Consider the following 69,732-nt stretch of genomic DNA (forward strand, 5'->3'; position numbering starts at 1 on the left):
CTAGCACCTCTACAAATCCCTGCTTCCCTCTGCGAAGGGCCTATCTATTTAGTTTTATGCTGAGTCATCATCTTCTTATTAAAAAGCACCAGTTGGACAGCACCACTGTCATTTGAATTCATTACTATTAGTTTACATTGAGTCTGACTTGACTGGATCTCTTTTACCATGAATTACAATGTTTAGTCAGTCCTTGATCTTTAAAGGTGCTCTGCATTTATGTTTTGTGGTCTCAGAAAGGGCTAGCGAGATACCATCCTGTTATATCATATCATGATTGTTTTGAAAAAGTGTTGTCATCCGAGATTTATTATTATTGCTCGCTAGTTGATTATGTCATTGATATGAGTAAACATGAGACCTAAATGTTATTGTGCATATGTTTAGTTCATAATCTTTGCTGAAAACTTGAATGCCCGCTTTACATATTTACAACAACAAGAGCAAACAGAGTTTGTAAAAGTTTTTCTTTATGACTTTCAGTTTATCAACAGAATTGCTTGAGGACAAGCAAAGGTTTAAGCTTGGGGGAGTTGATAAGTCTCCGTCGTATCTACTTTTCCAAACACTTTTGCCCTTGTTTTGGACTCTAACTTGCATGATTTGAACGGAACTAACCCGGATTGGCGCTGTTTTCAGCAGAATTGCCATGGTGTTATTTTTGTGCAAAAATAAAAGTTCTCGGAATGACCTGAAAATCAATGGAGAATTATTTTGGAATATATAAAAAATACTGGAAGAAGAATCCACGTCAGGGGGGCCTCCACCTGTCCACGAGGGTGGGGGCGCGCCCCCTGCCTCGTGGGGCCCCTGACGCTCCACCAACCTCAACCCTAACTCCATATATCCATTTTCAGGGAGGAAAAAATCAGAGAGAAGGATTCATCGCGTTTTATGATACGGATCCGACGCCAAGCCCTAAACTCTCTCGGGAGGGCTGATCTGGACTCCGTTCGGGGCTCCGGAGAGGGGAATCCGTCGCCATCGTCATCATCAACCTTCCTTCATCACCAATTTCATGATGCTCACCGCCGTGCGTGAGTAATTCCATCATAGGCTTGCTGGACGATGATGGGTTGGATGAGATTTATCATGTAATTGAGTTAGTTTTGTTAGGGTTTGATCCCTAGTATCCACTATGTTCTGAGTTTGATGTTGCTATGACTTTGTTGTTCTTAATGCTTGTCACTAGGGCCCGAGTGCCATGATTTCAGATATGGACCTATTATGCTTTCATCAATATATGAGAGTTCTTGATCCTATCTTGCAAGTCTATATTCACCTACTATGTGTTATGATCCGGCAACCCTGAAGTGACAATAATCGAGACCACTCCCGATGATGACCGTAGTTTGAGGAGTTCATGTATTCACTATGTGTTAATGCTTTGGTCCGGTACTCTATTAAAAGGAGGCCTTAATATCCCTTAGTTTCAGCTAGGACCCCGCAGCCACGGGAGGGTAGGACAAAAGATGTCATGCAAGTTCTTTTCCATAAGCACGTATGACTATATTTGGAATACATGCCTACATTACATTGATGAATGTGAGCTAGTTCTGTGTCACCCTATGTTATGATTGTTACATGATGAACCGCATCCAGCATAATTCTCCATCACCGATCCAATGCCTACGAGCTTTCCATATATTGTTTTTCCTTATTTACTTTTCCGTTGCTATTGTTACAATCACTACAAAATAACAAAAATATTACTTCTGCTATCGTTACTTTCGCTATCGTTACCACTACTATCATATTACTTTGCTACTAAATACTTTGCTGCAGATATTAAGTTATCCAGGTGTGGTTGAATTGACAACTCAACTTCTAATACTTGAGAATATTCTTTGGCTCCCCTTGTGTCGAATCAATAAATTTGGGTTGAATACTCTACCCTCGAAAACTATTGCGATCCCCTATACTTGTGGGTTATCAGACACCTATTACGAGTTATGATCCGCAATACCCGAATAATTGGGATTCTTTTCGGTGATTACCGTAGTTTGGGCAGTTCATGTATTTACTAAGTGCTAATGCTTTGTTCCGGTTCTCTATTAAAAGGAGGCCTTAATATCCCATAGTTTCCATTAGGACCCCGCTGCCACAGGAGGGTAGGATAAAAGATGTCATGCAAGTTCTTTGTTTCGGGACAAAAGTTGCCCCGGTCGCGACCAACCACCTCCCCCGCGCGCCTCTCCCTCCCCCTTCCTCCCTGCCGCCGGCGCCGGCGCCCGCTGTAGGCCTGGCTCAGGCGACGCTGGTGGCGGCGGCCCCCTGGCCTTTCCCCTCTAGGGTGTCCGCCGGCGCGGGACGGGGCGACCCCGGGCGGTGTTTCTAGGTGACGGCGGTCTAGCGTGGCGCCAGGGGTTCCTGGCGTGAGCGGGGGCGGACTCCTGGACGGCGGCCTCGCCGTTGGCGGCAGGGCGATGCGGCGGCGCCCGCTCGACCCAGATCTGGGCCCTTCGGGCCCCATCTGGGCCTGGGCGGGCCGGCGGCGAGGTGGGTCTGCTTCGTGGCTTCCGGGAGGCAGGGGAGAGGCGATGAGCGGCAGGGTGCTGGCGGCGCCATCACCGGCTTGCTGCAGCATGTCGGCGGGGCTTAGCGACCCGTTTCGGGCCTGCCTGGGCCAGGGGTGGCCTGGCATGCCCTGCTGCCGCGTCCGGACGTCTACCGCGACGGTGCCGGAGGTTCTGGCCTCCCGCACGATGGCGGTGGAGGTGGTTCCCTCCCGTTCGGCTTCAGTGCTGCTACTCCCTCCGCGAGGCACTTCTCTCCGGTCCTCTTGGCCTCGTGTTGGTGTTCGCAATGAGGCGGCGTGGGTGGTGGCGCAACCGCGATGGCGCATGGTGGTGGGAGGCGGTCTGGCTGGTCGGCTCTGGTCCGTTGGGCGGTGGGGATTGGAGTGCGGGAGAAATCCTTGTCGGTTCTTCGGCTCCGATGCGGTGACACCTGCGGGTGCTACCATTCCTTCCTGGAGGGTGTCAGTGATATCCATCCCCCACCTCCCTTCGCATGCCGGGGAAAACCCCAGGACATGTCCGGGTGATAACCCACAAGTATAGGTGTCGGTGTCAAAACCGGCGGATCTCGGGTAGGGGGTTCCGAACTGTGCGTCTAAGGCGGATGGTAACAGGAGGCAGGGGACATGATGTTTACCCAGGTTTGGGCCCTCTTGATGGAGGTAATACCCTACGTCCTGCTTGATTGTTCTTGATGATATGAGTATTACAAGAGTTGATCTACCACGAGATCAAAGAGGCTAAACCCTAGAAGCTAGCCTACGGTATGATTGTATGTAGTCCTATGGACTAAAACCCTCCGGTTTATATAGACACCGGAGGGGGCTAGGGTTACACAAGGTCGGTTACAAAGGAGGAGATATACATATCCATATTGCCTAGCTTGCCTTCCACGCCAAGTAGAGTCCCATCCGGACACGGGACGAAGTCTTCAATCTTTCTCCATAGTCCAACAGTCCGGCCAAAGGATATAGTCCGGCTGTCCGGAGACCCCCTAATCCAGGACTCCCTCAGTAGCCCCTGAACCAGGCTTCAATGACGATGAGTCCGGCACGCAGTGTTGTCTTCGGCATTGCAAGGCGGGTTCCTCCTCCGAATACACCATGGAAGAGTTTGAATACAAGGACAGTGTCCGACCCTGCAAAATAAGTTCCACATACCACCATAGAGAGAATAATATTTCCACAAATCTAATCTGCTGACACGTTTTGACAGCATGACATCACACCATGGCCCGGTCATTATTCGAACCATTTTTCTCAACCAGCTCCGCACATAACGCGAGGCGGTTTTCTTGACACGTCTTGTCAAAGCAGAGATCGTGTCCCCCTTATCACAGGATTCTCATCAATACAAACATGGGTAACCCAACCGTGCATGTTGGTATGACTCCCAGATCTTAGGTAAGTCCCAAACGGCCATGAGGAGGACGCCTGATATTCACCCTCTTTAAAAAGGGGACAAGGCTTTTTCTTTTTTCCCTCCCGTGCTCAATCGAATCCTTCCCCTGCCTCGAGTTCTAACACCCAAAGCTCAGGTCAGGTGCTTCGGACCTTCAACTATGTCCGGATCCAACCTTCAAGGTCGGTGGATGCCTTCCTCCGTCACAGAGGAGGACATCAAGAAGTTGAGAGAGGCCAGATATCTGACCGCCGAAATTTCGCATAGGCTGCCTGCCCGAGGGCAGGTCGTCCCTACTCCCGAACCCAATGAGAGCGTCGTGTTCATCTGCCACTTCCTCCGAGGACTGGGCCTCGCTCTGGATCCCTTTGTTAGGGGTCTTATGTTCTATTATGGGCTGGATTTTCACGATCTGGCCCCGGATTCCCTTCTTCACATCTCGTCATTTATTGTCGTACGTGAGGCCTTCCTCCGCATTACCCCTCACTTCGGCCTATGGCTCAAGACCTTCGATGTGAAGCCGAAGATGGTCGAGGGGCAGCACGCAACGTGCGTAGGTGCTTTAATAAGCAAAATCGCTGACGCTCCATGGCCAGAGGGTTCCTTCCCAGAGGTGTCCGGATTGTGGCAATAGGAGTGGTTTTACGTCACAGCTCCCCGAAGTGCCAAGTGGGTAGCTGCCCCCACCTTTCGCTCGGGCCCCCCACCGCAACTGATGTCATGGATCAGCAGGGGGCGGAGCTAGGGTCCAGCAAAGGATGTGCCAATACTGCAAAGCCACATCCGAGATCTCTTTGAGAGAGATTTCAGTCTGGTTATGGTAATGCAAGTTATGCTAGTTCGTCGAATCCAGCCTTGCAAATGTCGGCCCCTCCACATGTGGGAATTCAACCCAGAAGGACCGCGAGCTATTCAGCATTTCCTCGGCATAACACTCAAAGAGATGTACAAATCGTTCTTCGAACCCCAAATAGAGTGTTCGGACACCACCGAGGACGTGGGTCTGAGTTGCAACCGCCCCGCTGCCCAAGTAAGTAATCCCATGTCGAACCTACTATCCTTTTATTTATCATGGCATCATTCTAAAGAGTCGCTTTTTGACCAGGACTGGATAACAAAGGCAATGATGATCAAGTGTTCGGCCCCCCTTCCTGAGGGCTTGGACAATCCGGTACTGGACAAGATGCTCGAGCCGGCGCCTTGTCCAGTGCCCTCAAAGGAAGATGATGGGGGGAATAGAGAGGGCGAAAGCGGGCCTCACTCGCTACTTATTCCAGCCGAGGGAATGAGCTCCTCCGCGAGAGAGGACAATCAAAGGGAAGAATCTGACATTCTCTCTCCCCAGGGAAGGAAGAGGACTACCTCTGAAGATCCGGAAACTAAGGTTTCCAAATGGGAGAAGAAATCTTCATCAGAGGGTCCTGCCTCGGAGGGTATTCTTGCCACACAATGTCCACGCGGGGATCAGCCCTCTACCGATATGTAAGTAATCGAAAAGTACTTAATAGTGGAAACATCCTACCTTACTTCCAAAGACAATAACCGATGCTTATAAATTGTAGTCCGAATCGTAGCCCTTCTCGACAGAGTTCATCTTCGGGGGATCTTCTTCCGGAGATGATGGAGAGCGAAACGCCTCCCCCGGACACCCCGCCTCATGAAGCGGGCGACCTTGAAGTGTCGTCGCGAAGGGTATCTCCGGATCCACTAAGGCCAGAGGATAACCCTTTGGCTACCCGGAATCCCCAGTATCCGGCTCCTAAGGAGAGCGACGGCAAGGGTCCGTACAGTGTGCGGTCGGATGCGCTGAAGGATCTTCTGGGGCAAGCGGCCATCTCGGAAGCGCATCATATGCTAATGGGTACGGTAATTGAAAGGATTTCATCCGCTGAAAGCGGTTTTCATGAAGCCTTTATGAGTCTGCTGAAAGGCTTTGAGGTACGTGAAATAATGTATGTTTTTAACAGTACCGCACACGTTAGGTATGCCCTATGCAGATAGTAGCCCCTGAGACTCTGGTTGTCGTCAAAAACGGCGGCAGACAGAGGAACATAGTCCCAGGTAATAACCAGACTGCCTTTATGTGCAGGTGGCTGAAGCTCCGGTGGCTAGCTGGACTGATGGGTTTGCCGAGCTAAAGCGGCAACTTGATGCGGCAGATGCGGACATTGTGCTTGTCAACAAGCGGCTTGACGAGGCATAGGGTGAGTGATTTCTCTGGTGATTGTCACATAATAAGAGTAGCATGATGCCAGTATCTTTAATATGTTGTGACTGCAGATGGAGCTGCCACCGTGGAGACCCTTCGGGCGGAACTTGCCCGAGCCAAGGAGCAAGCAAGGAGTAGCAATGCGGCCACTCTAAAGGCGGCCGAAGAGTTAAGGGCCGAACAGGCCGCGCATTGCAAGAGCAAGGAAAAAATAGCCAAGATGGTTGTAGAGTTAAAAGATGCCGCTGACCGTTACCAGCTTCTTGAAGAAGAAAACCGAGCGAAGACAACGGACCTGGAGAAGGCCCTGGTGGCTGCCAAGGAAGACCACTCCAAAATTAGAGCGACGAAGGAGGAACTGAATCAAGCTGCAGATATCGTGTCTGGGAAGCCCTTCTTGTTGCGGACTAAGTTCGGAGATCCGAAGTATGCTCCTCTGGACCGGCTATGGAGTTCTGCGGACGCCTACATGGATTTGGCTGCAGGTGCTGCTAATGCGGCTGAGTACTTCAAGGATCAGAAAGGTCCCGAAGTGGAAAAGCTGTTCTGGTCACAGTTTCACGCTCCAGTCCGTCCGCTGGTGTTGAATGAGCGATTGGCCAAGTGGGCTGAGCTCCATAGGTTGTCCGGACTTGCCATGAGGTCCGTTGTGGATCACCTGTGGCCGGGAGGGCCAAGGCCGAATAGCTACTTTAGTTTAGTGCAACAATTCCTTGGTGCTGTGCCACACATCGATGCTGTAAAGAGATCGGTGTGCATAGAGGGTGCGCGGATGGCCCTTGCCCGTGTCAAGACATACTGGGCGGAGATGGAGGCCACCACTGTTGTGACACAGGGTTCGACCGTAGGCCGAGTGGCTGCCGAGCACTACTTTGAAGAAGTTCTTGAAGGCGCTCGTTCGATAGAGGCTCAGTGCTCGAAGAATATTATATTCTAGTGACATGTATTCCCATTGTAAAAACAATGTTTTACTGAATTATCAAGGCTGTATTTATACTTTTGCCCGAAAGTACTATGATGCCTCCTGTGCGACCGTTTATGTATATATGTATATAACCTGAAAGTTTGCAGTCGTCGGTTTCCGCCCCCACGCATATAATGCGGGGGTGTTCGCAGAAAATGCATATCCACACTTGATCCAACGTCTTGGTCCGTTAAGGAGGTGATAGCACAGGGAACGAGGCAATCAGACTATATTGCTTTAACACTTTCACTTAGCCATAGGAGTTTGATGGTGGGGCTACTATATAGCCCCTGGTACTTCTGCACTCGTCCGAATACGGGGCGCGTACGTACATGACCGGGAAACGGCCCTTCGTTAATGCGGAGGAATCCCGAAGATTCCGATGAGTCATCGAGTGGTTGACCAGTCTCTCGCTATATCATGACAGTCAGTTTTCGGCTTTCTCTACTGAGGTGCTTGTCCAGATGAACCAGGGCACAATCGAAGTAGTTCTCCCAGTGCTACCTTAGCCGATATAACGGAACGTAAGGTACCAAAACGTGGGAGCCGGGCAAACCCAACATGTGACCAAAGACATGATTCAGAGCTGATGCATATAGGGCCAAACTCGCGGCGCCGAACACTCCCTAAGGTGTTCGGTCTTTATGACATATACCGGGCTAAACAATGCCCTTAATAAGAAACCCCATGTGTCCAGGTACGTGCAAAATCCTGACGTAGCCACATGCCAATAACGCCAGCATCCTTCTCGGTTGTATGGAGTATCCGGAGGATGTGAGCAACAAGAGACAATAAAAAAGGTTTACGCAAGGTCTTAATCTAAAAGGAAACCTTTGGGCGGGTCCCTGCTCCACGTCTGCGCCTGTATCTCCGTTGTGCCGTGTCCTGGACGGCTGTAGCACGATTGTCATCTGCAAAAGGAAAGAACTTAGGTGAAAGTTGCCGTGCCAAAAAGAAGAATTGGTTATTATCAATGAACTATCAAAATTCAAAAGAAGCCAAGTTGAGCTGGGCTGGCCCTGATTACACGCGGGAAGCCCCTGGTATTGTTTATGAGGGTTTGATCATCAAACCGATCTCATGTATATATGATGGAACGTCGGATTCGTTTAACCATGTCCGTGGACTTGACGACCTGCCATTTTTTCTGGTTGGTGAGGCCATCTAGTTTGCGGCTGTTAGAGCCGCCGCATCCTCTTCCGTACGTAAGAAACATTTGGTATTTCCGCTAACTAAGATGATGCCGCGTGGACCAGGCATCTTAAGCTTGAGAAAAGCATAATGCGGTATTGCGTTAAAACGAGCGAAAGCCATTCTTCCGAGTAGTGCTTGATAACCACTTCGGAATGGGGCGATGTGAAAAGTTAACCTTTCGCTTCGGAAGTTATCGGGAGAACCAAATACCACCTCTAGTAGTAGAGAGCCCATACAGTGGGCCTCTTGGCCTGGTATTACTCCCTTGAAGGTAGTATTACTGTGGCTTATTTGTGTCGGGTCTATCCCCATTTTGCGGACTATGTCCTGATATATCAGATTTAGATCACTGCCATCGTCCATGAGGACTCGTGTGAAATGGTACCCATTTATTATTGGGTCTAACACCAAGGCCGTCAGTCCTTCGTGCCGGATATTTTTCTCGTGATCCCTACGATCAAAAGTGATCGGGCAGGCCAACCAGGGGTTGAACCTAGCGGTGACGGACTCTATGGCGTGTGTGTCTCGGAGTGCATGCTTGCTTCTCCTCTTTGTCACATGGATCACGTTTACTATTTTAACCTCTGGTGGGAATTTTTTCTGTCCTCTGGCACTTTGCTGGCGAGGTTCATCCTCGTCTTCGCTTGGTGTCTCTTCCCCTTTGTGTTTGGTGTTTAGCTTACCGGCCTGCTTGAAGACCCAACATTCTCTGTGGGTATGATTTGCAGGTTTGTCTGTGGTGCCGTGAATCTGGCAGAGTTTGTCAAGAATTTTGTTTAGGCCAGATTGTCCTTCTCTGCTGCCTTTGAAAGGCTTTTTCCGCTGACCTGGTCGGGAGCCCCTGAATCCAGCATTTACTGCCGTGTTATCTGGGCTACCTTCTTTATTTTGACGCTTGTTTTTGTTGCGGCGTGGTTTACCATTGCCGTCCCTGACTTTGGATGTGCTTGGGTCACTGGTGCTGCTACAGGCCAACCAGCTATCCTCGCCCGCACAAAAGCGGGTCATGAGGCTTGTTAGGGCTGCCATTGTTCTCGGTTTTTCTTGGCCAAGGTGTCTGGCGAGCCATTCGTCTCGGACGCTGTGTTTAAAAGCTGCTAAGGCTTCGGCATCCGGACAGTCGATGGTTCGGTTCTTCTTGGTGAGGAACCTGTTCCAAAGCTTCCGGGCGGACTCTGCGGGCTATTGGATTATATGACTTAAATCGTCTGCATCCGGAGGTCGGACATAAGTCCCTTGAAAATTGGCCCGAAAAGCGTCCTCGAGCTCCTCCCAACTTCCAATTGAGTTTTCGAGGAGGCTTTTCAGCCAGTGCCGAGCTGGCCCTTTAAGCTTGAGGGGCAAGTATTTAATGGCATGGAGATCGTCTCCACGAGCCATATGAATATGGAGGATGAAGTCCTCTATCCAGACTCCAGGGTCTGTGGTCCCGTCGTACGCCTCTATGTTCACCGGTTTGAATTCCTTTGGGAATTCGTGATCCAGCGCCTCATCAGTGAAACATAAGGGGTGTGCGGCACCCCTGTATTGGGATGCGCCATGGTGTTCGGACGGTTGTAGTATTCGGTGTTGGTTTTGTACCGTAGCGCGCTTCCTCGATCCATAGATGGATCTGATCGCGCCGGATTTTTGACACAAGTTCTCACGTAGATCGTGAGTTGACTTATGTGCGACTTTGTTAGCTGCTCTATCACGTTCACAAGGTGGTGGATCTGGCCGATTGGCCGTATCACTCTTCGGCTGTATGGGCTCTAAGGCCTCATCATTGAATTCTGGTAATAGCTTGCGCTTTGGATAGCTATTCTTATGGTAACTTCCACCATACTTTGTTACTTTGTTCCACTTGTTGTTGAGCGTATCTTGTGCGACCTTGAGTCTTTGCTTCTGTTTCTTCAGGCTCCTCGCTGTGGCAATAAGCCTTCTGCGGAGGTTTTCTTGCTCCGAGTGCGTTTCCGAGATGATGTGTGCATCTTCGTCCGGACTGTTTTCTTCCCCAGACGGGGTTTGATGAGGCTTATCCTTGGCGTCGTCGTGTTCGGATGTCGGATCCGTACTATGTTTGCAGTTTGCATCTTGATCGTGCTTATCCACCAGGGTGGTGCAGTCGTCGTTTCTTCTAGAGTCGACTGGACTGTTATTTCCTCTTGCGTTGTTATCGCTGTTTTTGCTATGGCGGGACTTAGAGCGACGCCGCTGACGTCGGCGCCTGGGTTGCTTGGAGGGGGCATCCTCCGCTGTCTCTTTGCCATTGCCCTCTCTGGGTGTGTCCGCCATGTATACGTCATGTGATGAAGTGGCGGTCCAGCGCCCTGTGGGCAGTGGTTCCTGTTCGTCTCCTGCATAGTCGTCCATACCGTCGATGTCTTCGGAGTCAAAGTCGAGCATGTCAGTTAAGTCGTCGACAGTGGCTACTAAGTGGGTGGTGGGTGGGCAGCGAATTTCTTCGTTGTCCGCATCCCATTCTAGTCGGACATAGTTCGGCCAAGGTTCTCCTGTCAGGGAGAGAGACCTTAATGAATTTAGCACATCTCGGAAAGTTGAGTGCTGAAAGATATCCGCGGAGCTGAACTCCATGATCGGACCCCCGTCGGATTCGACAGGCACGGATGTAGGCGGCTCGGAGTCCATGGCCGGGGATAAATCCAGTGGTTCGGCGACGCGGCTCTCAAAAGGGGTGAAGTCAGTATCTGGCTCTATCGCCACTGAGAGTGAGGCCTCCATGGCGGGGTCTATCCCTCCGTTCTCGGATGGTGCATTGCTCCGGATTAATGGCCGGAGTAGCTGCGGATGCGATCTCCCGAACACTGTCCGACGGCAGAGTTACGTCTTGCTCGTCGCGACTGTGCGGCGCGTCCGGCATGGGCTCAAATCCGTCGAAGATCAAGTCACCGCGGATGTCGGCCGTGTAGTTCAAGTTTCTAAATCTGACCTGATGTCCAGGGGCATAGCTCTCGATCTGCTCCGGATGGCCAAGAGAATTGGCCCGCAGTGCGAAGCCGCCGAATACGAAGATCTGTTCGGGAAGGAAAGCCTCACCCTGGACCACATCGCTAGCGATGATCGAAGGAGCCATCAAGCCTTATGGTGACGACACAGTGGAACTCTCAATGAAAGCACCAATGTCGGTGTCAAAACCGGCGGATCTCGGGTAGGGGATCCCGAACTGTGCGTCTAAGGCGGATGGTAACAGGAGGCAGGGGACACGATGTTTACCCAGATTCGGGCCCCCTTGATGGAGGTAATACCCTACGTCCTGCTTGATTGTTCTTGATGATATGAGTATTACAAGAGTTGATCTACCACGAGATCAAAGAGGCTAAACCCTAGAAGCTAGCCTACGGTATGATTGTATGTTGTCCTATGGACTAAAACCCTCCGGTTTATATAGACACCGGAGGGGGCTAGGGTTACACAAGGTCGGTTACAAAGGAGGAGATATACATATCCGTATTGCCTAGCTTACCTTCCACGCCAAGTAGAGTCCCATCCGGACACGGGACGAAGTCTTTAATCTCGTATCTTCATAGTCCAACAGTCCGGCCAAAGGATATAGTCCGACTATCCGGAGACCCCCTAATCCAGGACTCCCTCAATAGAGGATCACAACAGTTTTCGAGCGTAGAGTATTCAACCCAAATTTATTGATTCGACACAAGGGGAGCCAAAGAATATTCTCAAGTATTAATAGTTGAGTTGTCAATTCAACCGCAGTTGAAAGACTTAATTTCTGCAGCAAAGTATTTAATAGCAAAGTAATATGAAAGTAATGGTAACGGTGGCAAAAGTAACAGTATTGGTTTTGTAGTGATTGTAATAGTGGCAACGGAAAAGTAACTAAGCAAAGATCAATACGTGAACAGCTCTTAGGCAATGGATCAGTGATGGATAATTATGTCGGATGCGATTCCTCATGCAACAGTTATAACATAGGGTGACATAGAACTAGCTCTAGTTCATCAATGTAATGTAGGCATGTATTCCGAATATAGTTATACGTGCTTATGGAAAAGAACTTGCATGACATCTTTTGTCCTACCCTCCCGTGGCAGCGAGGTACTATTGGAAACTAAGGGATATTAAGGCCTCCTTTTAATAGAGTACCGGAACAAAGCATTAACACTTAGTGAATACATGAACTCCTCAAACTATAGTCATCACCGGAAATGGTCCCGATTATTGTCACTTCGGGGTTACCGGATCATAACACATAGTAGGTGACTATTGACTTGCAAAATAGGATCAAGAACTCACATGTATTTATGGAAACATAATAGGTTCAGATCTGAAATCATGGCACTCGGGCCCTAGTGACAAGCATTAAGCATAGCAAAGTCATAGCAACATCAATCTCAGAACATAGTGGATATTAGGAATCAAACCCTAACAAAACTAACTCGATTACATGATAAATCTCATCCAACCCATCACCATCCAGCAAGCCTACGATGGAATTACTCACGCACGGTGGTGGGCATCATGGAATTGGTGATGGAGGAAGGTTGATGATGACGATGGCGACGGATTCCCCTCTTCGGAGCCCCGAACGGACTCCAGATCAGCCCTCCCAAGAGAGATTAGGGCTTGACGGCGGCTCCGTATCATAAAACGCGATGAATCCTTCTCTTTGAATTTTTTTCTTCCCGAACGTGAATATATAGAGTCAGAGTTGAGATCGATGGAGCCTCAGGGGGCCCATGAGACAGGGGGCGCCCCCCGCGCCCCCACCCTTGTGGACATGGTGTGGGCCCCTGGTGTTGATTCTTTCGCCAGTATTTTTTATATATTCCAAAAATATTCTCCGTGAAGTTTCAGGTCATTCCGAGAACTTTTGTTTCTGCACAAAAATAACACCGTAGCAATTCTGCTGAAAACAGCGTCAGTCCGGGTTAGTTCCATTCAAATCATGCAAGTTAGAGTCCAAAACAAGGTCAAAAGTGTTTGGAAAAGTAGATATGATGGAGACGTATCAACTCCCCCAAGCTTAAACCGTTGCTTGTCCTCAAGCAATTTAGTTGACAAACTGGAAGTGATAAAGAAAAAATTTTACAAACTCTGTTTGATCTTGTTGTTGTAAATATGTAAAGCCAACATTCAAGTTTTCAGCAAAGATTATGTACTAACCATATTCACAATAACATTTAGGTCTCATGTTTACTCATATCAATGGCATAATCAACTAGCGAGCAATAATGGTAAATCTCGGATGACAACACTTTCTTAAAACAATCATAATATGATATAACAAGATGGTATCTCGCTAGCCCTTTTTGAGACCGCAAAACATAAATGCAGAGCACCTCTGAAGATCAAGGACTGACTAAACATTGTAATTCATGGTAAAAGAGATCCAGTCACGGTCCTACTCAATGTAAACTAATAGTAATACATGCAAATGACAGCGGTGCTCTCCAACTGGTGCTTTTTAATAAGAGGATGATGACTCAACATAAAAGTAAATAGATAGTCCCTTCTCAGAGGGAAGCAGGGATTTGTAGAGGTGCCAAAGCTGGATTTTGAAATAAAGATGAATAATATTTTGAGTGGTATACTTTAATTGTCAACATAACAACCGAGAGATCTCGATATCTTCCATGCTACACACATTATATGCGGTTCCCAAATAGAATGGTAAAGTTTATACTCCTCCTACCACCAACAAACATCAATCCACGGCTTGTCCGAAACAATGGGTGCCTCCAACTAACAACAATCCTGGGGAGTTTTGTTTTCAATTATTTTAATTTAAGCATGGGACTGGGCATCCCGGTTACCAGCCATTTTCTCGTGAATGTGGAGCGGAGTCCACTCCTCTTGAGAATAACCCATCTAGTATGGAAGATATAGACAGCCCTAGTTGATACATGAGTTATTCGAGCATACAAAACAGAATTTCATTTGAAGGTTTAGAGTTTGGCACATACAAATTTACTTGGAACGGCAGGTAGATACCGCATATATGAAGGTATGGTGGACTCATATGGAATAACTTTTGGGGTTTATGGAAGTGGATGCACAAGCAGTATTCCCGCTTAGTACAAGTGAAAGCTAGAAAAAGACTGGGAAGCGACTAGCTAGAGAGAGACAACAGTCATGAACATGCATTAAAATTAATCAACACTGAGTGCAAGCATGAGTAGGAATTTTTTTGAAATTACTGTGTTCCCCAACAGGATTATCATGATGTGCACTACCGAGAGGGCCCAGAGATACCTCTCCGATACTCGGAGTGACAAATCCTAATCTCGATCTATGCCAACCCAACAAACACCTTTGGAGACACCTGTAGAGCATCTTTATAATCACCCAGTTACGTTGTGACATTTTATAGCACACAAGGTGTTTCTCAAGTATTCGGGAGTTGCATAATCTCATAGTCAAAGGAATATGTATAAGTCATGAAGAAAGCAATAGCAATAAAACTTAACGATCATTATGCTGAGCTAACGAGATGGGTCTTGCCCATCACATCATTCTCCTAATGATGTGATCTTATTCATCAAATGACAACACATGTCTATGGTCAGGAAACTTAACCATCTTTGATTAACGAGCTAGTCAAGTAGAGGCATACTAGGGACACTTTGTTTTGTCTATGTATTCACACATGTATCAAGTTTCCGGTTAATACAATTCTAGCATGAATAATAAACATTTATCATGATATAAGGAAGTATAAATAACAACTTTATTATTGCCTCTAGGGCATATTTCCTTCAGTCTCTCTCGCGTGTAGCCTTCTACTTTGTGCCAATTGTTACACCAAGTGAAAGGATCACCCACATATCCCAAATCATCCAAAGCACACCCCTCCAAGGTCCTCCGAAACGTATCCATACACCCATCTCTGTGGTCGCATGAGCTCGGTGTCGCCTTCCCCTCCCCTGCTTCCCCCGAGTCCAGTTGAGGGGAAATGACCTAATCGGCCATTCCTATCGGGCCTGACTGGAAGGTGCTTTAAAGTTCGTGCTATGCAGACCAAATAGTGAATGCAGGTAACAAACGACCAATTTTGTCCCGTGCGGGCCTGGTTGGGCTCTATGCAGACAACCAAACACGCCCCATATTGTCCCGCTTTTTGAATTCATACATGAATCTCCAAGACATGTCTTCGAATTCCTGCAATTTTTCTGTTCATGTTTCTTTGTTCTTATCCCGTGTTCCAAACAGGTCCTAGAAAGGCATAAGGGAAACACAAGATTTATATGTTATACACTCTTGAATTATGCACGATTAGAAAGCCATGGAAATTGACATCAGAGTGTGCTCGACACGATATAGAAAAAAACATACAAATTATAGCATGAGGTACGAGTGAATGAATTATCTCTTTTTAAAATTAGCTTTGAGGGGAAGAGGGACCGAAAAGGCTGACCAAATTGCCTGAGACTGAGAGGATGGCCGGCCACAGCCACACTCATACATGGTCTAGACACCTACTCCCTGTCTCCCTCCGTCCGGTGAAGAGTGTACGTTTGGCTTCAAAATTTGTCCACAAAAGAGTGTACTTTTATTTTTCCAATGCACTTTAAAGTAGAAAAAAATGCTTCTCTCTCGTCACACAGTAATCAAGACCAATAACAATCTACACATGGTTTTCTTAATTTCTACATGCACTTAGCTCATTGGGGGTTGGGTAATTAAAGAGGAGAGAGATGGTGGCTTGCATCTTTCCAATGCATTTTTTTGCTTCACCCCATAATTAGTCCTAAAATATCTAGATGCACACTCTTCAACGGACCGAGGTGATAGAATCTGTTGTTCCAGTGGGCATGGGGATTTCGGTAGTAGTGGTGGTAGGTATTACCTTTTGCTTGTGGCTCGAGGAGCTCCTGGTGCCGGCCATGGTGGCGGTGATAGCAGAGAGTAGTGGTTGCGGTGCTTCCCATCAGCACTGCACTAACCCTAGATTGGTAGGGGATTAGGTAGGGTGTACGGTGTTGCGACGAACCTCGTGGTGCGAGCCGCCGACCCCCACCTCTTTATATAGTGCAGGTGACAGGGGCCCGTCAACCATAGTGGGTTGAGCGGCCCTGATCAGGGCGCGGATCTAAGGGCCCGATGGGCCGTTGGGCCCACACGGTGGAGATCATCCTAACAGGAGGGAGTACGGGTGAAAGCTTGAGGCAATTTCAATGAAAAATATATCCTTGTAGATTCTATGTAAATCTGGCAAAATCAAATGGCCTACGCTAGAGGATTTCTCAAAGACTCAAATTCTACGAGAGAGAGAAAAACGTGTGTGGTTATCTTGAACAAAAAAAGGCTTTACTTTATTGTTATTTTTGAGACACACACACAAAAAAACCTTTAATGCGTGTGGTGATATAGCAGACAGACGAATCGGTCGATTATCCCATCATTAACTCGTCGGTCCTGGTCCAGTTCACTTGGCATCATTGGATCGTGGCAGGATAAGTCCTTTGGAGTCACATTGTCCTTGTAGACTCTTTACAGCCTACTGTTTTGGCTCCATTGGAAATTACTCATCAGTCCCAAACATCATCGGGATTCACCAATTTTATTTCATCTCATATAGTCTCTTATCATTTAGACAAACAGACACTTCTCAAAGCTCGATTGAGCACTTTAAATGAGGTGGGATCAACCTCCATTTGAATTTCACTAACATAAACTTTATAGTAATCAGAAGTATCTGATTTTCTCATTCCTTGAGACCATATGTGTCTCAGGTACTGGCACTTCTTTCATATGGGGATGTTGTTGTTCTGTCATTGCCAAGAGGCAAATTAATTGCATAGTCTTTCATTTCCAAGAGGCAATGGGTTTTATAGGGACCTGTATCACAAGATCCATGTTTACTCATTCCTCCTTTATAGAGCTAACAAGTGTTGTATAGGTCATACAACATGCTCCCCCAGATTACTCCATCTTCACTAAAAATGGCGTATCTTTAAACTTTATTATTTGGGTTTATTCTATTAAAACTTTCTTCTTTATGGCACTTTAAGCACCATCTTAGTATTCCTTAGTCTGCTTTCGGAACTGTAAAAGATCCAGGAATACAACTATTTCTTTTCTTTAGGGGTATTAATATGACCGTCGTACTCCCCCAGACGATCACATTCTTCATCACATTATCTAAATTATAGGGGAGTTTCATCATTCTTAATTTATCTCATATTTCTTTCTCCCCCCTCGAAATGTGGCAAGAACTTTTCTGCCACAATTTCGAAAACCATTCATAACTCTTGTGAATTGAGGAAACTTCGATTATCTACTTCATTCATCAGATTACTTCATACGAAATGAAGTTATCTCTTCATACAAAATGAAGTTATCTTTTAACTAGTACGGGAGTACTTTTTCCTCATTCCATTTCAGGAACTCAACAGAGTTCTTTATCATTAGTACTTTTGCAAGTCACACTTGCATATCATTCTTATCTTTAGGTTCATCTGTAAATTTTATTCTCTTTGGATTTATTGAGTGCTTAATGACCATTACACGTAAGGTGTATGGTCGATACTAGGAAAGCATAATAGCTACTCCATACTTTTCTCCCAGAGTGGGACACATTAAAAGCACATGAGTCATCATATCTTTCTCCTGTCATACAGGATAAGTCCTTTGACAGAATTTCTCCCGCCATACGAGAATTTCTCCTTTTACCCCGTTACTCAGGTATTTTCCCATACTTTTCTCACCATACGGGTTTTATCATAATCATCTTTTCCCGCCATGCGGATAATTCCCTGTAAGGGACATAAATGCCAGAATTGGCTCTTTTGACTGCATTATTCAATCATCACATTTAGGAATAGATCCTAATGCTCTTTGACACACATGCTTGATCCGACGTTGGTCAAATTAAACGTGCATGTTGCTTGTTTCATCTCAAATCATGTTGACTGAAAAATCTTCTTCATAGAGAGTACATGAAAGACATTCGTCAACCAAGACTCTCAATGATCTATCTATTTTCTATTCTTGGATAAATATCCAAGAATTTTTCTTTCTGAAGCCATTCTTTAGAGAGAACATACTCCCTCACGTTATGACCTTTCTTGGTCATCTTTCGGGTCACAAGTACCCAACCATTCGCTTTCACAAATGAAAGCATGGAACACTTTTAGTCCGAGAAAAATTATCCAATAATCAACAATAATGAGCATAAAAATAACCCATGTTGGTCTGGTTAAAAATATGCACATCAAACTTTTAAAACTTTCGTTTATATTCTAAATCACCATTGGGCAAAATTAGAATAAAACATCATCCTTCTACATTAATTCCATATCACCGTTGGGCGGAAATGGAAATAATGCATATAACTCATAAACAATGTGATGATAGTACTTCTATTAAACAACTTTGCTAAGAAATAATCATCATCAACAACTTTATTGCAGCGGGAACAAGAAAAATACATTTCTCTAGCTCAAGAGCATTTCTTGATCTTTATCTGTTCTTTGAAAATTGATCACTTTGATACAAAATTTATTAGAGATTTAAGCTTTGAACATAAGACTCATAGAATTATAGTATTGTTATCATCAACGTTGGTCTGAAAATAACAATACTATATTTTAACTTTAAAACAAATATCTTTCTTTTGTCATAGCAGAAACTGTCTGCGTCTTATTTCACCCACAGGGGAAAAACATTGCTAAGAACAGTTCTTCCAATTAAATTTCCCCGTTGGTTTCAATTTAATTGGAAGATAAAACTTTTTCTTTGCAACGGAAACTTTACAATATTCTATTCAGAAACAATTACGTACTCTTTACTCTCTAAGTAATTTTAACCGTCTGGTTCAAAACTGCATTAGAGAAGCAACAATTTAATCTTTTACTTTAGTTCTATTAAAAACACTTTTATTTTTATTTGCAGCGGAAAACCATGAATAAAAAAATTCATGAACTTTTTTACTTTTCAGAAGTATTTCTTTTACTTTTCTGTTTTCTAATCAGTTATATCTCGATGGTTCAAATTGACTAGAGATTCAAATTGTACAAAACTGTACAAAAAACAAACAAAAACAACAGCCCACCGCTTCCGGCACAAAAGGGCCTACAGGCGGGCGCGCTCAGCTGCGCGGCTGCACCTCCGCCCTATTGGGCCCATCAGCCCACCAGGGCAGCGCGGCTGCGGCCTGGCGCTCTATGCTTTTGGCCCAAAAGGCACGGGCGAGACTAGGTTTTACATCCAGGCCGTTCAAGGCGATCGGACGGTCGAGCATGGATATCAGTTGAACAAAACCGGGATAGAGTTCCCCGATACCGAACCCTAGCCCCCATTCGAGTCTGCCTCTCTCGATCTCTCTTGCTCCTCTTTGCGTCTCGCCCGCAGCGGCGGTCAAGGTCCAGGTCGCCGGGCCACCGCGCGAGGCTCGATGTCGGCCGCCGGCGACGGTGTCCACCAGCGCGCCGTGCCAGCCCAGCCACCTTCTCTTCCTTTCCCCTTGCCATTTCACTCATCGCGCGCCCCCGCTCGCCTTCTCGCTCGCGACGGCGGCCTCAGTCCATATCGCCGGGCCACCGCGCCGCGCGCAGCCGCCGGTGACGGCCACCTCGCCGCGAGCCTTTCTTTCCCTCTTCTTTTCTGTCTCTCCCTTCCCCCAATACGTAGCAGAGAGAGTAAGAAGCTCGACAGCGGAGCGGTCGACGATGGCGTCGTTGCCATCCCTTTTGCCGGTCGCGCGTTCCCTTACGGTGAGCGCGCCGCCGTCGAAAGGTTTGGCCGCGGTGCCCTTTTCCCCTCTCGGGGTGCTTCTTCGTCCGGCGCCTCGGCTTGCCGATGCGCGCCCGGATCGAGAGGAACGGGGCGGCCATGATGGCGGCGCTACTTTTTCCGGTTTGGATTCGTTCTTTCCCCTGTCGATTAGGGTTCCAGGGGAGGGGGTTTCTTTTCCGGGATTAGAACTCCCGTTTCCTTTTCCTACCGAGAATCCTAAACCAATCTGGCTCTAATACCATTGATAGAATATGTTGTTCCAGTGGGCATGGGGATTCCGGTAGTAGTGGTGGTAGGTATTACCTTTTCCTTGTGGCTCGAGGAGCTCCTGGTGCCGGCCATGGTGCCGGTGATGGCAGAGAGTAGTGATTGCGGTGCTTCCCATCAGCACTGCACTAACCCTAGATCGGTAGGGGATTAGGTGGGGTGTACGGTGTTGCGACGAATCTCATGGTGCGAGCCGCCACCCCCACCTTTTTATATAGTGCAGGTGACAGGGGCCCGTCAACCATAGTGGGTTGAGCGCCCCCGATCAGGGCGCGGATCTAAGGGCCCGGTGGGCCGTTGGGCCCACACGGTGGAGGTCATCCTAACAGGAGGGAGTACGGGTGAAAGCTTGAGGCAATTTCAATGAAAAATATATCCTTGTAGATTCTATGTAAATCTGGCGAAATCAAATGGCCTACGCTAGAGGATTTCTCAAAGACTCAAATTCTACGAGAGAGAGAAAAACGTGTGTGGTTATCTTGAACAAAAAAAGGCTTTACTTTATTGTTATTTTTGAGACACACACACAAAAAAAAAACCTTTAATGCGTGTGGTGATATAGCAGACAGACGAATCGGTCGATTATCCCATCATTAACTCGTCGGTCCTGGTCCAGTTCACTTGGCATCATTGGATCGTGGCAAAGCCATCAATGCAATGCATTGCAATGGATCATGTCGACGGGCCATGGGAATGATGCTGCTACTGCTACAAGAGGTTGATCATGGCCCAATCGTAGCATGCACACGTAGTACGTACGTACGTACGTACGTGGACACGAAGCTCGATCCTTGGCCCCGCTTGCCATGGCCCAACCTTCCCGTCCAACTGTAAACGAGCATGCACACTCACATCACATGAGCATGGCGTCGCTGCTGCATCACACGGAGAAAGCGTATTTTTACGTGCCGCCAAAGATGATGCTTTGCTTGTTTCTTGATTTCTCTCGATCCCTCCTCCTTTTCTTCTTTTTTGCGACGAGCGCGTTCGTCCTCCTTGTGTTTTCCGAGGGAACGAGCTTTTCCTCTTCGCTAGTGATAATGATCACGTCGTCGTGCGCATCTTTTGCAGCGTAGTAGTACCACCAGAGACCCTTGGCGCGCCTTTTCCTCGACTTGATCGGGCAACGTGGCAGCGGCCAAAAGGAAGGGTCATAACGGTGGATGTTACCACGAGCTCCTTCCACACGCACATGCATGTGTCCCGTGTTTCTTGCTTCGCGCACTTTCCCTTCCATTTATGCTAAAAAGACTAAGGAGGAGTGACACGCGCAGCTGCTGCCCCAGTCTAGCTAGCACGTTTTGGGCGGCAACGGCGGAGGAGGAGCAGCCCCAATAATTCGTTACAGCGGAGCTTGTCTGCGTCTGTGTCGGCCTAAAACTCCGCGAAATGAAAGCAACATGCGCTTCCAAAGCTGCACTGGATGGAGCATGCAAGGATGCCGCCCGCCCGCGCAGCAGTAGCAGTAGCTAGGCGGCGAGTAATGGCGGAGGCCCGTGGTAGGTGAGTGAGGAGTGAGGACGAGGCCGGCCACGCGTGGACGTGGCGTCGCGTCGCTCCTGCCGACCTTTCTCGGCCTTGCACGGCACCAGCACAGGGCAACCGCAGAAAAGTGGCTGTACTAATCTGAACATGGCCTCGCATGATCACGTTTCTTCGAACTTGGCAACAGGCGGAAGAGCAACTTGCGAAAACTCATGCTAGGAAGTAGGAAGATTATGTTTGTTAGAGCATCTTCAATGGTACGTGTATATTCGGATGTCTATATATGTATATAGACAATGGTCTAAAAAGATTCTCTTATATACACGTCCAGTTTTGCATCAGAACGTTTATATATAGGGACCATAACAGGTGAGTAATCGCTGGGAAGAGGAAGAAATCATGACTACAGTTAAGTTTAGACGACGCCTTCACAATGTCCAGACGTGGACATTGTCAATATCGATTTAGAGGATGTGTATATTTGAACGACCAAGCTGTTGGACATCTGTTTTGGGCCCACGTCTTGAAAAACGAGTATAGACATCCATATAGACAAGCTATTGGAGATGCTGTTATCCAGTTGCTGCTGGATTGTCATCCAGTTACACAAGCGCATTGAGTTTCGAAACAGGTGCTACTATCCAACATCCGTTAAGTGTGAAGACCTTCACGCGGTCTTTTGATTTCACGGCGCGATTAGTGTTGGTTTACTTCTCACTCTTTTTCTTTTTTGTTCGGCTAGAATCAGTTCCGGATTACTTTGGTTCCTCCGCATATCACTTCATGAATAAGGCATGTAAAAAACACATGATGTACTGCATGCAGCTGAGACTGCTCAACTGTTTGCTTTCTATAGTTTCTACCTCTGGTTTCCTTCTGTAGACGGGGGCAAAGCAAAAGTAAGTGGTGCCAGCACCGCATCGAATCGACCTGCCTTCATCTACATTGTTGTACACTCTCCAGCTTGCTTCGCCGTATCATCACCAAGCTGAAACATAGCAGAAAATCAATATGCGGTGACAAACGGCAGATGAGAATTTCTTCAAGGAGACAAGGATCAAAATAGTCGATATATATACCTCATGAGGAGACGACTTTGATGCCACCTCAACTACATAGAAAGAGACCACTTAAAGGGCACTGACTGGATCATGCCTCCACAATGCAAAATTCCTCTACTTCTTAAAATACATGGCTAACATGCCTCGCTGGCGGTTCATCCAGCGGTATCTGAAAAAGGAGCTTCGTGCAAATCAAATGCCGCAAACTTGATAACATAAAAAACTAGCTCAGCAGTAACATTTATGCTACACAGTTTTCATATAGAACGAGGAAGAATTTAGTATATCTCCTAGCAGAAGTTCCACTGTTTTTCCAGACTCCCACCAGGAATGTCTAATTATCCAGACACGAAAATTTTATATGTGCTCCATATAGTTGCTAGAGCAGAACCTACTGTACTGTAAGTAAACAGATAAGACGTCAAGGCGTAAATTCCTAATAACTAAACTATTATGCCTTCAAAAAGAAGCAGCAAAATCATGTGTGTGTGTGTCACCACTTTAGATGCTGGAGATAACTTGGAGATTAGCTAAGCACGCATGCCATAGCTTGTGTGTGAGTTAAGAAGTCGCGTGATCTTGCCGAAATGGTGAAGAGAAGCCACCAGGAAAAACAATTGTTTGTGGCCGAACATTCTTAAGAAATAAAACCATAGAGGTATACAAGGAAAGTAGCCACACCTGTCCAATTTCCCATTTTTCCTTCAGCCAAATGCTATCATCCTGCTTTTCGTTTTTACTGGCTCTGTTCAATAAAAGCATAAGGCAAGGGTAAGCACAAGTAGTGAAACTTCACTCTGTTACAGATAGATGTTTTATAAATTCATAAGTCAAAAACAACAAAGTAACAAAATATATTATAATATGGTTAAACAGCCAGGTTTAATTGATTTTTGATATTCTCCTAAAACTGTGTCTTACCAAGGAGCATAATTTTATAGCAAAGAAAGTAGTACAATTATTAATTGAAACTTGTACTAATAATATTTCTACTAAGAATATTAAAGGAAGTAATACAGTGAACACCTTCACCGCATAATCTAAGAATCTGCGTTCAATTATTTCTTATTAATGGGTTATGGTTCTTGCCCAGAGTACATATATAAATTAGAATTATGAAGGAACTTACTCAACAGGTGCCTGGTCCATGGCACTTGTACGAGGTGTCATCCCATTAAGTAACTCCACTGACTGCTTATCAATGTCTCTGTGATGGCCAGACGAAGTAGAGTTCTGAAAATTGCTGTTGCTGGACATGCTCGAGCCTTGGTAACTCCCAAATGATTGCTTTGATGTCTGGCTCCCAACTGCATATGCAAGTTTTGAAAAAGTTAAAAAGGCACCCAAGCACAATAATTTCTGCAGATCTCCTAAAGAAGGGATATAAGCAAATGTTTATAACCATAAGAGGGTGAAAATAACAGGATCTATTTCAAACAAGATTGTTGAATACATGCAAGGCAAAGAATGAACTTTTGGACAGGTGCAATGTATTTGTGCTAATGCATATCTCTGTGCACTGGTCATAGTTTCACTTGATGAATGCCAAATGCACCGCCTTCTTTCATGCAACAGTAGAACTTCCTGCTATGGAATAACAATTATAACAATATTGTGAAATTTAATCGTTTGCATCATTGTTAAAAAAAATCATCATACACCAGCACAACGAAAATGTACATTAAGATGCCATTCCTGGTTCCTCATGGTGCACATACACAAGATGGAAACAGCCTTGTGGAACTTGCCAAAAATGATTTTATAGCATTCATTTACCAATATGTGCCAAATTATTTAATGGTCAGAAATCAGAAAAGATGGACAGCATCTGGAGACAGGATAGACTCAAACAGTTAAAAGTAATCAGATTTCAGACTGTTGGTTAATTTTTATTATTCATCTGGGGCAACATATCGTATGGAATCTGTTAGGAGCTAGGGTTCTGCCCTGCCTAGGGCGTAGGGTGTAGGGGAAGGAGGGAGTTGGGCGAGGGCTGGAGCGCGGCGGCCGGCGGCGAGGCGCCGTCCTTGCGGTTGGGCGGCGGCGGCGCAGGAAGGAGGCGGCTAGGGTTAGGGTTCCGGCTCCTCTGGGAGCCGGGCAATAGAATACTCCCTCCTTCCATTTATATAGGACCTAATGCGTTTTTCAAGACAGCCTTTGACTATTGACAAGATTAATAGTACATGACATGCTTAATGTGAAAATTATATCATTGAAATCTCCTTTCACATACGAATTTGACGACATGCTTTGTGTAAGTTGCATGTCATATATTGTTGCTCTAACATTTGGTCAAAGTTAGCCTCGAAAAACGCATTAGGCCCTATATAGATGGAAGGAGGGAGTAGTCTTATTGCTTAATTCTCGAAAGTCTTACAACTTGTATATATAACCATAATCTGGAAATAAAACTAAGATAACTTGAGGCCTAAGCCTGCCCAGTGGGCCCCCTGCGGCCACAGACCTGGCCGGTCATAACATCTCTCCCCGCCTGCGCAAACAGCTCGTCCTCGAGCTGAAAGTCGGGGTAGTGCTGGCGGAACTCCTCGTGCTGCTCCCAAGGAGCGTCCTCCTCTGGTAGTCCGGTCCACTGAATCAAAACGTACCAGGAGCCTCGGCGCAGCTGAGCCTTCAACGCCTTCTCTGGCTCAGGAAGTAGGCGCCCGTCCATGATCGGTGGAAGTGTCGGCGGTGCCGCGGGTGGCTCACCGCGGAATGGCTTGAGCAGCCCGACATGGAAGACATCATGGATCCGCGCGCCTGCCAGAAGCTGAAGACGGTAAACCACTTTCCCAATGCGTTCCAGGATAGCAAAGGGACCGGCATAGCGAGGACCGAGCTTCTTCCTCGCGCGTGGGTCCAAGGACTGCGTAGAGCGGTGAAGTAGACGCAGCCAGACCCAATCACCCACCGCGAACTCCGCCTCGCGATGGTGGCCATCATAGTAATGTTTGGCTAACTGCTGGGCCTGTAGGAGCCGTTGCTGGACCTTCGCTAGCATCTCATCACGGCTCCTCAGAAGAGCCACGGCTGCCTCGGTCCGTGCCAAGGCCGGATCAACCGGAAGGATCGGCTGGGGTGGCCGGCCATACACCACCTCAAAGGGCGTAGCACGGAGGGCGGAGTGATAAGAGGTGTTGTAGCAGTACTCCGCCCACGAGAGCCAGTCCACCCATGCGCAAGGGCGATCACCTGTAACACAACGCAAATACATGGCAATCACCTTGTTAACTATCTCAGACTGGCCGTCCGTCTGAGGGTGGAAGGCGGTGCTCAGGCGTAGCTTCATGCCCGCCAGCCGGAAAAGTCGCGCCACACGTGTCCCGTAAACACGGGGTCCCAATCACTGACGATCGAAGAAGGAAACCAATGGAGACGGACAATGCCATCGAAGAAGGCCCGTGCGACAGATGCCGCTGAATAGGGATGGCCAAGCGCGATGAAATGAGCATACTTCGAGAAGCGGTCGACCACCGTGAGAATGACGGACTTGCCGCCCACCTTGGGAAGGCCCTCGATGAAGTCCATGGAGATGTCCGCCCAAACCTGAGACGGGACCTCCAAGGGCTGAAGCATGCCAGCCGGGCGTAGAGTCTCCGTTTTGTTGCGCTGGCACGTCACACAAGACCGTACCCAGTCACGGACCAGGGCACGATCACCGGGAATGTAGAAGTCGGCGCGGAGACGATGGAGCGTCTTCTGCACGCCCTCATGGCCCGCCGAGTGGGCGAGGCGCAGCACCTGCTGGCGAAGATCGTCGTGCGCCGGAACGAAGACTCGGCGCCCATGGAGAAGCAGGCCATCGGCAAGGTGCCACGACTCCTCCAGCTCTCCCGCCGCCAGCTGCTGCTGCAGGAGGAGGGAGTCGGCCGCGGCAGCGGTCGCCCGTCGGATGTCGGCGTAGAGGGCGAAAGAGGGCCCGGTGAGGATGCAGAAGGCCGCCCCCTACGTCGTACCGTCGTCCACATCGGCGTCACGCCGAGACAGGGCGTCGGCGACGATGTTAATACGACCCGGCCTGTACTCGACGGTTATACCTGGCCATTCCTCGGGCCGGGCCGGGCTTCGGGCCGGGCCAACCAAAGCCCGACGCAAAAAACCCAGGCCCGAGCCCGGCCCGGCCCGGCCGTTGGGCCTAAAAATCGGGCCCAAGCCCGGCCCATCACACTAAAAGCCCATCAGGCCTCGGGCCACGGGCCGAGCCTCTTCCTTAAATGGCGAAATTGACGGGCCCGGGCCCGGCCCGGCCCGGGCTTCGGGCTCAAAACCTAGGCCCGAGCCCGGCCCATGGACAAGGTCGGGCCGGGCCGGGTCAGGCTTTTTTGGGCCGGGTCGGGTCGGGCCGACCGGGCCAGGCTGCCCATGGCCACGACTATCGACGGTGAAGTCAAAGCCAAAGAGTTTACTGATCCACTGGTGCTGGGGTACCGTCGAGAGCCTCTGATCCAGCATGAACTTGAGGCTGTAATGGTCTGTGTGGATCCGGAAGGAACGACCCCAAAGATAGGGCCGCCAATGGCATACTGCCTGCACCAGCCCAATGAGCTCACGCTCATACTCCGCCAGCTTAAGATGGCGCGCGGCAAAGGGACGGCTGAAGAAAGCAAGGGGTCCATCGCCCTGATGCAGGACCGCACCGAACCCCGCACCGGAGGCGTCGCAGTCGACGGTGAAGGGGAGGTCGAAATCCGGCATCTGCAGTACGGGTCCCGTCGTGAGGGCCCCCTTGAGGGCCTCGAATGCTGAAGTGGCCTCCTCATCCCAAGAGAAGGCGTCACGACGGAGGAGACGCGTGAGTGGGGCCGCGATGAGGCCAAATTCCCGGATGAACTTCCGGTAGTACCCCGTGAGGCCAAGAAACCCGCGAAGAGCCCGCGGAGACTGTGGAATCGGCCAAGCGGCGACGGCCGCCACCTTGTCTGCGTCCATGGCCACTCCCTCAGCCGAGATGACGTGGCCGAGGTAAGCGACCGAAGGCGTCCCGAACGAGCACTTCGAGCGCTTAAGATGAAGATGATGCGCCCGAAGCTCGTTGAAGACGATGGCCACATGCTGGAGGTGCTCTGCCCAAGAGGCGCTGTAGATAAGAATGTCATCAAAGAAAAGGAGAACGAACCGACGTAAGTAGGGCCGGAGGACATCGTTCATCAAGGCCTGAAATGTCGCTGGGGCGTTGGAGAGGCCAAAGGGCATCACCAAGAACTCGAAGTGGCCGTGATGAGTCCGAAACGCCGTCTTGGCGATGTCATCTGAATGCATGCGCACCTGATGATACCCCGACCGGAGGTCCGGTTTGGTGAAGAAGCGTGCCCCATATAGTTCATCCAGGAGTTCATCGACCACCGGGACAGGGAACTTATCCTTAAGTGTGAGAGCATTAAGGGCGCAGTAGTCGATGCAGAAACGCCACGTGCTGTCCGACTTGCGAACGAGGAGGACCGGCGTTGTGAATGGTGATGTGGAAATCCGGATAATGCCCGCGGCAAGCATGAGTGCACACTGCCGCTCCAACTCGTCCTTCTGCAGCTGGGGGTACCGGTAGGGCCGTACTGCCACCGGCGCCGAGCCCGGCAGGAGATGAATACGGCGGTCGTAGACCTGGGCCGGCGGAAGGCCCTGGGGTTCCGCAAAGAGATCACTGTGCTGCTGCAGGAGGTTATCCAACAGCGGATGCTCAGCCTCAGTGGTGGCCGCGGCCAGCTGGAGCGAGGGCGACGCCGGGGCGCCTCCAACGCCCTCCCACCGGATGCAACGGCCGAGGCGCCAAAAGGTCATCGTCAGGGCGTCGAAGTCCCAAAGGATGGGTCCGAGAGTCCGCAAAAAGTCGACGCCGAGGATGAAGTCGAAGCAGCCCAAGTCGATGCCGGCACAAGTGATGGTGATGTGCTCGTCGCCGATAGTAATGGGTACGTCCCGAGCGAGCCCATGGCAGCGGAGGCGGTCGCCATTAGCGACGGTGACCCGCAGCTGCTCCCCGCCTGTCGGCTGTAGCTCAAGGCGCCGCATAGTAGCCTTAGGTAGGAAGTTATGTGTAGAACCCGTCTCCAAGAGAGCCCCCAGAGTCTCGCCACGGATCGTGACCGGTATAAGCATAGTCCGCTCATTACGGATGCCGGCCAACGCATGAAGGGAGACGACAAGGGCCGTAGCCGGCGCGGGCGCGGGTGCCGGCGCGACCTCGACGGCGGTTGGGTCGCCGAGTCCATCATCGGGGGTATCATCCTCCGTCTCGTCGACCGTCTCCAAGTAGAAGAGGCGCGGGCAGACATGGCCCGGGGCATAGGGTGCATCACAGTTAAAGCACAGCCCCAGGAGGCGGCGCTCGAGCTGCTCTGCCTGCGAAAGGCGCCGGAAGGGCCGCGTCGCGGCCGGGGTGGTCGCCGGCGAGGCGGCTGAAGGTGCTGGCGCGGGCGGCGGGGGCCGTGGAGGCAGTCGGCTCCCCCGAGTTGCTGCTGGCCGTGTCAAGGCCTGGGCACGCTCCTCGAACGCCCGAGCGTAGTATACGGCCGTCTGTAGGTCCTGGGGCCCCTTCATCTCGACGTCCACGCAGATGTGGTCGGGAAGGCCGCCGATGAAGAGCTCAGCTCGCTGTAGTGCTGTCACCCCTGGTGCGTGACATGCCAGAGCCTGGAAACGGTCGGCGAAATCCTGGACCGTGGAGGTGAAGGGTAGGCGGCCCAGCTCGGACAAGCGGCTGCCGCGCCGTGGTGGTCCAAAGCAAAGGAGGCACAGCTCGCGGAAACGATCCCAGGGAGGCATACCGCCCTCGTCCTGCTCGAGGGCGTAGTACCACGTCTGGGCTGCACCCCGGAGGTGGTATGAAGCGAGCCAAGTGCGCTCGGACGCAGGTGTGCGCTGCCCCCGGAAGAACTGGTCACACTGGTTTAACCAGTTAAGGGGGTCCTCCGAGCCATCATACGTGGCGAAGTCGATCCGGGCGAAGCGAGGTGGTGTCCGGGTCGATGCGCCAGTGCCGACCGGTTCGACGATGCGGAGGGCGGAGGGCGGCGCGTCGTACTGCAGCGTGGACACCGACGATTCACCGGCCTCCGTGTAGACCGGCGGTGGCGACGTTCCGGTGAACCATGCCGGAATCGGAGAGGGCGACAGTGGGAACCACACCTGCTGGATCGGGAGCCCCCCTGGAGGGGCCTGACTCAGGCCGGCGCTGGGTGGCGGGGACGGCGTGGGAGCCGGTGCAGCTGGCGCGGAGGGAGCCGGCGCGGGCCAGACCGGCCACGGGGCGGGGGCGGGCGCGGCCGACGCGGGTGGCGCCGCGGGCGCTGGTGCGGGCCATTGCGGCCAGGCCGGCGCTGGGGCGGCCGGCGGCTGGAGCGCCGGGTAGCCCCCGGCGAGTGCTGCGGGCACCGAGTACCACGGAAGAGCCGGGGGGGCGGAGGGCACAGGGGGCGGGAGCGGCGGGGGCGGCCCGTACGGGCTGGCCAGGAAGAGCCGGATGCCCTGGACCGCGACGACCAAGTCGTTGAGGACACCCGCCATGGCCTCCGGGGTGTAGTGGGCCGGTAAGGTTGAAGGGGATGGCGGCGTAGCGGTGACGGGGGCCATCGGCTGGCCGGTGGGCGCGCCGGAGATGAGTTCCAGCGGCGCCGATGGAAAGGCCAGCGGCCCCGTGGCGAGTGGCGATGGCGCGGCAGCGGTGGTGGTTGTTGGAGCGGCGGCGGTGGTGGTGGTCAGAGGCAGCGACGGCGAGGGTGGTGAGGACGACATAGTCGAACCTGAGCTGGCTGATACCAAGGTGTTAGGAGCTAGGGTTCTGCCCTGCCTAGGGCGTAGGGTGTAGGGGAAGGAGGAAGTTGGGCGAGGGCTGGAGCGCGGCGGCCGGCGGCGAGGCGCCGTCCTTGCGGTTGGGCGGCGGCGGCGCAGGAAGGAGGCGGCTAGGGTTAGGGTTCCGGCTCCTCTGGGAGCCGGGCAATAGAATAGTCTTATTGCTTAATTCTTGAAATAGTCTTACAACTTGTATATATAACCATAATCTGAAAATAAAACTAAGATAACTTGAGGCCTAAGCCTGCCCACTGGGCCCCCTGCGGCCATAGACCTGGCCGGTCATAACAGAACCATTCTTGATGGTGTAGTCATGCAGATATGCAATCAATTTAGGTTTGAGCACAATGTTGACATGAAAGAATATCCGAAGAGTAAAATAAAACAAAATTTGACATTGTACATCAAAAGGGGAAATGCAAATATTCTCTTTGCATTTTCATTCAACAGGCCTTTCATCTTTATCATTTCGCTATACCCATTTGCATGTGGTGAACAGATAAAAACATTCATGACAGTTAACACAATTTGTGGAGAAAAAAGAAGTAAAATTTCTAGGCCCAGCGCATATTAGACCATAATTTCAATTGCTCTATTCATTAGTTCTTCTACATACAATACGATCATGAAGCTAGTTTCAACTTAAGACCCAAAAACTACAACTACGGTTGCAAAGATCAACTAAGACATATACCTGGAACTCCAAATCTCATTCCAGTACTGCCAAAAGCAGGGGCACCAAACGATGGAGTAGACTGTGTAGGCTGACCGAAAATGGTATTCATTGGAACTCCTGGTGCGGCAGTTCTGCATAAGATACATTAGTTCAGATTATAAACACAAGAACACAATAAACATGATCACCCATATTGATGGGAAGAAAAATGACCAGTCATGTTCATAACAATTTATGGTAACCGAGTATTCTTGAAAGCGCCGACTACTAACAGAGTAACAGAATCAACAGTTTATTCAAGACCATAATCAGAGTATTACCTTGGCCCAGATCCAAAATTTGTTGCTGCTCCAAGTTGATTGAAACTACTAAACACAGGTGGTCCATTAGTTTGAGAACTCCCAAAGGTTGAGTTATTTTTCACTTCTGGGAAGGAGCCTGCAGTAGGAAAGCTTGGTGTTGCACGTGCCTTGTTCAGCAAATTAGTGAACTCTGTCAACTTTGCATTTTGTAGATTTCTTTCTCCTTCAACCTGAAGAAAGAAAAATTAAGGAGTGATAGTTTGTTCTTAAGAAATTTCGGAAACAATTAACCAACTTTACAATGATCAATCTACAAAGGTTTATCTGTTTTTTTTTTTGTGTGTGTGTGGTTAAACCCACACTTAGAAGTCTTTATGTTGGAACATTTTCACGGGCATAGACCATGTCCACAAGGAAAGTTTCCACATATCTCTATGACTCTACCAACAATGATAAAGCATGAATGCAGGAACACATGGTACATATAGTTCCATAAAAAAAATGTGTTACATAGCATTGTGCTAGTACATGCGAGGTCAGAACAATGTAGTTGCAGTAATGTTTGACCACATACTTCAAGTGCCAAAAAATACCATGAAAAAGAACGGGTGGTACTGCCAGTAAGCTTACTATTGACTGCATAGGCTTCCCTTGTTTGCCCTCTTCGTATGCTTTAGCTCTCAGCTCCTCATAGCTAATATCCCCCGTAATGTCACAAGGACCACTGTGTGCCAACAAAACCAAATATTATGTACATAAACATCTGCATAGCCTAGGGCAGCTGTTGAAGCGGAATTCAGCATAAGGTGCGATTTACCTTCTGAGATGAGCATAACAAGTAAGCTTCCACAGGGGAGCCTCATTCTTGAAGTCATCAGATATCTGTTGCCTGCAGGACTCAGGGTCTGCACAGGATCTGGGAGAAGAACTTGCAACGTTAGTGACTCGCCCATAACCAAGTCAAGCAAGATCAAAAGTATTATAGCATCATGGCATTGAGACTCACGTGTGGGCCGCCTGCGGTGCTGGCTGCGCCTCCGCTTGCTTCGTCGGCGCCGCTGAGGGATCCCTCACCCACTTATTTTGAAAAGGCTGACACAACAATTCACTAGTCACACATGCATCTATCCATATAGACCACATAATTTTGCAATTGATGAAAATGTCATACAGAGTAAGATCTCTTCCCCATTACAGTATACTAACCTTTGCCGGGCCAGGATCGTTCCGCTGCTGGGCGGCGCCGCCTTGCACTCCGAACCCGAACGGATTGGGCTTCTGCTGCTGCTGCTGAAACTGCTGGGACTGCGCACCGAACGGCTGCGGCGGCGGCTGCTGCCTGCCCCCGGCGCCGAACCCGAAGGGGTTGGGCTTCGCCTGCGGCTGCTGCTGCTGCTGCTGTTGGTTGGAGTTGGCGTGCACGAACCTGCACTGCGCCCCGTACTTGCAGCTGCGCGCAGCATCCAGAACCAGCATTACATACAAATCCACGGCGCGCGCGCGCGGCGGGGTCAGGGCAAGGGCAACCAACCAATCGGAATCGGTGGCCGCAGCGGAATTAGAGCGGGGACGGATCGGGGTACCTGCCGCGCTGGTAGTTCCTGCAGAGCTCCGGCCGCCGGTTCATCGCCGCCGAAGGGGGGCGACCCGGGGACGGCGCTTGGCCGGCGCGAGTCGTGCCTAGGGTTTAGGGTGGGGGGCTCGCTGTTGCTCCGAAGGACCCCCTTCCCCGCCGCCAGAAACGGCCTACTTCACTCTGCCAACGGATCAGCGTAGCGTGGACGCGACGCGGCGCGAGGCGGCGGGGCAGTCCTTGGCTGTCAGTCGGTGGGATTCGGGGAGAAGCCGCGGCGGGCGCGGAGTCCGGTCGGCGCAAGAGCGGCGCAGAGCCAACCAACGGGCGGTAATCGCTGGGCCGCGGGACGCAGGGCTAGGCCCATGCGACGTGGGCCGTGTCCCCTTCCGCGTTTTCCTCTCAGGTGGCTGGTGGGCTAACCCTCAAAAGAAAAGGTGGCTGGTGGGCTTCCACCGTCCCGTACTACGGGCAACAACGGCAAGGCGCGCCCTTAACCACACACAGGGCAGCGAGGCTGAGTGGCTGACCAGAGGAGCGGAGCAGAGACCACGAACGAGACGCGGCCGGCCACGGCGCTGGTGTCCTCGTCCGCCGTCGCTGTGCCGCGCGGGGATGGCGGGGCAGGCGCCGGCCGTGGTGGCGTTCGCTCTGGCGGCCGCCATCCTCTCGACGCCGCCTCCGCAGTCGGAGAACTTCTCCAACATCCCGCCCACGCTCTCCGGTACGTCCCCGTTCATCCGCAGGAGAGAGCAGCGCCACCACGGATGGCATGCGCACAGGCACAGGCACAGCACAGGTATCAGTTAACTGATGATGGAGGTGGGGATGCAGGGGACGACAAGGCGCAGGTGAGGATCAAGCACCCCAAGTCGGCCAAGGCGCTGCAGTGCACCTCCAAGTGCGTGGCCACCTGCATCCGCGGCGGCGAGGGGCCCATCAACGTCCGGAGGCCCCTCGTCGTCTTCAAGGAGGGGCAGTTCCGCAGCCGCCTCTACTGGTAATTACTCTACTAATTAGCCGCCCTGCCTGCCTGTTAGTACTGCTGGGGCCAGGCCACTGACGAGTTAACCATACGTGCTTAATTCCGTGCAGCCTGACAGAGTGCTCGGACATCTGCAACCTCATCAAGGACGGCGAGGACGGGCCATGAGACGAGCGAAGCTCTTGCCCAGGAGGAACGACAAGCACATTCAGGGCCATTCCGGGACTGCATTTCTCACAAGGAACCGCGCGAATCACGACGGAAATTCCGAAAGGAACCACGGCGGTCATGCGGTGAAGAGATCATACTAGGGAGGGAGGGAGCATCGCCATGGAATTTCTGTACTTTCTACCGCTTGCTTATAGCTGTACATGACACAGCAGGCAGAGCAATACATTTTTGGCATTGTCAGGACCATGAGCAACAGAGATACAACATGAATGAATGAATGAATGCCTTCAACTCATAACTTGAATTTTATTCTGCAACATATACAGCCATGCTGAACTCACTGATCCAGTGTCGAAACAAACCTGCTGAACTCACTGCACTTGCAATCCTTTCTGACCCGCGCACTTGCTGAAACAGCTAGGTTCAACTGTCAACAATCTAGGTTTCCTTTCTTGCTTATAAATTGTAGTACTACTCCCTCCTTTCCGGTTTATAGGGCTTACTCCCTACATAAATTTGTAGTATCTCAAAATTTTAGTTTTTCCATTTTATAAGGTTCAATTTGGTTGTTCCCCATTACATGTTCAGACTTCAAGATGCATTAAATCATTGCATGCAAGTATTAAGAGAAAACTGACTAATGCATGCACTTTATGCATGCATGCATTGCAATTAATGCATTCGTAAACATATTTTTTGAGGAAAACAAGAGCATTAATTGGGTGCTTTTGCAAACTACAAAAAATATTCCATCACTCACCATCTACCTTGATTGGTGAGATTTTTGAATTGAGCCTTAGGGCATCTCCAACAGTTGTGAGATGGGTGTTGGTAAATTTGCCACCTAGGACATAGTGATGATGTGACATGTATTAAATGTGAAGAGAGAGCAAAGTTGTATGTAGATTAACCAATAACCTTTGCACAAGCTCCAAGGTGAAATAGAGAGCAATCACATTTATTGTCTCACAATCTATTGGATAGCTTACATACAACCTATTGGAGTAGTTGTATGATAACTTGTTGGTTGATGACATGGACATTTTACCAACAAGACTAACATACAACCTGTTGGAGATGCCCTTATAAATCGAAAAGGAGGGAGTACATGATAATGCCGCAGACCAGAGCTGCAGGCTACATTATACTCCCTCCGCCCCATATATTGACACTAGTGCAGTGTCAAAAACGCTATTATATTATGGGGCAGAGGGAGTACATGTTGTCAGTAAACTCACAACACCTTCATAACGATCGCCTTCATTTTATTTGCTAGCTAGTTAGAAATCAACCACTATCATATACAACATTTTGCCCTGAATTCGACAAGAAGTCGAGGCAAACTAGCCAATTAATCCAGCTGACGTGCTCAAGATTTATCTGACATCTTGAGGAGGATACCAGTCTTTTAATCCAGCCGGCCGTTGCACATTGGTTCAGTGCTGAAACAAACCGGATGATCACTGGATGTGCACCTGTGTGATCCGAGACCTGGTCGACCACTTGCCGAAACGGCTCGGTTCGACTGCCGACAATATAGGGCTTCCTTTGCACCTCTGACCTGATGATTCAGCTGTTACAATAAACAGATATTCAGTACATGGAAAGACACACAGATATTCGCTGTTGCAGAAGTACTCAGAATGCATTTTTTTATTGTTGGACACTATTTTAGCTTACCAGTCAGTTCACTGATCCCATATCAGGCAGGAAAAGGTATCGAAATCGGGAGTCGAACGGGATGATGCCGAAAGTCCGGGTGCCCAGGAGGCTTTGCCGCCTCTGAGACACGCAGTGCTCGACGAATGTAGCTTGCTGCTGAGGCAGGAAATGCGATATCCAGATAGGGAAGCTGTTGTCGTCGACGAACCCTCGCGCGAAACAGTGCAGCATTTTGGGGATCAGAAGCTTCCCCTTCCGGCTCACTCCCACCGATGCTCTGATGAAATCACGCTGCGCATCCTGCAGCTCTTCCCTTACGTTGCTGGCTGTGTATATCTTCACCTGCAATGATAAACAATCGTCAGTTAAGTATAAAAACGTTGCAAAATGATGGTGCTGCATTTCATATCAAAAGCCATAAAATGAGTGATCTAAACTTACTGCAGGCGAAGAATACATTCCACAGCTGAGGGCAAATGTCAGAAGTGGTTCAGGTGTTGAAATGCAGAACTTTCTCTGGTCCTCAGGTGACTTTATCTTCTGAAGGGCAAGAAGCAGAGCCTTAAGCAAAACAAAGAAGCTGTTATCAGTTTGCATTCATGAACAAACAAGCAGGTTTGTCATCAAGATGCACTGCAGCTCACATACCATCTGTGGCCTGTGATTCGGCGGCTTCATCTTCAAAATAACATATTCGATGAATGCCGCACTGAATGAATTCCCTCCAATTGTGTAGGCAGCCTGGAATAAAAATAATAGCAACAGTGTTAGACATGAATCATCACATGAGTACAGAAAAACGAAAATCAGTTAACGAGCACAAATCTAGTTTTGAAGCAAACCTTTTGCATCAGTGAAAACAGTTTCATGTCACTTCGTGGAACACCGTAGGCAAGATAAGCCTGTAAAGGGATAAAGCACCATCAAGTCTCGCGTCAACTATCAACCAAGTCTATCTCCATAACCAGAAAGGCTACACAACTAAAGCGAGTCTGTCAATTCACCGTACGTGCATCAACAAGGCGTTGTACAAATTGATCCAAAACGCCAATCTCGCGTCGTCGCTGAGATGAACAGGGTTTACTTCTGCCAGCTGCTCAATAAGCAACCTGCACTCCAATTAGCATCCATCAGTACGGATTAGTGAATTTTAAATCAAAACCAAAGCATCAAGACATGCTAAGAACACTGCCCATCTTTTTGGTATTCAGACTTGCAACTAAAATTGTAATTTCTTGGGGTACACAAAGTGTAATGCTGTCTTGTTTGGAAAGTCAGCAGACTAATAGCATCCGTAATTTCAAACTTTGTCTTGTGCGGTATTCAAACTTGGAACTAAAAATGTAATTTCTTGGGCTAGACAAAGTGTGATGTTGTCTTGTTTGGTACACTGAATGGTAACTGCTACTCATAGCCAGTGGACTCTGAATATAAGTAGCATGGATTGGTTGACACCATACCTGAACTTCCGAAGCGACTCCGCGGCATACTCGAGCTGCTTCTTCCCGGCGGACATCCACGAGACCTCCGACGCGGCGCCGTAGCCCCCGATGTCGGCCCAGCTGAGCTTCTCCCGGGCCTTGTACGGGTCGAAGACGGTCTCGGAGGCCAGCAGGTGGTTGTTCTGGTTGAGGTCGACCTGGGGGCTCTGCACCCAGGAGGAGATGGAGGACGGCTCGGACAGCGACCAGAAGGCGGCGATCCCGCTGGGCGACGGGCCGGCGCGCTGGCCCTCCCCGGCGGCGGAGGGGTTGCTGGCCCTGGAGGCCTCCCGGCAGGAGTCGGAGAGCGAGATGAAGATGTTCCTCATGCACCGCACGATGTCCTCCGACAGGTGGTTCGGGTTCGCGCCGCCGCCGAGGGCCTTGATGGAGAACTGCCGATGCAGCTTCGGGGGCGCGGCCTTCTCCGCTCTGGTGGAGTTGCTGGTGTCGCTCGCCGTGTCCTGGTACGGAGAGAGCGCCATGGATGGATTCAGATACGGAGGTAGAAAGAATGTGGTGGTGAGGAGAGGGGGGAGGCCGGCGGGCGGGCGTACGTCGGATTCGGACTCGGGTCTGGCGGCGGGGCGGTGGGAGCAGAGGGGGAGCGGCCGCTGCTTGGCGTTGGCGCGGTACTCGACGAGGCGCCGCTCGTTGCGCTCCTGGATGAGCTGGAAGTGGAGGGCGACCATCTCCTCCTCCAGCTTGGAGACGGCCGCCTCCATGGCGGAGATGTTGGAGAGCAGCTCCTGGGCCTGGAGCAATGGCAAGCGCATCCATACATGCTCTGGTTAGGTCGTGGCCAAGGATGGCAGAGAGAGAATGGCGGCGGCGGCGCGCTTACGTGGGTGGGGAGGTAGGACATGTCGGCGAGGGTGACGGCGGCGTGGTCGAGCGCGTTGTCGAGGATGGCGTGCAGCGCCGTCTCCTCCCGCAGCACCTCCTGCAGCCTGAGCACCTCCTGCTCCAGCTGCGACCTGAAGCCCTTCCTCCTGGCCTTGCTCCGCGGCAACGGCATGGCTTCCCGCTCCGCCGGGGACTCCGCTGTTATTGGCCAAGGACGATCGAAGCGGCGCACGTATCGCTGATGACTCCTCCGGAACGACGACGTTCGTGGTAGTTAATGGCGATGAACTGAAGCGTGCGGAGCGGAGGCGGGCGGGCGTATTTGCTGGGGCGGAGCCGGGGAACGAGGAGACCGGCGCGACTGCGACTGCAGCAGCGAGTATTAACTGAGGAGGAGGCAAGGAGGAGAAGGAGGGGCGTGCACACTTCAAAATTTGAAATGCGCCTAGCTACTAGTCTCCGACGCGTCGCTAGTGCCGTCCGCGTGGAGGGAGTGGGTGGCCAACTCGCGACCCGAGGCCGAGGGGGAGGCGCGACAACAGGAGCCACCTCGCTGCTGGGCTGGCCCGACTGCCAGACCAGACCTCACCTGGTACTCGGCCGCTTGCTTGGGTGTGGGTGCGAGAGGCAAGGCGGCGTGATCCGCGGACCTGCGCGCCAGCAGCGTCCCCAGCCGAGGCTACCGGGGTTCAGTTCGAGGCGGGCCAGCGCTGGCCGCCGAGCCCAAGGCGACGCGGAGGCTTTGTCCGGCGCGGTTGTTCCCTTGCCCATCCACGCTTTTGTTCTCTTCTTTTACGGGGGCGCATTGCATTGTTTATCGTTACCGCGGCTAGTGGAGCGGTGGTCGCGCCCAGCTTTCGTGTCGCCCCGCACGCCGCCCCACGCCCACGGCCAAGCGGATGCGATGCGGAGACCGATGATCCCGATCCGTCCGTCGCTCTGACTGTCCGTCACACCACCCACACACGGATCCACATACTACTACCTCACCCTACCCTACCAGTTCAAAACTTTTTTTTTGCAATCTTTTTTTTTTTGCTATCTACCAGTTCAAAACTTCAAAAACTTGAACCATCGCTTGCCCGGCCCGGCCCGGCCTCCATCAACAAAAACAAATGTGAAAAGACAAAAAAAATCCTGAACGCCGCTAGCCCGCTACGTACCGCTGCTGCCGGCGGCGACACGCGGAAACCGGCCAGACCATGGAGCACGACCGAGCCATGGCAATGAAATGAATACCGGAGACCAGATGCACCTACTCCACTAGCCGCTGTAGTAGGAGTACTGCGCCCTGATAAGTGTCGTCAATGCCCCCCAGCTCGGTTGCTTCATTCAATCGCTGCTGGTGATGGAAGGGAAGGTGGTTCAATGCGACCGACTGGAGGGAGGGATGGATGGTGACAGTTTACACTGGCCCCGCAGTAAAGACAGCATGTGGGGCAGTGGCTGTGGGTGCGTGCTGCTTGCCCAGAAAGCAGCACCAATGAATGGTCAATGAAGACGACCGCTCCGTCCCATGAATCAACAATACTCCTACTACAGCGCAATGTCGAAAAAGTGCAATGTCGAAAGCGCGCCACTTTCTCTGACAATCCGACTATGGGCATCTCCAACAAGTTGTATGTTAGTCTTGTTGGTAGAATGTTCATGTCATCAACCAACAAGCTATCATACAACTACTTCAATGGATTGTATGTAAGCTATTCAATAGATGATAAGAAAATAAATATGATTGCTCTCTATTTCACCTAGAAGCTTGTGCAAAGGTTGTTGGTTAAACTACATATAACTTTGCTCTTTTTCTACATTTATTACATGTCACATCATTACTATGTCCTAGATGGCAAATTTACCAACACCTATCTTACAACTGTTGGAGATGCCCTGTGACGGTCTGGGCCTTGGGCTCCAACAACAAGGATAACGAAATCACAACTGTGCCAACAGTGAGTGAGTCCAGCAGCAGAGATCGATCTTCCCTACCCATCATCAAAAAACAAACAAAAGGAGGAAAGGCTACAAGTTGCTGGCTCAGGCCCGTTATATGCTTCCAATTAACCAACGCGTAACTTCGCGGCTCCTGTTCGGCCCTTGCTGCATCAAACAGTCGAGGAAGAGCATAGCCTCGTTGTTTCTCATTCTACCAACCGGTTTTTAGACATATTCATATTACTCTTGAAGATTTTTTTCAAATATATATATATATATATATATATATATATATTTATCTATAAAAAAATCTTTTTAAAATGCAAACAACTTTCAAATTCTGGTAATCTTTTCAAAAGCGTGAAATACCCAAGATTTTTCAAAACTCGCATGTTTTTCAAAAATTCTGAATTTTTTTAAAACCGAAACATTTACTGAATTTATTAAAAAAATGGAGGGCCATTTTTTGAGTTCCCAAACATCTGTTTTAAATTTGTGACCAAATTATGAAAACAGGAATAATTTGTATATTCCGACAAATATTTGAAAACACAAATATTTCAAAAACAATCCAAACTATCTTCAGCTTTGCAAACATTTTCTAAAAAGTACACTTATTCAAAAAGAAAAGATAAAAAAACTGGTAACAGGGCTGGCCATTAAGTGTGGCGCAAGCAAGCAGGCAGAGCGCTTGCCGCCCGTGTTTACGTGTGGTTAACCGAGGGTTTTCGTTTCTTTTTTCCCTTATTATATTTTGTTACATTTTATTTTAACAGAATATCTTTAAAAATAGAAATGTTCGTCGGATATTAAAAAAATTATATTTTACAATTATATATTAATTGATAAATCATTCACAAAATTTTGTAAAAATGTGAAGTAAACTTAAAAAGTGTTTACATATTTTAAAAATATTATCGCATTTTAGTTTTTTTCTGTGATTTAAAATGTGTTAAAGTGTTTCATAAAGTGTTAATGCATTTTGAAAAAAAATGTACAGCTTAAAATGTGTTCCCACAAATACTTGCAATTTAAAACAAAAACTGACAATTAAAAAAATGACCGCATATTTTGAAAATATTTTAACACAATTAAAAAAGAGTATTAAAACTGTTTGCACATTTTGAAAAACATTCATGTAACTAAAAAATATTCAAGTGTTTTAAAAATACATCCATTTTGAAATGTATTCCAGATTTTCGCCCACCATGCAACTCATCATCTTCAACACTGCCAGCATCCCCATCGAAATTTGTGCCTTTTGGCTAATAACCTCATATCCCAAGCTTCTTGTGTGAGATCCCACCATGCGTTGCCGCTTTAGGTACACTTTTGACGTATCCATAATTTTTATTGTTTAATGTTATTATATTACAACTTTTACATACTTTTTGCAACAAATTATATTATTTTGGGGATTAACATATTAATCTACTGCCCAGTATCAGCTCCTGTTTTTTGAATGCATTTTTTGTGTTTAGCAAAATATCCATATCAAATGAAGTCCAAACACGACAAAATTTTACGGAGATTTTTAATTGAATATACGATTTTCTGCAAGAATTTATGTCAAGGGGGGCCAACGGCTTCACAAGCTCACAGGGCGCCCTCCCCCTCCTTGGGGCGTGCCTGGTGAGTGGCTCCCTCGAAGTCAATTGGAGCTATCCTTCAGCCGTAAGGAAGGTTATATCCAGAAAAAATCGTGTTAAATTTTTTAGGCCGAATCGCTACATATTTAGAAACGGTGTTCGGCCAAAAAAAACAGGTATGCGAAACAGAGAAGAAAACACGGAGGGAGATCCAATCTAGAGGGGCTCCCGTCCCTCGGGGGACGGGGAGTGAAGGAAATATGCCTTAGAGGCAATAATAAAGTTGATATTTTATATTTCCTTATTCATGATAAATGTTTATTATTCATGCTAGAATTGTATTAACCGGAAACTTAGTACATGTGTGAATACATAGACAAACAAAGTGTCCCTAGTATGTCTCTACTTGACTAGCTCGTTAATCAAAGATGGTTCAGTTTCCTAACCATAGACGTGTGTTGTCATTTGATGAACGGCGTCACATCATTAGGAGAATGATCTGATGGACAAGACCCATCCTTTAGCTTAGCATTATGATCGTTTAGTTTTATTGCTATTGCTTTCTTATGACTTATACATGTTCCTCTGTCTGAGATTATGCAACTCCCGAATACCGGAGGTACACTTTGTGTGCTATCAAACGTCACAACGTAACTGGGTGATTATAAAGATGCTCTACAGATGTCTCTGATGGTGTTTGTTGAGTTGGCATAGATCAAGATTAGGATTTGTCACTCCGTGTATCGGAGAGGTATCTCTAGGCCCTCTCGGTAATGCACATCACTATAAGCCTTGCAAGCAATGTGACTAATAAGTTAGTTACGGGATGATGCATTACGGAACGAGTAAAGAGAATTGTCGGTAACGATATTGAACTAGGTATGATGATATCGACGATCGAATCTCAAGCAATTAACATACTGATGACAAAGGGAATAACGTATGTTGTTATGCAGTTTGACCGATAAAGATCTTCGTAGAATATGTAGGAGCCAATATGAGTGTCCAGGTTCCGCTATTGGTTATTGACCAGAGACATGTCTCGGTCATGTCTACATAGTTCTCGAAAGCTTAATGTTCGATGATGATTTGTATTATGAGTTTTGTGATTTGATGACCGAAGTTTGTTCGGAGTCCCAGATGAGATCATGGACATGACGAGGAGTCTCGAAATGGTCGAGAGTTAAAGAATGATATATTGGAAGGTTATATTCGGACACCGGAATGGTTCCGAAGTGTCGGGAGGTTACCAGACCCCCCCCCCCCCGGGGAAGTATTGGGCCTTAATGGGCTTTAGTGAAAAGGCGAGAAAGGCCGCAAGGGGTGGCCGCAACCCCCCCCCATGGCAAGTCCGAACTGGACTAGGGAGGGGCCGGCGCCCCCCTCTTTCCTTCTCCTTCTCCTCCTCCTTCCCTCTCCCCCCTCTTGGAAAAGGAAGGGGATTCCGACTAGGATTGAGAATCCTAGTTGGACTCCCCTATGGCGCGCACCCTTCCTTGGCCGGCCTCCTCCTCCTCCTTCCCCTCCTTTATATATGTGGGCAGGGGGGCACCCCAAAGCACAAAAGTTGTTTCTTAGCCGTGTGTGGTGCCCCCATCCACAATTTACCACCTTGTTCATATTGTCGTAGTGCTTAGGCGAAGCCCTGCGTGGATCACATCACCAACACCGTCGCCGCGCCATCGTGCTGACGGAACTCTCCCTCGACCCTCTACTGGATCAAGAGCTCGAGGGACGTCATCATGCTGAACGTGTGCTGAACACGGAGGTGCCGTACGTCCGATACTTGGATCGGTTGGATTGTGAAGACGTTTGACTACATCAACCGCATTACTAAACGCTTCCGCTTTCGGTCTACGAGGGTACGTGGACACACTCTCCCCTCTCGTTGCTATGCATCTCCTAGTTAGATCTTGCGTAATCGTAGGAAATTTTTGAATTACTACGTTCCTCAACAGGAAGACCAATGACCAGAGGAGGAAATTGTTGTCCCATCTAGGGGGGAGGCCAAGAAAGAAGGAGGAGGAGGAGGAGGTGTGGGCTCTCTCGCCCTCTCTCCCATCTAGGGCGATCTACATCTACTTTGTCGCCGTCAACAACAACTCTCTCCCCGTCTATGTAGCGGTGTAACATCTCTATCCCCGCTGCAATCTCTACTTGAACAAGGTGTGTTATGCTACATACTATTATTCAAAGATGTGTTGGCATCCTATGATGTTTGAGTAGATTCGTTTTCCCTATGTGTTAATTGGTGATCATGATTGATTTGGGTTGTATGTTTTATTTTGGTGTTGTCCTATGGTGCCCTCCATGCCGTGCAAACGTGTGGGATTTCTGTTGTAGGGTGTTGCAATATGTTCATAATTTGCTTACTATCAGGGTTGCATGAGCGATAGAAGCACAAACTCGGGTAAGTGGGTTTTGCATATGGGACGAAAGAGGACTTTATACTTAATGACATGGTTGGATTTTATCTTAATGATCTTTAGTAGTTGCAAATGCTTGCTAGAGTTTCGATCATAAGTGCATGTGATCCTAGTATGGAAAAGTATGTTGGCTTTTGCCTCTTCCTTATATAAAATTACAATAATGATTACCGGTCTAGTTATCAATTATCTAGGGACAAATCATTCTCATTGTTTTCAAAAGCTCTCTCTACTAAAAATAATTAACCTTTTATTATTCTCGCAAAGTACCTCTAGTTTTATTCTTGTTCAAAGCAAACGTTAGTGTGTGTAGAGTTGTATTAGTGGTCAATAAAACTTGAAGATAATATAAATTCTACCTTTAGCTCCTCGTTGAGTTCGACACTTACTTCTGCCTGTTTTGAGTGTTCTGTAAATGGGCGGTAGTAGAGCGGCAGTTCCGCGTGGTAATACCGCTCCAGCGGTACTACGGGCCTAACTGTCACCCTACTACCGCGGGTTTACTGGGCATTCTCATGCTAAGCGGAAGTACCGCTCCTCGCCGCGGTAGTATCGCTCTGGCGGAACTTCTGTTGGCTTCTGCCACGTGAAGTACCGCTTTTTTACTACATTCTGGACTGGTTTTGTCCCGTGGGCGAAAGTAGAGCGGCAGTTCTTGGCGATAGTACCGCCTCGGGCGGCACTGCCGCACTGCCCCCCTCTACTACCCGTTGATTCCAGTTGTTGCTCATCACCAAGCGGAAGTACCGCTGGTGGGAGTGGGAGTACCGCTCCGACGGAACTGCCGCCTCCCTGGCTTGCTCATTTGTACGCAGCGGCTAGAACTTCCGTGCCAGCGGAAGTACCGCTCCCCTGAGCGGTACTACCGCTTGTTTATGGGCTGTGGGTGCATAATAGTTGGATTTCATCCCCCACTATATAAAGGCTTGTTCGGTTGACAGGGAAAATGGAGGGCTTTGGCAGGGATTGCACCCTCTACAAGTCAAAATCCCCTCCAATCCACCCCCAATCCCCTTGTGAGGGGGTGTAACCGAACTTAGCCTAAGGGAGTCATCTTCCTCAAGATGACTTACCTCTTACTCCCCCAAGCTCCATTGTTGCTCACAAGATCATTCTTGCCCGATCTTTCTCCCTAGCCAGTCAAACTTGTTGATTCTTTAGAGATTGCTTGAGAAGGTCTAGATCTACACTTTCACCAAGAGAAATTTGATTCCCCCACTAATCCCTTGCGGATCTTATTACTCTCGGGTGTTTGAGCACCCTAGGCGGTTGAGGTCACCTCGGAGCCACATTCCATTGTGTTGAAGCTTCGTGGTGGTGTTGGGAGCCTTCAATTCGGGTTTGGAGAGAGCATCAACCTTGTTTGTAAAGGTCCGGTCGCCGCCTTCAAAGGCATCACTAGTGGAATCACGGCATTTCGTATTTGTGTGAGGGCATGAGGAGAATATGGTGGCCCTAGTGGCTTCTTGGGGAGCATTGTGCCTCCACACCGCTCCAACAGGGACATACTTCCTCTCAAAGGGAAGGAACTTCAGTAACACATCGTCGTCTCCCCCAACCCCACTTATGGTTATCTCTTACCTTTACTTTGTGCAAGCTTTACTTGTGTTGTTTATCTTGCTTGCTTTTATTGTTCTCATTGCTAGCATCATATAGGTTGCTCGCCTAGTTGCACATCTAGACAACCTATTTGTTGCTAACCCTAATTTGTTAAGAAAAGCTAAAAACTGATAGTTGCCTATTCACCCCCCTTTAATCAACCATATCGATCATTTCACTAGATAAATAGTACCCCTGATGGGGTCCCCTCTAGACTTTGGGGGCCCGGGGCGGCCGCTCCCTACCCCCATTCAGGGCAGGCCCTGCTGGCACAATAAAATTCCGCTCGATATGATCAATAGCAAGGTCAATTTTAAGCATGAAAGTCGGAGTATTTCAAGACGTGAGGGTGAAGTAATGTGTGATCTCTTGGGCAATGATAATGTTATTAGGAATTTTCCTGCCTTACTGAGAGTGGTCAATGTAATCAGTAAGGTGGGGTTTAAGTCTCTTCCCCAATCGCCGACCACATCGCCTCCCACACGTCCCGTGTACCGCTCCATGTCGGAATGTGTTGATGCTCCCTCTTGGACCGACATGAGGAGTGATTTTTCTTCTATCCTTGGATTACATGTGTGTAGAAATTATACGAAATGACTGCATGATAATAACATTATTTCTGCATTTCCTTGCGTTCACAGATTAGATGACAATTAGCAGTGGAATAGACAATTCATCCCCAGTCAGTTGTTGGCACTCATATGCTCCACGTACCCCACCAGCCACCAGGGCTCACTCTGCCCAAACTATCCCGCCGCCGCCGGCGCGGCAAGGCGCGCGAGTGCGGTACAACCACCCTGCTGGTGCGGCCCCGTTACGTCCAACACCTCCAACTCAAACGGCCCCCACTTTGCCGTCTCTTCCACGTTCCACCTTATAAAAAAAACTCTAAAAAACCTTATAATAATAATATCCGCCTACCTGTCGTGTCCAGCACACCATACAGGTCCACGCCCGCCCGCCCGCCCGCCCATAGAGCTCGCCGCCTCCCTCCTTCCCTCCCTGTCTCCTTCCCCGCCTCTCTCTCGTCGTCGTCCCCCGCAGCGCCGGCCGAAGCAAAGCACGGGGACTCAACCGCCGCCATGAGCTACTACGGCCAGCAGCAGCCCCCCGTCGGCGTGCCTCCACAGCAAGGTCCGCCCCGTTCGCCTCAAGTCAAGATCCATCCCCTCAATTTCCTCCTTTCACATCTCGTATACAATCCTGTTGTTTTTGCTCAGGGTATCCAGGGAAAGAAGAGTACCCGCCGGCAGGCTACCCTCCGGCCGGGTACCCACCGCCGGGGCAGGGACAGGGCTACCCTCCCCAGGGATACCCGCCGCAGCAGGGGGGTTATCCGCCACAGCAGGGTGGGTATCCGCCGCAGCAAGGCTACCCGCAGCAAGGGTACCCACAGCAGGGGTACCCGCCTCAGTACGCGCAGCAGCCGCCGCGGCAGCAGCAGAGCAGCGGCCCGTCCTTCATGGAGGGATGGTAAGACAAGACTGAGCCCACCTCCTTCCTTCTCTCAGATTCCCTCGGCTTGGTCCTAGCATCGCGTTAGATCTCTGAACTGAAGCCAGATTGGGCTCGCCGTCGCCGGTGGGTCGTCGGGGTCGGGGTGGACGTTGGGGGGTCGGCGTTTTGTGTGGCCCGGGGTGGGTTGGGTTCGTTGGTGGGTGACGTCGGCCCCGCATCCCTCCACTCGTGACTCGTCGTTACTGCCGTTCTGATGTGTCTGTCACTAGGAGTGGTTGCCTCAGCTGTCAAAAAAAAAGGAGTGGTTGCCTCAGCGAACCTCGTAGCTGTCTGTCACGCTAGGTCTTCTGGCGCGGAAAGATATTTGTGATTTGTGAACAATATAAACTAGATATATACTCCCTCCGCCCAATAATGTAAGACGTTAAACGTCTTACATTTACACTAGTGTCAAAAAACGTCTTACATTATGAGACGGAGGGAGTACTTTTTTGTGAAACTATAAGTTAGATATACTAGTAGTACATGTTTATTGAAATGACACCAGCTGAAGGGCGGCATTTTCTGAAAACTTTTCATATTTCCAGAGCAATTCATCCAAAACTTAGTTTTTTTTGCGGGGTTATCCAAAACTTAGTTACTGTCGAATTCAGAGCATAGTTGGACGTGTTGCATCTCATTCTTCTCTTGTTCCGAGCATACAATGATGTAAGACATTTCTTGACACTACATCAGAGTCAAAAAACGTGTTACATTATGATAGGACGGAGGGAGTACTGTATATGGAACTTGTAGCATATACGAGTATTATGTGTAACGACACCAGCTAGCTGACATACATTTTTGCTTTCCCTTTGTGTTTTGACAGCTTGGCCGCCCTTTGTTGCTGCTGTCTGTTGGATGCTTGCTTCTAAGTTGAATTCTAAGCGACAGGGAAGAGATTTGGTGCAGCTGCTATGTGCTCCATATTGGAAAATTGGATTGGCTTGTTGATTAATAGTAGTACTACTTCTTAGAGGAGATTACAAGAACTCCTTACCGTCATGTTTGTATGTTCAGATGATTGGTGTACCTTTTCGCATTAAAAAAGATGTTTGTTGTAATGCCTAGTGAACATGAAAAACCAAACTGAAAGCTCAAGCCAATACACAATACATTGAAAGAAAAGACTGATCCACAACCATACTTCTAATAACTTGGAAATTCAGCAGGGTTTCAACACAACATAACAAACTTGGTAATCCAGCAGGAGTTCAAGAAATTAAAAACTTGGAGATTCGTCAGAGACGACGATAGTACCAGTACGACATTGCCACTCGACAGATTACTTCTGCACACCATTGCAGCAGCACACACAGATAGCAAAGAAAACTGAGGAGGCGATAAAGCATCGCTCCAGGCCGAACTGAACGCTGTCTCACTCAGTGGCGACCAGCGGCCTGTTTCTGCGGTCTGATCCAGTCCTGCAGCACCAAGGTGACCCTGTCGTGCTGCTTCACGGAGGAGCCGTGCAGGAGCGGGGAGGCGCGGGCGAGGACGCTGTTGTAGTGGACGTACTCCTTCTGCCGGAACCTCTCCTGTTCGGAAAGCGTCATCTCGTCCCACTCAGCGTGCAGCTTCTCCGACAGGCTCCAGTCGATGTTGTACCTGGTGGCGCCGAAGCACGTCTGCCTCAGGACCCGCCTCGCAAGGGTCTGCAGGTCGGGCACGCGAGCCCCATGCTTCGACCACCATTTAACTGCGATTTCAAGTCATAAACATGGTAAGAAGGTACTCGTAAGTCATGTACTCAGTATGATATGAGCGAATGAATGAAATGGTGATGATCTCAGTGGGTGTAAGCAGGCCATATGCTCCAGTTTGCAACTTGCAACATACAGTACTAACTAAACAACCATGTTGACAAGCTTGAGCTGACGCAGAGAAGTTGATAATTCTACACATTCATCTCTAATCCTTTTAGCTTCTCTGCTATTTATTTAAACAACTATGTTGACCAAGTTAGTCTAATGCAGAGAAGTTGATCATTCCACACATTCATCTGTAAACCTTTTAGCTTCTCTGCTATTTATTTAAACAACTATGTTGACAAGTTACGCTAATGCAGAGAAGTTGATCATTCTACACATTCTGACTTTGAATTGAATAGAGAAGTGCATCATGACATGATATATTTGTGCCACATTCACATACTAACTAAATATGTTGGCGCGCTGACACTATTCCAGCTCGCTCTAAAGATTGAAAAAATCCAGTACATATGACACAGAAAGGCACTACCGTTAGTGGCTTGTTAAGGAGTGGGCATTTTGTAAGAGATTAGGGTGTAGCTTACCTTGTGGTAATTCCATTATTTGCTGCTTTGCTCGATCTGTATCGAAATAGCGCAACTTCTTTTCATACACTTCCAATTGTGCTAACGCATTTCTGGGATCGTAATGAGCCTTGCCCAGTTGGATTATACAGGCCGCGATGCCGCTGCTGATCACAGTATAAAGGTGGGATCCAGCTGCGTAAAAGATCCTTGGGTTTAGCATCTGACCAGCAGCATGAAGAGGGCTATGCAAGTAACCATCCCATATCCTGTCAATTATACGCAAATAAAACTCACTTCCATCTCCAATATTGACACATATCTCTGTTTTTGCACCATGCATGGCTTCATACAAGATACCCATCGGACAGATATCAGATTCCAGTTTATACAACACTCTGACAAGTGGACTTGTAACCTTCACGACTTTGGCCGCAGCATGCCAAAATGTATCGTCTGTCTTTACTATGCTCTGGATACGCTCAAACAAATCAAGAGAAGCCCAACCAGAGGGAACCCATTCAGGTGAGCTGAACATCTGCACCAGACCTACTCTTGCAGAAACTAACCTCTCTAATGTGATGAACACTGCCACAAATTTCAGATAAGAACTGCTCAAAATCTCCTCCTGGACATATCTTCCTTTCAGTTTCATTGGCAGTGCATGGACATTTAAAAACCTTGTAATTTCCCTTGCCTTCATTAGAACTTCACTGACATGCTCGAGCGCTGCTATTTTCTCAAGCAGAAGGTTGATGCAATGGTCAACACATAGTGTGAAGAAAAAACTATCATATTTATTTAGAACATACTGTCGTGCCATCTGCATATGGGGTGACACGTCATTCATGACAATCTGAACAATGTTATGGGCACCGACATCATCAACCACGCGAGAGAGCATTGATTTTAGCTCATCGAAGTCCTCAGTGATTTCAGAGACATCAATGGATCTGAGGAAGTGCATACCTTTGCTACAGTGCACCAGGACACTTACGAAGCTTTTGCCACACTTGCTCTTCCAACTATCAACAATTACAGTGCAGCCACTTGTTTGCCACTCTTGCTTGAGTTCCTTTGCGCGGTTCTCAGTTTCTCTTAGTTGCTCCTGCAGAACAGCTTCGTACGTAGGCTCAGGTGCAGGTTTGGAGAAGAACTTGCCTATTGATTTTGCTGAAGGAGAATCAAAGTCATTTGCCTCAACCTTTGGTTTCAGTTGACAAGGATTATATGTGATTTCCTTGGGCTGCCTCAAATCCGGTAGATAATGAAGAAAGCAGCGGTTATTGGACACAGTTGGTTGTAGCTGTGGTTGCTGGACTTGAGCAGATGGAAGGGCTGGGCTTGTGTGAGGAACCTCATCATGTTCATGCTTCCGTTTCTTCATTTTTCTGAGCATCCAAGCTTTCTCTTCTTGCGATCCACAAGTGAACTCCTTAAGCTTGTGCTGACATTGCCCCTGATGCCTGCTAAATGGTGTTCTAGGCGGTTGTAACTCGAAACCACCTTAACGCAGTAATGGCAGCTCACTCTGCAACCTTCCTCATCAATGGTTTTGCCATGCCTTTCTTTTCCACGGTTACTTGTCTGAGGATATTGTACAGAAAAAACCTGAAGGAAAGCAATGAGAGATACTTCAGTAATGCAAAAATTAAAATGTCAAATTCCCAAAACATGAGTGCAACATTTCACCAATGATTAGATTTCATCTGCTTCCTCTTAATGACAGCACATGATGTATGCTAGTGATGAATTTACCACATGTGAACAGAGAAGACTGTGATCCAACTAAACACTGTACCTTAGAAGTTTAACCACAGTATTACTGGATGAAACAGTTTATTCTGTATTTTTTTCCGATAAAGAACAGTTTGTCTGTATAACTCTTCAAGAAGAGCACATAGAGGCGTGGTCAATGGTTCATAGTATACTTACCAGCAGACTGGAGGCATGAGCTTGTTCACAAATTACAAGTTCATTATCGCCAGGGCAACAAATCTTTGGGCACCGATGCGATGAATCAACAGTAACTCTAACAGGGCAGTCAACGATTGGCCATTTTCACCATGGTACACTCCAGAAACATGTAACTTCAACTAGATTAGACAGTTGTTCCTCGCAAACAGTCTAAAATTTGATGTTTACAATCCTGAAGGATTCAAATGAACCATACGAAATAGGCCGGTGTAAATAGAAGGTTAACTATTTCGGTACTATCCCACAGGACAATTGGAGTTATATGTAGTTTTTCACAGACTAGTGATGTGGTATAAGCATAAGACTGCACGATGATCTTACAAAGACAGTAACATACCCCCTCTCAGCCCTCTGATACCCCTCCTCTCCCCCGCCGCTTGATCTCCCTCCTCCGGTCAATTCCTCCACAACAAAGAGCAGATCCGGAACCCTCTCGACACCCATCCCGAAGTCCAGCGGCGCCGTCACCAGGGTCCGAGCCGCCGTCCACCTCCACGCCTGACTTCATCCCAGCTCGCTCGCTCCCAGGCGGGGCCCCGAACTGTCTTGGCGGCGCTGGTTCTCGGGGCTCGACGGGGGGCTCGTGATCCCGTGCGGTGCTAGGCGCGCTTCCATGGCGGCCCGCGTTGGTGCTGCGGCTGGTGGCGGCGTGTGAAGGAGCCTGCTGGCCCGGCGTGGTGCTTATCGAGGATCTGCGGCCTGCTGGTCGCCTGCTCGGGCGTGGTGGAGGCCCGGTGGGGCGCGTGGTGAAGGGACTCGGGCGGTCTGTGCGGCGCTCGGTTTGCGGCTTCGGCCGCGAGGGTGCGCGGATCGGTGTGTGTGTGTGTGGAGTATCTGTGTGCGCCGCGCTCAGCGGTTTCGCCCGATTTCCTTTAGTAACTCGGCAATCTGGTTTTCGCTCCATGTTTCCTAATTAAGAGTCGAGAAACTTATCTTTTCAATGAAAGAAATCCCGCTATTCGAAAAAATAATGCCGTGGCGTGCAGTGACTATTTTTCCTGATACTAAAAAAAACATAGTTTTAGCAATTCTTTCGAATCAGCACAGACCCCTTTCAAAATCTAACATTACACTCCCTAATTCCAAAAAGCAAACAAAACCTAAAATGGAGAAAGGGGAATTCTTTCTGGGCATGCTCCAATGCACACCCTCTGTGCAGAAGAAAGCCGCAAAGGACTTTGACTGTTTGCCATTTTTGAACATCGACATGACAAGACGACGGGTTTTAATTGCGGAAAGGACATTCACTTGTGGGTGAGTGAACAAATTTTGCTGGAGAACGACATTTCATTCTTTTTACCATGATATGCTTTTAATAGTTAGATCATCAATTATTTTTGAAATCGCGGGCACCAAAAAGGACAACACAAACTTCGGTGGATTATTGGGGCAAACCTCGGTGAACCGAGCATGGTTCGAAAGAGAATCCGACGGGGCTGGATGTGTACTAGAGAGATATTGGAAAACAAACACAGATAGGCTGGAAAAAAGTAAAACCCAAATGAGATAGGTGTTGTGTTGGATACATGTTCCCTTGATTGGTTACTTCAGAGAACTTCATCGGCATAAACACACAATTCCAAAGAACACCTTGGGACAATCCTAGTTCTTAATGTTGCACTTGAATATTGAGATTTAAAAAAAAGCCTGAGAAATATGCATTTAGATCTAATATACTCCCTAGAAAAAACAGAAATGGTATCAACAAAAACCTTTTATGCTCCTAGTGAATAAATTGTTTTTCCTTACCTTTGACTTTAGATCTCGTCTTCTCCGTTCCAAGATGTAAATGATGGCCTAAAAGTGGGGCAATGGCTGTGGTGCGCTGGAAAAGGGTGAATGGTGGAAGCCTGGGAAATATGCATTTAGTTCTAATATGCTCCCTAGAAAAAAACAAAAAATGGTATGAACAAAATCCTTTATGCTCCTAGAGAATACATTATTTTTTCTTACCTCTGACTTTGGATCTCACCGTCTTCGTCCAAGATGTAAAAGGAGGATGGCTTGGGCAGCGATTGTGGTGCGTCGGGAAAGGGCAGATGGTGCAGTGTGTCAGTGACTTGGAATACCACAATCTCACCTAAGAGGAAAACATAGATGATGGATTTACGAGGGAAAACATATCTAGAGGGTGGAAGTGGTGATGGTGGATGGAGAAGATAGCTAGATCTAGACAATTATCATGGTTGACGACGGAGGAGAAGATAGTTAGGTCTAAGGAGTGGTGGTGGCGGCGGCGGGTGGAGGAGAATATGGTTAGATCTAGACAATATTGATGGTTGCAGGCGGAGGAGAAGATAGGTGGATCTAGACCATGTTGATGGTTGTGTCGTGTGTGTGTGTGTGGGGGGGGGGGTGGCTTTATAGCCGCGCGGTTTGGGACTAGGGGTGCGACCACGATCCGCGTGATGCGGGGTGCGGGCCGTCAGATTGGAGATGGGTGGCAGAGAATGGGGTAAAGGGGGTGGCGCGGATAGGTGACGTGGCGGGGGAGGTGTGTTTCTTTTCTAAGGGTGGGATAGGGTGCGGGGATGCGAGGAAGGCGTGTGTCTTGGGTAGGTGGATGCCAGTTGGGACCAGGCATTTTTTGGATGGATTGCGTGCGGAGTTGCTCGCTGCCGCAAATTTTGGATGGATATCTGGTCGATGGGCTCATGAGGTGTGTGGTCGTGACGAGACTAGTGCAAAGGCGTAAACTCGGATTATTGCTAGGACAATTTGGAAAGCGTATTTCTATGTTTTCCACGATCAATTGATATGAGGGGTGCTTCTTTCAGGTATGTATAACACGCCTCAACAAAAAAATACTCCCTTTGTTCAACTATTATCTAGTTGTTTCTCAGCAGCGGCCATCACGCCACACAACACCTCGACTTGCCCCCCAGGGTCTCGGAGCGTTAGCGACATAGTCACCGACGTTTGATGGCAATGACGCCCCCTCCTCTCCTTGTTGTGTTGCATTTCATGGTTTCTATTGCACTTTAGCTTTTTCTTTCTGATCAACGTGGCGCTCAGTGGTGGCAGAGAGGAGGGAGGAGGCGGCAAGGGCGAGGAAGGAATTGGGGTTTTGGGGGGCGAGATGGAAAGGACTTTGTTTGTTTGCCATTTCTAGAGATAGATGAGACCAGGGGTTTTAATAGTTGGAAGGACATCTACAGGTAGGTGGTGTTGGGGAACGCAGTAATTTCAAAAAATTTCCTACGCACACGCAAGATCCGTCTAGGTGATGCATAGCAACGAGGGGAAGAGTGTTGTCCATGTACCCTCGTAGACCATAAGCGGAAGCGTTATGACAACGCGGTTGATGTACTCGTATGTCTTCACGATCGGACCGATCCTAGCACCGAAGGTACGGAACCTCCGTGATCTGCACACGTTCTGCTCGGTGACGTCCAACGAACTCTAGATCCAGCTGAGTGCCGGGGAAGAGCTTCGTCAGCACGATGGCGTGATGACGGGTATGATGAAGTTACCGACGCAGGGCTTCGTATAAGCACTACAACGATATGACCGAGGTGGAAATCTATGGAGGGGAGCACCGCACACGGCTAAGAGGTGCCCCTCCCCCGTATATAAAGGAGTGGAGGAGGGGGAGGGCCGGCCCTCTATGGCGCGCCCAAGGGGTAGGATTCCCCATTTCCCTTGTTGGAGCAGGAGAGAAGGAAAGGGGAGAGAGAGGGAATGAAGGGGGGCCGGCCGCCCACCCAATTAGGACTGGGCTAGGGGGGGAGGGCGCCCTCCACCTTGGCCTTCCTCTCCTCTCTTCCACTAAGGCCCCAATAAGGCCCATATACTCCCCGGGGGGTTCCGGTAACCCCCCGGTACTCCGGTAAATGCCCGAACTCACCCGGAACCATTCTGATGTCCAAACATAGCCTTCCAATATATCGATCTTTATGTATCGACCATTCCAAGACTCCTCTTCATGTCCGTGATCATATCTGGGACTCCGAACTACCTTCAGTACATCAAAACACATAAACTCATAATACCGACCGTCGCCGAACTTTAAGCGTGCGGACCCTACGGGTTCGAGAACTATGTAGACATGACCGAGACTCATCTCCCGTCAATAACCAATAGCGGAACCTGGATGCTCATATTGGTTTCTACATATTCTATGAAGATCTTTATCGGTCAAACCGCATAACAACATACGTTGTTCCCTTTGTCATCGGCATGTTACTTGCCCGAGATTCGATCGTCGGTATCTCAATACCTAGTTCAATCTCGTTACCGGCAAGTCTCTTTACTCATTCCGTAATGCAACATCCCGTAACTAACTCATTAGTCACATTGCTTGCAAGGCTTATAGTGATGTGCATTACCGAGAGGGCCCAAAGATACCTCTCCGATACACAGAGTGACAAATCGTAATCTCGATCTATGCCAACTCAACAAACACCATCGGAGACACCTATAGAGCATCTTTATAGTCACCCAGTTAGGTTGTGACGTTTGATAGCACACTAAGTGTTCCTCTGGTATTCAGGAGTTGCATAATCTCATAGTCATAGGAACATGTATAAGTTATGGAGAAAGCAATAGCAGTAAACTAAATGATCAAAGTGCTAAGCTAACGGATGGGTCAAGTCAATCACATCATTCTCTAATGATGTGATCCCGTTCATCAAATGACAACTCATGTCTATGGTTAGGAAACTTAACCATCTTTAATTAATGAGCTAGTCAAGTAGAGGCATACTAGTGACACTCATTTTGTCTATGTATTCACACATGTACTAAGTTTCCGGTTAATACAATTCTAGCATGAATAATAAAAATTTCTCATGATATAAGGAAATATAAATAACAACTTTATTATTGCCTCTAGGGCATATTTCCTTTAGTCCCCCGCTTGCACTAGAGTCAATAATCTAGATTACATTGTAATGATTCTAACACCCATGGAGTCTTGGTGATGATCATGTTTTGCTCGTGAGAGAGGCTGAGTCAACGGGTCTGTAACATTCAGATCCGTATGTATCTTGCAAACCTCTATGTCTCCCTCCTTGACTTGATCGCGGCCGGAATTGAAGTGTCTTTTGATGTGCTTGGTTCTCTTGTGAAATCTGGATTCCTTTGCCAAGGCAATTGCACCAGTGTTGCCACAAAATATTTTCATTGGACCCGATGCACTAGGTATTACATCTAGAATCGGATATGAACTCCTTCATCCAGACTCCTTCATTTGCTGCTTCCGAAGCAGCTATGTACTCCGCTTCACACATAGATCCCGCCACGACGCTCTGCTTGGAACTGCACCAACTGACAGCTCCACCATTCAATAAAAATAAGTATCCCGTTTGTGACTTAGAGTCATTTGGACCAGTGTCAAAGCTTGCATCAACGTAACCGTTTACGACGAGCTCTTTGTCACCTCCATAAACGAGAAACATATCCTTAGTCCTTTTCAGGTATTTCAGGATGTTCTTGACCGCTGTCCAGTGATCCACTCCTCGATTACTTTGATACCTCCCTGCTAAACTAATAGCAAGGCACACATCAGGTCTGGTACGTAGCGTTGCATACATGATAGAACCTATGGCTGAAGCATAGGGAATGACTTTCATTTTCTCTCTATCTTCTATAGTGGTCGGGCATTGAGTCTGACTCAATTTCGCACCTTGTAACACAGGCAAGACCCCTTTCTTTGCTTAATCCATTTTGAACTTCTTCAAAACTTTATCAAGGTATGTGCTTTGTGAAAGTCCAATTAAGCATCTTGATCTATCTCTATAGATCTTGATGCCTAATATATAAGCAGCTTCACCGAGGTCTTTCATTGAAAAATTCTTATTCAAGTATCCTTTTATGCTATTCAGAAATTCCGTATCATTTCCGATCAACAATATGTCATCCACATATAATATCAGAAATGCTACAGAGCTCCCACTCACTTTCTTGTAAATACAGGCTTCTCCAAAAGTTTGTATAAAACCATATGCTTTGATCACACTATCAAAGCGTATATTCCAACTCCGAGAGGCTTGCATGTGTCCATAAATAGATCTCTGGAGCTTGCACACTTTGTTAGCACCTTTCGGATCGACAAAACCTTCTGGTTGCATCATATACAACTCTTCTTTGAGATATCCATTAAGGAATGCAGTTTTGACATCCATTTGCCAAATTTCATAATCATAAAATGTGGCAATTGCTAACATGATTTGGACGGACTTAAGCATCGCTACGGGTTAGAAGGTCTCATCGTAGTCAACTCCTTGAACTTGTCAAAAACCTTTCGCAACAAGTCGAGCTTTGTAGACAGTAACATTACCGTCAGTGTCAGTCTTCTTCTTGAAGATCCATTTATTCTCTATGGCTTGCCGATCATCGGGCAAGTCAACCAACGTCCACACTTTGTTCTCATCCATGGATCCCATCTCAAATTTCATGGCCTCAAGCCATTTTGAGGAATCTGGGCTCATCATCGCTTCCTCATAGTTCGTAGGTGCGTCATGGTCAAGTAACATGATTTCCAGAACAGGATTATCGTACCACTCTGGTGTGGATCTTACTCTGGTAGACCTACAAGGTTCGGTAGAAACTTGATTAGAAGTTTCATGATCATCATTAGCTTCCTCACTTACTGGTGTAGGAATCACTGGAACTGATTTCTGTGATGAACTATTTTCCAATAAGGGAGTAGGTACAATTACCTCGTCAAGTTCTACTTTCCTCCCACTCACTTCTTTCGAGAGAAACTCCTTCTCTAGAAAGGATCCATTCTTAGCAACAAATATCTTGCCTTCAGATCTGTGATAGAAGGTGTACCCAACAGTCTCCTTTGGGTATCCTATGAAGACACATTTTGCCGATTTGGGTTCGAGCTTATCAGGTTGAAGATTTTTCACATAAGCATCATAGCCCCAAAATTTAAGAAACGAAAACTTGGGTTTCTTGCCAAACCAGAGTTCATAAGGTGTCGTCTCAACGAATTTCGATGGTGCCCTATTTAACGTGAATGCAGCCGTCTCTAAAGCATAACCCCAAACGATAGCGGTAAATCAGTAAGAGACATCATAGATCGCACCATATCTAATAAAGTGCGGTTACGATGTTCGGACACACCATTACACTATGGTGTTCCAGGTGGTGTGAGTTGCGAAACTATTCCGCATTGTTTCAAATGAAGACCAAACTCGTAACTCAAATATTCTCCCGCACGATCAAATCGTAGAAACTTAATTTTCTTGTTACGATGATTTTCCACTTCACTTTGAAATTCTCTGAACTTTTCAAATGTTTCAAACTTATGTTTCATCAAGTAGATATACCCATATCTGCTCGAATCATCTGTGAAGGTAAGAAAATAACGATACCCGCCGCGAGCATCAACACTCATCGAACCACATACATCAGTATGCATTATTTCCAACAAGTTTGTTGCTCGCTCCATTGTTCCGGAGAACAGAGTCTTAGTCATCTTGCCCATGAGTCATGGTTCACAAGCATCAAGTGATTCATAATCAAGTGATTCCAAAAGTCCATCAACATGGAGTTTCTTCATGCACTTTACACCAATATGGCCTAAACGGCAGTGCCACAAATAAGTGGCACTATCATTATTGAACTTATATCTTTTTTCTTCAATACTATGAACATGTGTATCAATGCTATCAAGATTTAGTAAAAATAGACCACTCACAAGGGTGCATAACCATAAAAGATATTACTCGTATAAATAGAACAACCATTATCCTCTGATTTAAATGAATAACCGTTTCACATCAAACAAGATCCAGACATAATGTTCATGCTTAAAGCTGGCACCAAATAACAATTATTCAGATCTAATACTAATCCCGAAGGTAGATGTAGAGGTAGCGTGCCGACGGCGATCACATCGACTTTGGAACCATTTCCCACGCACATCGTCACCTCGTCCTTAGCCAATCTTTGCTTAATCTGTAGCCCCTATTTTGAGTTGCAAATATTAGCAACAGAACCAGTATCAAATACCCAGGCGCTAATACGAGCATTAGTAAGGTACACATCAATAACATGTATATCAAATATACCTTTCACTTTGCCATCCTTCTTTTCCGCCAAATACTTGGGGCAGTTCCGCTTCCAGTGACCAGTCCCTTTGAAGTAGAAGCACTCAGTCTCAGGCTTAGGTCCAGACTTGGGCTTCTTCACTTGAGCAGCAACTTCCTTGCCATTCTTCTCGAAGTTCCCCTTCTTCCCTTTACCCTTTTTCTTGAAACTGGTGGTCTTGTTGACCATCAACACTTGATGTTCCTTCTTGATTTCTACCCCCGCAGCCTTTAGAATTGCGAAGAGCTCGAGAATCGTCTTATCCATCCCTTGCATATTATAGTTCATCACGAAGCTCTTGTAGCTTGGCGACAGTGATTGAAGAACTCTGTCAATGACACTATCATTAGGAAGATTAACTCCCAGCTGAGTCAAGTGGTTGTGGTACCCAGACATTCTGAGTATATGTTCACTGACAGAACTATTCTCCTCCATTTTGCAGCTGTAGAACTTATTGGAGACTTCATATCTCTCAATCTGGGCATTTTATTGAAATATTAACTTTAACTCCTGGAACATTTCATATGCTCCATGACGTTCAAAACGTCGTTGAAGTCCCGATTCTAAGCCGTAAAGCATGGCACACTGAACTATCGAGTAGTCATCAACTTTGCTCTACCAGGTGTTCATAACATCTGGCATTGCTCCTGCAGGGGGTTTGTCACCTAGCGGTGCTTCTAGGATGTAATTCTTCTGTGTAGCAATGAGGATAATCCTCAAGTTACGCACCTAGTCCGTGTAATTGCTACCATCATCTTTCAACTTAGCTTTCTCTAGGAACGCATTAAAATTCAACGAAACAACAGCACGGGCCATCTATCTACAACAACATAGACATGCAAAATACTACCAGGTACTAAGTTCATGATAAATTAAAGTTCAATTAATCATATTACTTAAGAAATCCCACTTAGATAGACATCCCTCTAATCATCTAAGTGATCACGTGATCCATATCAACTAAACCGTGTCCGATCATCATGTGAGATGGAGTAGTTTTCAATGGTGAACATCACTATGTTGATCATATCTACTATATGATTCACGCTCGACCTTTCGGTCTCAGTGTTCCGAGGCCATATCTGCATATACTAGGCTCGTCAAGTTTAACCCGAGTATTCCGCGTGTGCAAAACTGGCTTGCACCCGTTGTATGTGAACGTAGAGCTTATCACACCCGATCATCACGTGGTGTCTCGGCACGACAAACTGTAGCAACGGTGCATACTCAGGGAGAAGACTTATACCTTGAAATTTAGTGAGAGATCATCTTATAATGCTACTGCTGAACTAAGCAAAATAAGATGCATAAAGGATAAACATCACATGCAATCAATATAAGTGATATGATATGGCCATCATCATCTTGTGCCTTTGAGCTCCATCTCCAAAGCACCGTCATGATCACCATCGTCACCGGCTTGACACCTTCATCTCCATCGAAGCATCGTTGTCGTCTCGCCAACTATTTCTTCTACGACTATCGCTACCGCTTAGTGATAAAGTAAAGCAATTACATGGCAATTGCATTTCAGACAATAAAGCGACAACCATATGGCTCCTGCTAGTTGCCGATAACTCTGTTTACAAAACATGATCATCTCATACAATAAAATTTAGCACCATGTCTTGACCATATCATATCACAACATGCCCTGCAAAAACAAGTTAGATGTCCTCTACTTTGTTGTTGCAAGTTTTATGTGGCTGCTACGGGCTGAGCAAGAACCGTTCTTACCTACGCATCAAAAACCACAACGCGGTATAGTGATTGGTTTTCTATCTTCAGAAAGAACCTTGTTCATTGAATCCGATTCAACTAAAGTTGGAGAAACTGACACCCACTAGCCACCTATGTGCGAAGCACGTCGGTAGAACCAGTCTCGCGTAAGCGTACGCGTAATGTCGGTCTGAGCCGCTTCATCCAACAATACCGCTGAATCAAGAATCAACTAGTGACAACAAGCAATATGTATATACCCACGCCCACAACTCCTTTGTGTTCTACTCATGCATATAATATCTACGCATAGACCTGGCTCGGATGCCACCGTTGGGGAAGACAGTAATTTCAAAAAAATTCCTACGCACACGCAAGATCCATCTAGGTGATGCATATCAATGAGGGGAAGAGTGTTGTCCATGTACCCTCGTAAACCGTAAGTGGAAGCGTTATGAAAACACGGTTGATGTAGTCGTACATCTTTACGATCTGACCGATCCTAGCACCGAAGGTACGTCACCTCCGCGATCTGCACATGTTCAACTCGGTGACGTCCCATGAACTCTAGATCCAGCCGAGTGTTGGGGAAGATCTTCGTCAGCATGACAACGTGATGACGGTGATGATGAAGTTACCGACGTAGGGCTTCGCCTAAGCACTACAACGATATGACCGAGGTGAAAATCTATGGAGGGGGGCACCGCACATAGCTAATAGATCAACTTGTGTATCTATGGGGTGCCCCCTCCCCCATATATAAAGGAGTGGAGGAGGCGGAGGGCCGGCCCTCTATGGCGCGCCCAAGGGGGGGAGTCCTACTCCCGGTGGGAGTAGGATTCCCCCTTTCCACCACAAAAAAGACACATCCGTGAAATTTTGGGCCGAACAAAAATCTTTTCTGTCATACTTATGACACTTCTATCACGATAATTGTGACAAAACCCGCTATCATCGTATATGTGGTGGGGTCCTACTTCTATGACAAAAAATCATGACAAAAAATGGGCTTTTCGTCGGGCCGGAGACGCAGCTGCATGACATTCTTTGGGCCGTCCATGATAGAAAAAAACATGGTAGAAGCGAGGCGAGGAAAATATCGGGGTGTTCCCGGTTACGGTGGGTGGTCGGGGCCGAGCGATGCGCGTTTCTCTCATACACGCACGCGCGTGGGTGCGAGGTGTTGGGCTCTAACTGAACCCGAGCGAGGCGTTGGGCTCTAACTGAACCCGAGCAATTGCACTGCAGGCTACGCGTTACTGAACCCGAGCGACCGATCGATGGCTGTTAACTGAACCCGATCGAGCGATTCCTTCGCTACTGCTGCTAACTGAAGCCGATCGATGCTGCCTCTGGATGAACAGTGAGCGTTGCGGGAGGGGGGGGGGGTTGGATGAATAGTTCCCGGTGGGGGTGGATGAACAGGACCCCGTGGTGTTGCCTTTGGATGAACAGGACCCAGATCGATCGAGCCGGTTGGGGCTGGATGAACAGGACCCCGTGGAGGGCAGGATGAACAGGACCACCCCGTGGAGGTACTACAAAAAAAAGACACATCCATGACATTTTGGGCCGAACAAATTTTTTTCTGTCATACATATGACACTTCTACGACGATAATTGTGACAAAACCCGGTATCATCATAGATGTGGTGGGCTCCTACTTCTATGACAAAAAATCATGACAGAAAATGGGCTTTTCGTCTTGGGCGGGCCGGAGACGCAGCTGCATGACATTCTTTGGGCCATCCATGACGGAAAAAACCGTGGTAGAAGCGAGAGCGAGGAAAATTTCAGGGAGTTCCCAGTTACGGTGGGAGGTCGGGGGCCGAGCGATGCGCGTTTCTCTCGTACATGTACGCGCGTGTGTGCGACGCGTTGGCTCTAACTGAACCCAAGCGAGGCGTTGGGCTCTAACTGAACCCGAGCGATTGCACTGCAGGCTACGCGTTACTGAACCCGAGCGATCGATCGATGGCTGTTAACTGAACCCGATCGAGAGATTCCTTCGCTACTGCTGCTAACTGAAGCCGATCGATGCTGCCTCTGGGATGATTAGTGAGCGTTGCGGGGTTTTTTGGATGAACAGTGAGCGGTGAACAGGACCCCGTGGTGTGGAGGGCTGGATGAACAGTAGACGGTGGAGGGGTGCCCATGGAGGGGTGGTTGAACAGGACCCCGTGGTGTGGAGGGCTGGATGAACAGTAGACGGCGGAGGGGTGGTTGAACAGTAGCCGGTGGAGTAGCGCGCAGTGGAGGCTGGATGAACAGGAGCCCATGGAGGCTGGAGGAGGTTGACGGTAGCCCGTGGAGGCTGGAGGAGGTCGACGGTGGAGATGAACAGTATCCCGTGGAGTCCCGTTTTGCGGTACGCCACACCCCTCCCGATGAACAGGACCCCCCTTTCGACCGTAGGAGGTCCGTTTCGTCCATTTTGCGGTACGCCACACCCCTCCCGATCAATAGGACCCCCGTTTCGACCGTAGGAGGTCCATTTCCTCCGTTTTGCAGTACGCCACACCCCTCCCGATCAACAGGACCCCCGTTTCGACCGTAGGAGGTCCGTTTCCTCCATTCTACGGTACGCCACGCCTCGTTTCCATCGCCTGTTCCGTCCAAGCCCTCCCGATGAACACGACCACACGTTCCATTCTGACTCAGCCGGTTGGCTCCCACGTGTTCCGTTGCCTCCCAATGAACACGGCGCATTCCGTTGCCTCCCCATGAACATGACGCATTTCGTTGCCTCCCCATGAACACGACGACGACGCTGTTTCTCCGTTCCGACCCAGCCATGTACACGAGCCTTGGCCGTATGTATGTGCGAGTAGGCGTTCGAGATCCTGCCCGTATGTACACATACGTGGCCGTATTTTCTTTCTTGCACCCTGACCGCTGTATGTACGTGTACATGCTACGTGCGCGCCTCTACTATGACACGTGCACGCCTCTACTACGACACGTGCACGCCTCTACATCGACCAGCATGTACGTACAAGTTCGCGGCCAGAATGACAACGCTACGTACGCTTCGACCAGGTGGGTCCCGACTGTCAGGCACTTCCTTGTGTGCGAAGATGTAGCTGGTGGGTCCCAGCAGTCAGGGGGGCGAATCGTTTTGTTTTTTTTGCCCGGACGCACTTCCTTGCGTGCGAAGGTGTAGCTGGTGGGTCCCAGCAGTCAGGGGGGAAACATTTTTTTTCACGAAATACGGTGGCCTGTCTGGTGGGTCCCCGCTGTTAGGTGGAGGAATAATTATTTTGCACGTAATAAGGAGGCACTTCCTTGCTGCGGCCGTGGACCCAGCTGTCAGCCTCTCCACGTACAGTCCACGTCCGATGGAAGCCGTTCCTTGACCACATTGACCATGCCGCGCCGAGAGCACCAGGGCGGTGGACGATGGCGAGGCCTAGGAAGGGGGCGACACAGAGTCGGGGAAGACGCGGCAGTGGATGCCCACGCGTAGAGGAGTACGAGGGTTCACTGGTTCGCTGCGGTGTGAGGCTGCCGTCACCACAGAATAACATGGGGTGTGGGTGAGTAGAGGGATGGCCTGGCCAGCGGTGGGAGTAGTAGGGGGCGATGAGGCCTCCGCCGCATCGCAGCCGGCCACGGGAGGCAGGAGCACGAGGCACGACCGACGCTGGTTTGGGCGGCTGGAGCAAGAAGACCAGAGGTTGAAGAAGCACTACGGCCGTTGGATGGACATCGTACGGTCACTTGAGCTAGAATCGTGCATATTGACTAAGTTGACAAAGCCCTCCATCCCCATCAACTTAGTAGGCCCACAAGTCAGCCTACCACTATACTGGGTCCCAGCTAACAGGGGGAGTATTCATTTTTTTGTGCGTAATAAGGAGGCACTTCCTTGCGTGCGAAGATATAGCTGGTGGGTCCGAGCTGTCAGCGGCGGTAACATTTTTTCGCGAAATACAGAGGCCCTTTCGGTGGGTCCCTGATGTTAGGTGGAGGAATCATTATTTTGCGCGTAATAAGGAGGCATTTCCTTCCGTGCGGTCGTGGACCCAACTGTCGGCCTATCCACGTATAGTCCACTTCAGATGCATGTCGGTCGTTGACCATGTTGACCAGGCCACGCCGGGAGCACCAGGGCGGTGGACGACAGCGAGGCCTAGGAAGGGAACGACACGGAGGCAGGGAAGACTCGGCAGTTGTTTCCCATGCGGAGGGGAGTACGACTGTACGAGGGTTTACTGGTTCGTCTGCCGTCGCCGGAGAATAACAACAGGTGTGGGTGAGTAGAAGGATGGCTAGGCCAGCGATGGGAGTATGGTGGGGCGGTGAGGCCTGCGCGGCAGTAGAGCCGGCCGCGGGGAGGAGGGAATAGGCAGTCCCGCCGGCACTTGTTTGAGTGGCTGGAGTAGGAAGAGCAGAGATTGAAGAAGCACGACGGCCGTTGGATGGACATCGTACGGTCACTTGAGCTAGAATCGTTCATATTGACTAAGTTGACAAAGCCCTCCGTCCCCGTCAACTTAGTAGGCCCACAAGTCAGCCTCCCACCATGGTGGGTCCCAGCTAGCAGGGGGAGTATTCATTTTTCTGTGCGTAATAAGGAGGCACTTCCGGTGGGTCCGAGCTGACAGCGGGGGGAACGTTTTTTCGCAAAATACGATGGTCCGTACGGTGGGTCCCAGCAGTCAGGGGCAAACGTTTTTTTGCAAAATACGGTGGCCTGTCTGGTGGGTCCCAGCAGTCAGGGGGGAACGTTTTTTCCACGAAATACTGGTGGCCCGTCCGGTGGGTCCCCGCTGTCAGGTGGAGGAACAATTATTTTAATAACGAGGCACTTCCTTGCGGCTGCCGTGGACCCATCTGTCAGCCTCTCCACGTACAGTACTCTTCCGATGGAAGTCGGTCGTTGACCACATTGACCACACCGCGTCGAGAGCACCACAGCGGTGGACAACGAGGAGGCCTAGGAAGGGGACAACGCGGAGCCAGGGAATACGCGGCAGTGGATGCCCACGCGGAGAGGAGTATGAGGGTTCATAGGTTCGGCTGCGGTGTGAGGCTGCCGTCGCCGCAGAATAATAGGGGGAGTGGGTGAGTGAAGGGATGGCCTGGCTAGCGGTGGGAGTAGTATGGGGACGGTGAGGCCTCCGCGGCAGCACAGCCGGCCACGGGAGGCAGGAGCATGCGGCACGACCGGCGCTACTTTGGGCGGCTGGGGCAAGAAGAACAGAGGTTGAAGAAGCACTACGGCCGTTGGATGGACATCGTTGACCACGCTGCACCGAGAGCACCAGGGCGGTGGACGACGGTGAGGCCTACTAAGGGAACGGCATGGAGCCGGGGAAGACACAGCTGTGGCTGCCCACGCGGTGGAGAGTACGAGGGTTGATTGGTTCTGCTGCCGTCGCCGGAAAATAACAGGAGGTGTGGGTGAGTAGAGGGATAGACAGGCTAGGGATGCGAGTATGATGGGGCCGTGAGGCCTGCCCGGCAGCACTGCCGGCCACGGGAGGCGGGAGCAGGCGGTTCCGACGACGCTGGTTTGGGCGGCTAGGGCAGGAAGATCAGAGACTGAAGAAGCACGATTGCCGTCAGATTGACATCTAACGGTCTGACGCTGGTAGAGTTGATTGTTGACTAAGTTTCTTTTTTGAGAAACCTTGTGTACGCATGAACTTAGTAGGCCCACAAGTCAGCCTCCAAATCTGTGGCAGACAACATAAATCCCATTTGCTATTTTTTATAATTTGCAGCCCATTTTCTAATTCTTAAGTAATTTATTACAACCCATTTTCTGCCCAGGACCACGGTCAAAAAGTTCAACCTTATTTTGCATATTTTGGTGGAGTCCGAACTGTTGTAATCCCGAAATGATAAACATTTTTTAAGAACTTATTGATTTGCCAAAAAAATCATTTTGTTTTTGTAAGCAAATAAGACGTGGGACAATTGAGTTAGTTTAGGGGAAAACCAGTGGTAAAAAAATCAGCACTGGGTGGGAAAAAACAACAAAAATAAGGATGTAAATATGAAAAGGGAATTTTATGTGTTTTCAATATAATGATACGTGTATATGAACTAGTAAAACTATAGGTAGAGATTAGAAAACGGATGTAGGACATGCGTTTCAAGAGGAAAATAGAACTGGGCTGTGTGTTTGATTCAGTAAAAAAAACTGCCTGTAGATGTTGTAAGACAAAATATAACTAACGCTGGTGGGCCAGAGGCCAGTAGATACGTGCTGGATCTTTGTGCCCCGTTGTCGTCATGGGCTGGGCCCGTTAAAAACAAAACCAACCCTGGGTAGTCTACAGCCCAGTTGAAACTTGCTCGACCTGAAAAAACAATATACGTGCTCAATAAACGAGAGAATTCTGCAAGTACAGACTGATAACTGGGATGCAGCACGGATATTGTTTTTTTATCATGATAATAAGTGCATGCACTTGTTTCGAAAAAAATGGAGAACTGGGAATTCGAACGGCGGGTGCTTATGCTACCCATCAAATAAAAATCAGGTGCCTGAAAATTCGTTTCGAAACAAATGATTCAACTTTATGTCCACGTCGACCCTCGGCATGATGGTTGGAAGCAAATGCAAGTTCATACCAAAAGATCGTTAACAACAATACCAACTTGCGGACGACAAGGTAGTACAACTACCAATACCAAACTAACTTATAATCTTTTTACTCCTAGCCCTAGTTTTCGTCTGGTAGAAAATCTTGCAGAGGACCAGCTCCCGCTCCTTCTCTTGCTCCAGGTCCCCGAGGTGGTACTGGTGCATCACCCAGTTGGTCCTCTATTGGTCGAAGTTCTTGTTGGTGTGCAGCACCAGAACCTTTTTTGCTGCCCGTCTTCCGGCCGTTGACCATCACCGGCAAGGTATTGCCGGTCTTGTGCCACATCGCGTGCATGCCGCACTCCGACTATATCTTGCGACGCATCCACGTGCCCCTTTTGAACGCCCTAGAATTGCGCTGGAAGAAATGCTTCCTTAGGCCACTCAGTGTGATACCTGCAGTATTGTGGAATATAGGTTTTAGTGTACCTAGTTGGCATTTTCATAACATCTTTGGCATGTTGCAGTCACTTGTTTCACTTTTTATTAACTGTCAAATTGTAATTGCTTCACCAGGTCTGCGTCTAAAAAGAAAAATAGAGCTATAAACAAAGGAATATGTTTGTGCAAGTAGACGGCCGATCGGTATCTTACCTGGAAGTTTCTCAGGTTGGGTGTAGCATATGCCGTGCTCGCTGTCGATGGTTGGTATGAACAAATCGATGAGAGACTGAAATCTCGCGCTGTCAGCACTCACTTTGGCCTCAAGGTGCTCGATCAGCTCCTGATCCGTGGGATCGAACTTGACACCAGCCAGCAGCACCGGCCAATCCTTCTTCGACTTGCATTGGTAATTCTAGTTATATGGTACTCAATGTATGATCAATCGACTGTTTTAAGTGAATGATGAAAGATTTCGACAGATAAGTGGTACTCCAAATATGAAGTCTAGAATACCCGAACACGTCGCCGGGATTCTTGTGTCACCTCACGCGCAGCGTGTTGTCACATCAATTCAATGTGTGGACATGATGAATAATTTGACCGACGTATACTAGTACTGCTACTGTACTACTTACTAGTCGTATTTAGTGTCACAATTTATACATAGGTTTAACTAACAAGTACGCACTTGAAGCCTAACTGATATATATATGGCTTCTGCACAACATCTCCATCATCATTATCAGTACATCCTACGCAAGTGAGTTAGGATGCACTTGATCCCAGGAAGGTATCTATCCTTCAAGCCAGAGGAATGCTTCAAACTAACAACAATACATAATATCCAACAAAAGAGGGTCGTGCTACAGCAGCAGAATACATGGCTCAGTCTAGATATCAGCACAAATCAAGTTGTGCATATTTGCTGTTGGCATGAACCACATCGCTGCATGTCGGGTTTGCAAAAGTCATCCATCGCATGGAAGCTTGATGTCTTTCACACACTGAAGATTATCTGGCAACAAGCTGTGTCGACGAATCTCTGGATATGGTGATTCATGAAACCCATGGTATGATGTGTAAACACAACCCCCCCTCGCGAATGGAAGTTGCATAGCACAGTAATCATCGCCGATGATATGAGCGATGATTGGTTGGATGATCGGATAATTGAGCCCGAGGAACAAGGAGTGGTTGCCGAGGCAGTAAACCCGCCTCCAGTTGAATACGCCTGGCCCAACGGAGCTGGGATCTTTCTCGAACATGAAGTAGCCATAGCCATCAATGTCACGAACGCCCCACGCATTATACTGCATGTGGTTTGATGTAATGGTTTAGTCAATTTGGTACGTGCGAATGAGCATCAAATGACCGCCGTCAGCTGAACGAGCGATAAACCACCACCCATCGGCTGGTATGAT

The 69,732-nt window shown here is 48.6% G+C and overlaps 6 protein-coding genes across 9 annotated transcripts; 2 read left to right on the forward strand and 4 right to left on the reverse strand.

Moving 5' to 3' along the window:
- Positions 1 to 22,486: 22,486 nt before the first annotated feature.
- LOC125519789 (Zinc finger C-x8-C-x5-C-x3-H type family protein) lies at positions 22,487 to 33,450 on the reverse strand. The gene is made up of 11 exons (XM_048684558.2): positions 33,141 to 33,450; positions 32,764 to 33,007; positions 32,564 to 32,649; positions 32,375 to 32,473; positions 32,188 to 32,281; positions 31,576 to 31,787; positions 31,274 to 31,386; positions 23,924 to 24,101; positions 23,476 to 23,539; positions 22,813 to 22,963; positions 22,487 to 22,721 (listed from the first exon to the last, which is right to left on the reverse strand). The coding sequence occupies exons 1-10, from the start codon at positions 33,182 to 33,184 to the stop codon at positions 22,916 to 22,918; spliced, it is 1,182 nt and encodes a 393-aa protein (XP_048540515.1). The 5' UTR covers positions 33,185 to 33,450; the 3' UTR covers positions 22,487 to 22,721; positions 22,813 to 22,915.
- LOC147960675 (uncharacterized) lies at positions 26,962 to 31,266 on the reverse strand. The gene has a single exon (XM_087536662.1). It carries the CDS (start codon positions 30,520 to 30,522, stop codon positions 26,962 to 26,964), a length of 3,561 nt encoding a protein of 1,186 aa, XP_087392788.1. The 5' UTR covers positions 30,523 to 31,266.
- Positions 33,451 to 33,576: 126 nt separating the features above from the next.
- LOC125519791 (uncharacterized) lies at positions 33,577 to 34,584 on the forward strand. The gene is made up of 3 exons (XM_048684559.2): positions 33,577 to 33,854; positions 33,965 to 34,130; positions 34,226 to 34,584. Exons 1-3 carry the CDS (start codon positions 33,746 to 33,748, stop codon positions 34,281 to 34,283), a joined length of 333 nt encoding a protein of 110 aa, XP_048540516.1. The 5' UTR covers positions 33,577 to 33,745; the 3' UTR covers positions 34,284 to 34,584.
- Positions 34,585 to 35,223: 639 nt separating this feature from the next.
- On the reverse strand, positions 35,224 to 38,844 carry LOC125524043 (ubiquinone biosynthesis protein (Protein of unknown function, DUF547)). Its single transcript, XM_048689117.2, has 9 exons — positions 38,274 to 38,844; positions 37,987 to 38,184; positions 37,409 to 37,893; positions 36,958 to 37,057; positions 36,791 to 36,850; positions 36,597 to 36,689; positions 36,390 to 36,509; positions 35,967 to 36,290; positions 35,224 to 35,859 (listed from the first exon to the last, which is right to left on the reverse strand). Exons 1-8 carry the CDS (start codon positions 38,445 to 38,447, stop codon positions 35,970 to 35,972), a joined length of 1,551 nt encoding a protein of 516 aa, XP_048545074.1. The 5' UTR covers positions 38,448 to 38,844; the 3' UTR covers positions 35,224 to 35,859; positions 35,967 to 35,969.
- Positions 38,845 to 46,758: 7,914 nt separating this feature from the next.
- Positions 46,759 to 48,379, forward strand: LOC125524045 (uncharacterized). Its single transcript, XM_048689122.2, has 3 exons — positions 46,759 to 46,952; positions 47,039 to 47,291; positions 48,145 to 48,379. Exons 1-3 carry the CDS (start codon positions 46,901 to 46,903, stop codon positions 48,188 to 48,190), a joined length of 351 nt encoding a protein of 116 aa, XP_048545079.1. The 5' UTR covers positions 46,759 to 46,900; the 3' UTR covers positions 48,191 to 48,379.
- A 67-nt stretch (positions 48,380 to 48,446) lies between these two features.
- On the reverse strand, positions 48,447 to 53,894 carry LOC125524044 (uncharacterized). Of its 4 annotated transcripts, none has more exons than XM_048689121.2 (4): positions 53,521 to 53,894; positions 53,317 to 53,417; positions 49,612 to 51,201; positions 48,447 to 49,014 (listed from the first exon to the last, which is right to left on the reverse strand). In XM_048689121.2, the coding sequence occupies exons 3-4, from the start codon at positions 50,987 to 50,989 to the stop codon at positions 48,698 to 48,700; spliced, it is 1,695 nt and encodes a 564-aa protein (XP_048545078.1). In that variant the 5' UTR covers positions 50,990 to 51,201; positions 53,317 to 53,417; positions 53,521 to 53,894; the 3' UTR covers positions 48,447 to 48,697. The 4 variants fall into 4 exon arrangements, with proteins under 4 accessions (XP_048545078.1, XP_087387513.1, XP_048545077.1 ...); XM_087531387.1 differs by having other exon boundaries at positions 53,317 to 53,450; XM_048689120.2 differs by lacking the exons at positions 53,317 to 53,417; positions 53,521 to 53,894 and adding an exon at positions 51,905 to 53,154.
- Positions 53,895 to 69,732: the final 15,838 nt, after the last annotated feature.

This window comes from Triticum urartu, chromosome 7A, assembly GCF_056163025.1.
Source record: "Triticum urartu cultivar PI428250 chromosome 7A, HENAU_Tu73, whole genome shotgun sequence".
Taxonomy (NCBI): domain Eukaryota; kingdom Viridiplantae; phylum Streptophyta; class Magnoliopsida; order Poales; family Poaceae; genus Triticum; species Triticum urartu.

Bases quoted from the DNA above. Each gene is read 5' to 3' on its own strand.
- LOC147960675 (XM_087536662.1), bottom strand. From the start codon at position 30,522: ATGTCGTCCTCACCACCCTCGCCGTCGCTGCCTCTGACCACCACCACC.
- LOC125519789 (XM_048684558.2), bottom strand. From the start codon at position 33,184: ATGAACCGGCGGCCGGAGCTCTGCAGGAACTACCAGCGCGGCAG. The intron at 32,282-32,374 runs GTAAATCGCACC...GTTGGCACACAG, and splicing joins TGTTATGCTCATCTCAGAAG to TGGTCCTTGTGACATTACGG. The intron at 31,788-32,187 runs GTAAGCTTACTG...TTCTTTCTTCAG, and splicing joins GGAAGCCTATGCAGTCAATA to GTTGAAGGAGAAAGAAATCT.
- LOC125519791 (XM_048684559.2), top strand. From the start codon at position 33,746: ATGGCGGGGCAGGCGCCGGCCGTGGTGGCGTTCGCTCTGGCGGCCGCC. The intron at 33,855-33,964 runs GTACGTCCCCGT...GTGGGGATGCAG, and splicing joins CATCCCGCCCACGCTCTCCG to GGGACGACAAGGCGCAGGTG. The intron at 34,131-34,225 runs GTAATTACTCTA...AATTCCGTGCAG, and splicing joins TTCCGCAGCCGCCTCTACTG to CCTGACAGAGTGCTCGGACA.
- LOC125524043 (XM_048689117.2), bottom strand. From the start codon at position 38,447: ATGCCGTTGCCGCGGAGCAAGGCCAGGAGGAAGGGCTTCAGGTCGCAG. The intron at 37,894-37,986 runs GTACGCCCGCCC...TCTCCGTACCAG, and splicing joins GACCCGAGTCCGAATCCGAC to GACACGGCGAGCGACACCAG. The intron at 36,851-36,957 runs GTACGGTGAATT...ATCCCTTTACAG, and splicing joins ACAACGCCTTGTTGATGCAC to GCTTATCTTGCCTACGGTGT.
- LOC125524045 (XM_048689122.2), top strand. From the start codon at position 46,901: ATGAGCTACTACGGCCAGCAGCAGCCCCCCGTCGGCGTGCCTCCACAG. The intron at 46,953-47,038 runs GTCCGCCCCGTT...GTTTTTGCTCAG, and splicing joins CGGCGTGCCTCCACAGCAAG to GGTATCCAGGGAAAGAAGAG. The intron at 47,292-48,144 runs GTAAGACAAGAC...GTGTTTTGACAG, and splicing joins CCGTCCTTCATGGAGGGATG to CTTGGCCGCCCTTTGTTGCT.
- LOC125524044 (XM_048689121.2), bottom strand. From the start codon at position 50,989: ATGCTCAGAAAAATGAAGAAACGGAAGCATGAACATGATGAGGTTCCT. The intron at 49,015-49,611 runs GTAAGCTACACC...TTGAAATCGCAG, and splicing joins AATAATGGAATTACCACAAG to TTAAATGGTGGTCGAAGCAT.